Source organism: Camelus dromedarius, chromosome 7 (assembly GCF_036321535.1).
Source record: "Camelus dromedarius isolate mCamDro1 chromosome 7, mCamDro1.pat, whole genome shotgun sequence".
NCBI classification, from domain to species: Eukaryota; Metazoa; Chordata; class Mammalia; order Artiodactyla; family Camelidae; genus Camelus; species Camelus dromedarius.
In genome coordinates this window covers 2,328,073-2,398,178 of record NC_087442.1, presented here as the reverse complement: position 1 = coordinate 2,398,178, position 70,106 = coordinate 2,328,073, and the positions used below count along the sequence as shown (strand labels likewise).

At 53.7% G+C, this 70,106-nt stretch overlaps 1 protein-coding gene, 1 long non-coding RNA gene and 1 pseudogene across 6 annotated transcripts; 2 read left to right on the top strand and 1 right to left on the bottom strand.

Moving 5' to 3' along the window:
- Window positions 1–13,079: 13,079 nt before the first annotated feature.
- On the top strand, window positions 13,080–28,987 carry LOC116154117 (uncharacterized). 4 transcript variants are annotated; one of them, XR_010381511.1, is made up of 4 exons: window positions 13,080–13,663; window positions 14,872–17,629; window positions 19,686–27,152; window positions 28,061–28,987. It is a non-coding gene; the product is annotated as an uncharacterized LOC116154117 (long non-coding RNA). The 4 variants fall into 4 exon arrangements; XR_010381510.1 differs by having other exon boundaries at window positions 28,028–28,987; XR_010381509.1 differs by lacking the exon at window positions 28,061–28,987 and having other exon boundaries at window positions 13,218–13,663; window positions 19,686–19,761; window positions 19,849–20,693.
- On the bottom strand, window positions 27,452–27,550 carry LOC116154174 (U6 spliceosomal RNA; annotated as a pseudogene).
- Window positions 28,988–32,881: 3,894 nt separating the features above from the next.
- INSIG1 (insulin induced gene 1) lies at window positions 32,882–44,143 on the top strand. Of its 2 annotated transcripts, none has more exons than XM_064487173.1 (6): window positions 32,882–33,026; window positions 33,669–34,080; window positions 36,745–36,869; window positions 38,021–38,187; window positions 38,512–38,611; window positions 42,402–44,143. In XM_064487173.1, exons 2-6 carry the CDS (start codon window positions 33,693–33,695, stop codon window positions 42,402–42,404), a joined length of 783 nt encoding a protein of 260 aa, XP_064343243.1. In that variant the 5' UTR covers window positions 32,882–33,026; window positions 33,669–33,692; the 3' UTR covers window positions 42,405–44,143. The 2 variants fall into 2 exon arrangements, with proteins under 2 accessions (XP_064343243.1, XP_064343242.1); XM_064487172.1 differs by having other exon boundaries at window positions 42,281–44,143.
- The last annotated feature ends 25,963 nt before the right edge of the window (window positions 44,144–70,106 follow it).

Genomic DNA, 70,106 nt, shown 5'->3' with positions numbered 1-70,106 from the left:
ACCCCGAAGCGCCACACACACATAAATCCTGAGGCGTGCTGAGGGGGCCGTGGATATGAACACGTGCTCCTCCCATGGGGCGCCTGTCAAGGGCCAGACTCTGCATCAAGCGCCCAGGTTCAAGACCCAGCTCCTCCCCACACCATGCTCCCGGTTCTTCTCTGTAAATGGGGTAACCCTGGCCCACACCCCAGACCCAAGATGGACCATGAGATCAGACACCCGTAGCAGCTGCCCCCGCCCACACTGTCTGGCTCCGTGCTTGGCCTCCCCCCTGCCCCCTCCCCACTTCGTCCCACGACCGGCACACCTCCGCCTTCCTCTGCCTCAGAGTCTGACCCTCCAGATTGGCTTCTGTTTGGGCGGAACCGGAACCATGGACTGAAAGGTAAAAAGCCCTCCCATGGGGGCGGCTGCTCTCACCCTGTCCGCGTTCCTATCCACCCGCCCGCCCGCCTCCCTCACGTCCACGTCAGTGGACGAGCCCGGCTCAGCCTGGAAGGATGGCAGCATCCGTGATTCTTTGTAAGGACGGCGCCGGCCGCCGTGCCTGCGCATGAACTGTTCTTGTTTGCGGTGTGTCCTGATGCGCCAGTTCCACTCAGTCAGGAATTTTAACGAGAAGCAGGTGGAAAAAGTCAAGGATCTCAGGGGCAAAAACAGAAGAATGTGCTCCTCCAAGGCAGGCTCTGAACAGTCTGAGCAGACGCCTTGACCTGTGCAGGCTTTCTCCCTTCCCGGGGGAGGGGGCAGCTCGCCCCTGGCAGGCAGGGGACAGAAACAGGGGCCCCAGCCTGTGCCCGCCCCTGTGCCGGCACCACCAGCCTCTGTCCCTCCTGCAACTCAGGCTGGGGAGCAACAGATCCATCCCAAGAGTGCGCACCCTCGCGGCCCAGCGGGGCCCAGGCCCACTCCGCAAATGGGCCCTGCTTCACCACTGCGCCCACACCAAGCACTGCCTGGAAGTGAGGCAGGCGCCGAGGGGCAGGTGGCGGGAGCAAAGTGCAGGTCTCGGGGCTCTGGTCTCGGGGCTCCAGTGCCTCGGGGAGAGGACGCTTTTGGTCTCTGGCAGCTGCTGCAGTGCCATTAGCCATTAACACAGGTGGGTGTTCCCAGGCCCCACTCTGGCTACCGCACGCTGAGTCTGTGCATTTGTGTGATTGACCGCGTGGCATCCAGGAAAGGGGGAGGGGGCGGGTGTAGGAGCACAGGACAGCTGCAGGCTCCGCCCACCTGAGAAGGTGGCCACCGAGGGACGGGACCTATGGGCCCAGCCTCCATGCCGCCCAAGGCCCCGCGGGGCACCCAGCCTAAGCCCAGCCTTCCTGGGCAGACCTGCTGGGAACATGTCCTCCCAGCCGCTGCCAGCTGCCCCCGCATCCTATCCTCGGCAGCTCCCCTCCCCCCAGCCTGAGGGACAAGTCCGGGCGGCAGTGAGGAGGGAGGCCTGCTTCTGGTTCTGCCTAGAGCAGGCCCGTAACCCAGGCTCCCAGGGCCTCCGTGGGGCAGGCATGAGACCCACTCTGGGACCCACAGGCAGTAAACACGGCGAGAGCCCCGGCAGAAGCGGTGAGAGGTGGGGCTGGAGGAGGGCCCCAGGGAGCCCGGGACACGCGTGCTCCAGGAGGGACCTGCTGGGCCAGACCCAGGCTGGGCCTGCGAGCGGTGCATCGGTGCTGGGCGGCCAGCACAGAGTGCCAGACCTCCAGCGGCTTCAGCCACAGACTTTTCTCTCTCCCGTCCTGGGGCCTGGAAGTCCCAGATCCGGGTGTCAGCAGGACCAGTTTCCCCTGAGGCCTCTCCTTGGCATGTGGACACTGTCTTCTCCCCGCGTCCTCACACGGTCATGTCTCGGTGTATCTGTGTCCTCATCTCCTCTCCTCTGATTGGATCAGGGCCCACCTATATGGCCTTATTTAGCCTTAATCACCTCTTTAAAGACCCCCATCTCTAACACAGTCCCATTCCGAGGCCCTAGGAGTTAGGACTCCACTTTGTGAATCTGGGGGAGGGGACACAATTCACAACAGGTGTTATATCGTTTTAATCTGCCTGGAAACCCTGCAGAGCCTTGGAGTTGGATTTTCCAGGGCCCAGATGCCCACGCCAGAAGTGACTGACTCAGGATTCCCAAAGACCCCTTCTCCCTCCAAGTCCACAGCACCCGAAGCCACGTCCTGGCAGAAGCCCCAGTCTGCTCACGGACATGCTCTCAGGCTCCCTCCTGGAGAGGTGCCAGGAAGAATGCAAAGAAAGCTGAAACGGCCCCTTCCCTGGAGACGTCACAGTGTCCGGGAGCTGACCTGACCTTAGGGAAGAGTGAAGACTGCGCTTACCTCTCTCTCCCGAAGCACACACCTCTGATTCTGGGAAACAACACAACCGTGTGGCTCAAAGGAACTTAAAGACCCCAGTCCACCTCCAGCAACAGCTGGTTGGCCGAGGCCGGGCACCCACGTCCAGCCAGTCAGCTGTGGTGCCTCATTCTCCAGAACAAGTCACTGGCCCCAGGTTGGCCAGACACAGATGGACCTATCAGAGCCCTCCTCTGAGTGTAAAAAGGTCGTTCCGCAGAGAGCCAGTCTTGACCCTCCAACGTGGACAAGCAGGGAGGCGTGAGGGGCGGGGCAGCTGGGGGCCACATTTCCTCCCTTGTAGGAAAGGCAGTCGGGGGAATTGGCCAAGATCGGGAGACACACAGATGGCGGCAGAGACACAAGCTGGGGGAGCCCTTGCATGCGGGGACTTTCTTCCTGCCACCCCTGAAGGCAGCTGCACCCCAACCTTGCCTGGAATGACATTACTTTTCCAATACATTTCCCCTCCTACCAACATTATTTGAGCTGAAGTTATTTACACCCAAATGAGTGCTTGCTAATATGTGTTTTCTCCCAGGTAAATTTATGGTGGTATGACTTTTTTCAGCAACTCCCTGTATCCTTCAGGGTCTCCTGTGTTCCCTGAAGCCCTCCTGGGGAGATGAGTGGCCAGGCTCACCCCAGGCCCAGCCCTCTCAGCAGGAGCAGTGGGAGGAGTTCCACCAGGTCTCCAAGAACCCTGACACCACAGTGTTCTCCAGCAGGGAGAGAAACTGTCCTGAGAGGGGTGGGACCTGGACACACAGTCCACCTTCCAGGCTGTCCTCTGTGGGCTGGGTCGTGGGCAGTCACTGTTAGAGACTCCAGGCTCCCAGCACCAGGTGTTTCTCACCCTCGAGTATGTGCTTTGCTCCTGTGCTGGGTCGAATGTGTCCCCCCAACATTCATATGTTGACGTCCAAACTCGCAGAATCTCAGAATGTGGCCTTACTTGGAAATAGGGCCGCCAAAGGTGTGATTAGTAGAGATGAGGTCAGGCTGGAGCAGGGTGGCTCCTAACCCAATACGATTGTTGTTTAAACAAAGACTTTCCTGTGAAAAGAAAGGTGCACACAGAGGGGCACCGTGTAAAGACACAGGGACAGTGATGTCTACCAGCCAAGGGACACCCCGTGATGGCCCACAGCCACCAGGAGCCAGGAGAGAGCCTGCAAGAGATTCTTCAGCTCAGCTTCAGAAGGAACCAGTTCTGCTGACACCTTGGTCTCAGACTTCCGCCCCTAGAGCCGTGAGACGGTTGTCCATGGTGTTTCAGCCGCTCTGTCTGTGGTACCCTGATGCCTTGTGGTCCTCGTGCACCTCCCATGTCAAGCTTCCCAGGTCAGGGGTTGCATTTGTGACACAATCTGAGAGGCTGGAAAAACTCTCTCCCCCACCCCCTGCCAAATGGGTGCCTGGCAGAACAGAACAAATAGTTTTGAAGGATGTGTGGGTGGGGCAAGAGGGGACCCTGAGAACCTCTACCAGTGGATGTCACAAGGCGAGGACACCTTGGGGGACAGGACAGCAGCAGGTGTGATGACGAACGTGGGAAAGGGAGAGTGAGGCACCAGGGGCTGCAGCCACCTCTGCAGCCTGGAGTCCCTGCCTTCCTGGCCCCGGAGGCGGAGGCGGAGCCGGGGTGAGTGGCTCTGCCAGGAGCAGCTCAGGAAGGCAGCCAACCTGGGTGGGTGACACCTGGGCCAAGAAGGCCCTCCCCCCGCCACACCTCCTCTGGCTCTGCGTTCACTGTGCAAGAAGGCAGGGCAGAGCCGAGCGTTCCTTTTCTGGGGGTCAGCCAAGTCCCATGACAAAGGGCGGTGCGACTTAGGAAGCCTTGCAGAGTGGCTGCAGACGGGCGCAGCCTCCCTCCTTACACTGGGTGACGGCCAAGTTTCCAAAAAACATCCTGTTTCCACGCTTGGCTCGCCGGAGTCGGGTAGCAATACACAGCTGACCGCAGAGAGGGCTGCGGGATCGCTCGGCCCCAGGGCTGCTGCCGAGAGTCAGGGCTGACTGACAGGAGAGAACGAGGGGAAACGGGTGCCGGGGCCTTTACAACCCCCCGCGAGCCCCGCGGCTCCGGCGGCTGGACCCGCCCGCCCCTGTCTCGAGAGCCCCAAGGCCGAGGAGCATCTGCAGCGAATGAACGGGTCACGGCCTGGCTCTGCAGACCGGGCTCGGGAAACACAGCGGAGGGGACGTGGGGACCCTGGGAAGCGAGGGCACGCGCTGGTCCGCCAGGCTGGCATCTGCTCCATGGGCTCCACCGGGAGACCCTGGAAGACGAGCAAATTCCTTTGAGTGACAACGTTAACACGGCTGCAGGAAAAGAGTGTTTGCAACACTCTCCTAAAAGTGTCCACTTTCATAGAAATGCACTCTTTCCACACTGCCCCACAGGAGGAAGGGGCCAGCTCCCGTGCTCCTGTCCCCACCCTTGAACCTGAATGCGGCCCATCCGCGCGCAGCGGCCTCGGAGAAGCTGCCGACACTGTTAGCGCTAACGAGCTGTCACAGCAAACCCAGGAGCAGGGACAGAATTAATCTTTCTTCATTAATAATGTTCTAATTTGCATAATTAATATGTCATTGTCGATAAACATAGGTGGCTACAAATAAAGTCGCTGAACAAAAATGCCACCTGCTGAATAGAAAGAATGAGACAAATGACTTGACCCTGCTAAACGAGCAGGTGACGCTTCGTCTCCCCCAAACAAGGTTCCCAGGGCTTGGAATATTGCCATTATCGGAACAAGGGGATGAGGAACATGGAGACAAGCGTTCCAAACATTTCCGTGGAAGGATGAGCTCCAGAACGTGTGTTCTCTGGCAGGTCCCCGTGGGACAGCGTCACATTCCGGGTAAGGCCGCTCCTGCCTGCTCTGGGCCCCGCTCCCTCCTCGCCCAGCCTCCAGAACAGCTCAGGCCACCCGGTGAAACAGTCCAGGCCAAAGCAGTGCCACTGTCAGCCCAGAGCCACGTCTTCCGCCACCACCAGCTTCAGAGATTTCTGGCCAGAAGTGGGAGACGGGCTGCTGCCGAGGGCACGAGTGACCACAGGGAGCAGAGGGGAGGGGGAGCTGAAAAGGCCCTCAGAGGGCCTCAGACGGCCAGCCAGCCCTTGGTAGACACTGGCCCCATGCTGAACACAGTGCCAGGGGCCGGGTGCTGGGTCCTGGGTGCAGACCGTGGACCACACCCTGGAAGGCGGGGCAGCCACGGTGGAGGGAACCTGGTCCAACAGAGCTTTCTGAGCTGTTGGGAATGTTCTAGATCTACGCTGTCCAGCATGGCAGCCACTGACCACACGTGGACTGAGCGCCTGCCGCGTGGCTGGGGCGATTCAGGAGCTGGACTGTCTGTTTCACCCACTGATCTAGTGTGTGACTGTGGTCACCACACCACTGGGACCGAGAAGGACGTCCCTGCACTAAGAACAGAGGTGGCGAGGGGTCCTGGGCCTCCCTGGCCCAGCGGCCTTCAGCAACCATTCGACCTCTGGGTTTCTCTGTCAGAGGTGTGAGGGGGTCGGATCGGCTGATCCCTGGGGTCCACATTCTGCGTCCTGATTTAACATCCAAACTACTGGCTCTGCTCATATTTACCGTCATCCCCAAACTTTCGCTGCCTCCCAACTGCTCACCAAATACTGCCTGCCGCCGCGATGTCACGTCCTCACAACCTGCCCTTGAATTTCCAGCCGCCCCCCGCCCCGCACAGCCCCCTCGGGACTCGGGTCACACCTGGGACTCCTGCCCATGCCTCATCTTACACCACAGCCCCGGGCTCCCTGTCGGCCCACCCAGTCGGGCTGGAGCCCCACCTCAAGTGGGAGGCCCACGGCCCCTCCAGCCCAGAGTAAGCCTCACCTCTGGGGGTGGCATATAGCCCCAGCTTGGCTGACTTAGCACTGGTTACTGTTTACCTGCAGTAATGTTGCAACATCATGGCGACAGCAAAACAACGTGCTCACAGGCCTGGGGCAGGGAGGCCGATGTTCGGGAAGTCAGGCAGTGGCCAGCAGGAACCCGTCCTCGCCGGGCAGCGGCCTGGCCTTGAGCAGCCCCGGGTCTAGTCCAAGTCAGCCCCAGCTCCTTGCACGTGCCCAGCAGAGCCTCAGCCCCGCGGGCACCCCTTCCACTCCTGAAGGACGGCCCCCTTCCTCTGCTCGACACCTGCTCACAGCAGCTGATGAAAAACTGTCGCTGAGTATGGGGGCTTTTAATCCACAAGAAGTAATACCTCAAGTGGTTTCATCTTTACCTTACTGTTAAACTGAACCTGAGCTTATGGTAGAATAAACTTGTGAGAATGCTTCCCTACTATCTCACTTCTATTTGGAATTCTCTCAGTCTAACCACCTTTCATTGGTTTTCTCATCTTCCTCAATTGGGAGGAGGGGAAGGAGGAGGGGGAAGGAGGAGGGGGAAGGTGGGGGAAGAGGGAAGGGGAGGACCAGGAGGGAGCAAGGTGCTCTGGGACCGTCTGCACTCCCTCTAATACGAAGGCAGTAAAACAGCTACAGTGGGACAAACATGACCCCGAACCCGACCCCAGCCCCCAGGCCCCACGCCGCCGTGGACCTTCCTGCTGCTTGTGTGAACAACACGGCCACAGCGAAGGCTGGACACAGCTGGATGAGGCTTTGACGCCCCACACATCTGCTCAGAACCTGGGAGCGGTGCCGGCTCTGAGCCCCTTTCCCTTGTTTCCGCAGCACCACGACCCTACAGGAAGCTTTGCTTAGCTAATCCAGAGAATTCTGTACCTGGAGGGGCTACATTTGTCATCCACTGTGTCGTTTCTGAGAAAGCAAGAAAGAAATAAAGGGAAAAATAAAGATGCAAGGCCCTGGAACCATTTTTTTAAGTTACTTGCTTGGGTCTGACCTAAGTGACAGAAAAGTCCTGGACTTCCTCCCCAAGGTCAGCATTTTAAGTGTGAAAAGGAAACCTTGAGAATTTAAAAACAAACACACAAAAAAACCCACGTTGCCTCAAATTATCATCACCCGCCATCACACCAGTGGGCCCTACAGACCAGGTGAAGCCACACGAACAGACTCCTGTGCTTCAGAGTCATAAAAATATAAGAAAATTATTAACCAAAATAATTAGAAATGCCTGGCAAGGTCAAGGACCCAGGAAAAGGCCGCAGGTACAAAGATAGGACCCTGGGATTAATCTGAGCGCAATCTGAAGTATCCAATGTTCAGCTGGCACGGGGGATGGAGATCTTGACCTGCACCCGTGCGATGACAGGGGTAAAACCCAGGGCAGGCTCCACCTTAATCCCTCGACAAGACTTAAGCAAACTCTGAAGGTCAGAGGAAGTAGGCATAAGCTGCTTTGAGCAGAGCAGACACAAATAAATTCAGAAGAGAAAAAATATTATAAACTGTGCAAAAGTTCCCCTGAGGAATTGACCAACTATGAGGTGAGGGAGAGCACCACTGAGCTGAGAGCCAGCCAGGAGCAGCTGCCAAGAAGCCAAGCCACAGGAAAATAACCTGGCCACACGGCCAGGCCAGGCCGGAAGAGCAGGTCGGGCTACCCAGCGGCTGCGCGGTCCCAGAACAGTCCAGCCGTGCCGTCCAAGGGGAGCTTACCGCCTTCCCCCGTTCCCAGCAACGACCCTGCCAGACTGCTCGGACCCAGCTGAGCTGCGTCCAGCTCCGCGGCCCATGCGTGGCTCACAGTCCCGGTCCTGGCCCACGTGCCGGCCAACACGGGAGGTGTGTCCTGAGGGCCGTCACCGCCTCCTCCCGGAGCCTCACTTCTAAAGTGTCCTCTCTTTGCCCCAGGACTCGTGGCCATCAGGGGCTTCCGGGCTGTCCCCAGGCCTTTCCCCTCCCGCTGGCACCCACGTGGCCCCGTCCCAACTTCGTCACACGGACTTGTCTCAGGTCTCCCTAGAGACAGCCGTGCTCCCTGGGAGGCAGCAGTTCTGCTTTTTAATAGGGATCTTTCAGAGACACTACTGTGCCTCAGCCCAGAGGACGGCCCCTGGTGCCGTGAAGGCCGGGCACGGATAGGCCCAGGGCGGAAGCTGCCTCGGAGTAAGTAGGGTTTGCCAGGTTCTTTCAGGGCACAGTTCAAGACTGGCCCTGCCTGGGGGACAGCTGAGTAAAGAGTCTGGATCACTCAGTCTGACGAATGTCCGCATCAATTTCTTGAATATTTCACTGTAAACTTCTGTCCACCGTCATTATTTTTTCTGACTACAAAAGTAATGCAACAGCATTGCTTCAAAAGCAATTTACGGAGGTGTTCTTGAAATTCACCTTCAGGAAACACAGCCTAGGTTGATGTTAACATCTTCTAGACCTTTCTCTGCATGTGTGTGTCTACACGCGCACGTACAAACACAAGTACAGACAGACACAGAGGTGTCTTCAGGCACACGCACAGTTACGACTGGGGAAATACGCCCGGGCCAGTTGTTCAGGCCACTATTTGCTTCTCCTTTCCTGTGTCAATGCAAACTCAGAGGTTCGCACGTATGCTGGAGACAGAGGGACGGATGGGGACAGATGTCCTGCCGCTGCCCAGGGGGTCACGGGTGCACAGCAGGTGTGCGTCTCCCGCACAGCAGAGGGCTCTCATGTGGTGACGCATATGGACCTGGGTCTCCGGAGAACAATAATGATCTTTTCTCAGTGATACATGGCCTGCCACTCATCTCATTAAAGGGTGAGGAGCCGGGAGCCACAGCGGGAGCGCCTGCAGCTTCCTCGTCCACCCGTGACTGTGTTTGGGTTCCTTGTACCCAAAGCAACTCCCCTGTTCATGGGAGACTCACTGACATGGGAGGCTTCCCATAAACGCTTCCTGGTTCTAGGGACCCTTCTCTGACAGAAAGGAAGCATCACTGAAGTATGTCGAGGGTAAATGGAACCACCTGGTGACCCACGTCCCCAGCCCACCCCTGGGTCTCATCAGTTCTCCCCCACACCCTTCCTTGATCAAAACCCTGCCGTCTGGATGCACGTAAAACATGCCAAGTCTGTGTGACAGAGCTCCCTTCCAAGGGCTCCTTTTGCTGGCTGGTTGGTAGGGACCGGCTCCCTGTCTTTGGGGTCACCCACCACCCTCCTCAGCCTTCGTTTTCCCCGCCGGGTGTCTTCCCAGCCCCCTGCTGTGTAGGGGGGAGGGGAGGACGGCTCCGCTTCCCACCCGCCCCTTTCCTGGGATGGAAAGCTACCTAGCAGACAGAAGAGGGTGAGGGACTTTGCACGGAGTCCAGACCTCGTCCCAGTCGCGCGAAGCTGACTGTGTTGACTGGTCCCCCAGTTACAGAGCAGAGCGGGTCACCACGTCTCCAGGCATCCGGCTCCATGCAGTGCCCCGCCTCTGCCTCTGTGGTGGTCAGCACTGTGACTGGGCTCTGTGCCCACCTTCCACCACCCGCCTGACCAGCCAGAATGCTGCCCTGGCCCGCAGTGACCACGAGGGCTCCTCCAGTCCTGCTGTGGGGGGGTCCAAGGAGGAGGGCGGGACACGAGGGCTTCCAGGGGAAGGGGGTGGGGGGCTTCAACTGGTCTTGGTCTAGGCATCCATGGGAACCTCAGGATAGTCCCAGACTGGAGCCTGAGTGGGTGAGAGGCTCTGTGTGTGTGAGTGTGAGTGTGAGGGTGTGTGTGCATGTGTGGGGGAGCAGGGGGTGCACTGGGAAGGGGGCAGCTGGGAGTAAGACCTCTCCCCCCAGGGTGTCCCAAGTAACAGCAAAGGTCGCCCATCAGTCCTGCTCCCCAAGCACACGTGTTTCCACTCTCCCCTCACTTCTCCCTCACACTCACACACACACTCACACACACACACACACACCAGGAAGCCTCTTCCTGCCTCTTCTGGACACCCGCACACACCAGGCTCCCTTGCTCCCCAGGGGAACGTGACTGTTTGGGGTGAGAACCGTGACCTGTCCTGGAGCCAGAAGCCAAAGTGAGCGCCGCAGCCACTGCTCGTTGCCCTGGGCCGGCTCCACGTGTGCGGGTGCGATGCGCCTGGGCTGCTGGCGAGGCACCTGCTCCTCCCGCTCAGTGCTGTGGGTCCCGGGCCCACCCACAGCCCGGCCGGCCCACACTCAAATTGGAGCTAGCCGGGCCCCAGGGTCTAGGGTGAGAGGGGCCCCAGAACGAAGGGGCGAGAGTGCCCTGGAGTCTCTCCGCCACGAATGGAGGCCGAAGGTGGTGTACAGAGATAAGGTGCTTCTCTCTAAAAGTACGAGGCTCGAAAGATGCAAAGCTTATAAAATCATGACATGTGTGAGTCACGTAGACATAAACGTCTCCTTTATGTACAGAATACGTCTTCCAAGAAGCAGAGCGTCAGAACGTCACAACGGCAAGGAGGGCTCACCTGCACTCGCAGGTGTCTGAACGGCCCTGGCCTGCCTACCGGTCACCCCCAGTCTTCCCAAGCTGACCTCATGGAAGGCAACCAAGCCCTCATCCTGCTCAGGACCGTGATCAGCAAAACCAGGGGAGTGTAATGGAATGAGCTCCAAATTCGGAGTCAAAACCTCCACTCAAAGCCCTGCTGTGTGCCCTTGGGAAAGTCACTTTACCTTTCTGAATCTGTGTCCTCACACTGTCTGCCTGTTTCTGAGGATGAGTGGGGTTTACATGAGGAAGTGTGCTAAAGGCTGGCCCGTGCTTGGTGCTTGAGTCAGCCAAGAAATGCACTGGCCGTGCCTGACCTAATGCAGGAGACCTGTCAGCACCGGGCTGGGGACTATCCAGGGAGGGAGGTGGCAGGTCATGGTGAGGCCAGGCAGACGCAGCAGTGGTGCTGGGGTGTCCTAGGAGGGAGGCTGCCCGCCATCCGACTGGGGCTGCCCGTTCCCTTGGACTGAGTTGGTTCGTGTCAGGGTCACAAGAAAGTCAGGGTGCCGCGGCGATCCTAGAATTCACCCCATTCTAGTCACTTCATGCGCAGGCGCAACTCCCAACCCAAAGAGTCTCAGTCCAGGGACACAGACACTCACACACATGTTGTGCACGCACACATGCTCACATGTGCCCCACACATGTGTATACACATGCATACACATGCCCTTGTACACGTGTGTGCAATGTGTTTCACACGTGTGTCTGCACATATACATCTACATGCATGGACATGCTACACACGTGCACACACGTGCACATGTAAACATACATGTATATGCATGCATGGTGTGTGCACACAGGCACATGACATGTATACACACAAAACGTGTGTGGCATACATGCATGCACAAGTGTGTGCATGTACGTGTACACAATGCACACACACACAACATACCCTGCACACGCATGTATGCAAATCCACTCACATATACTTGGACGCACATATGCATACTTACATGTGCACGTGCACACATGCACAGTGCACGTCCGTACGTGCACATACTCACATGCACACACACACACCCCAAGGACTCAACAGGGAGCGACGCTGTGCATATAAATGAGGCAGAGAAAGAGAATCAAGGACCACCTGCTAACCCCGTCCCCGCCCCACCAGTTCCTTGGTGACCGGAGGCTGTTTGGCCAGGAAATGACAGCTCAAGATCAGCAACAGAGAACTGATGGTGACCGGGGTGGGGTGTCCCCTACCCCCCAATTCACCCGGCCCGGGATCCCAGCACTCCCATGTCCCCAAGACCTGGCCTCGTCGACACCCTCACCCTCTCACCTCTGCTGGCCCCGCGTCCTGCTTGGGGACCTCCGGGCACAGCGTGCCGCCCCTCATCCAGACAGCCCCTCGCCCCTCCTGCTCCGCACACTCAGCCGTTGTGGAACAAGGACCTAGCTCCCTGCACCTCCCCCGCGGCACCAGCACAGGGGCTCCCCGCAAATCACGCCAACGGATCAGCCGAGGGGAGCAAGAGGCCGCGCATGGGTTTCCGCTCCAGGTCCTTCCGTTTCAGGGTAAAACCTTCTTCTGGTGCCATTTGAAGTTCTGCTTTATAAAACGATCCTTCGTGGTGAAAAAGAATATGAAAATGAATATACGCATGTTCGTGCATGACTGAAGCACTGTGCTGCACACCAGAACTTGACACAACGTTGTAAACTGGCTACACCTCAATAGAAACATCTTTTTGATAGATCCTGAAGGCAGGTGGTCTCTCCTGCAGGTTACAAGGAATAATAAGGATGGCACGCGACGACCCGTTGTAAACCCAGCTTAGGCTGTTAGTTTAAGACCATGACTTACTTCTGTTTATGTTTTGCAGAGTTTTCCGGTGTCTGACACAGTGACCAACAATGCTGTCTCTTGTGCTGTTCGTTGGTTCATAGTTTGTTTATTACTCGCTTCCTCCAGGCAGGCCCGCCAGGTTTTCTGGTTCTGAGGCCCTTGATGGACGGCCTGACACTGGGGAGCGTCTCTGGGAACTGATGGCCTCTTGTGTTTCAACCTTAAGAGCGGGAACTAGGGACCCAGTTCTGCCCATGAGGTGTGAGTGGAAGTCTGCTGGTGGGGCTTCCGGGAGATCTGTGCTTTCCTGATACAAAGGGCCAAAGCAGTTCACAGAAGCCTCTGTCTCCTTGCTTTCCCCGGTTGTCACTGGCTGGAACACATGCGTGATGCCCGGAGTTCTGCCGCCCTACTGAAACCATGAAGTGATGGACAGGTAGCAGGTGAAAAGCTCGCACTCTAAGGGTGGCAGAGGACTGGGCGCAGGCCATCGCTCCTCCAGATTCGCCGTCCACTCACCTCCGCTCGGCCCAGTGCCCCAGGCGCTGGCCTGTACGGGCAGCATCAGTGCTTTCTTATGCTCTGCCTTCCAGCTGGGTTCATTCGAAGAGGAAGCTGGGAGGCACCAGTGGGAGTGGGGGGAGGGAGGAAGGCCGGGCTCATTTCTTGCTCCTCCCTGGTCTTCTGAAGGCCACAGCTGCCTTCCGACCGCCTCCGACCGCTGCAGCCATGGCCACGGCTCCCTCCGCATTCTGCTGCCTGCCCCTCCCTCTGCCCATCAGGCTGGGGGTGGGAACGGCTGCCTGGGACGCTTCTCCGGCCCGTGTTGGCCTCCCTGAACCTTTCCTGTCCTTTGTACAGTAGCTCACCCTGTGTTTCTCTCCTCGCCCACCCAGCTGAGGACACCGTCCTTTTTTTTTGGCGGGACCCCGAGAGCAGCTTAGAAGGAGAGAGCTGGGCCCCTGCAGCGTTGTTGAGCCGCTGCACCGATCCTGGGCCACCTGCCTGCGGACCTCACACCACGAGGTGAATAAGCAAACCAGAAGCAGCTCTATCACTGGAGTGTGGTTTGCCCGCAGTTGCCACTGAATTCATTCCCAGCTGATTTACTAACAGGTGAGTAAGATGGAGTTTCTGTCTCCAGGGGGACGGCCCAACAGGGAGAGGAGACGTGTAGATATACTTGTCAGAAATACAGCTATTTTTATAATAGCCTCACTAGAGAGCTGGACAGCAGGCGCTGATGCCAGCGAGAGGACTGCCCAGAAGAGAGTGTCCCAACAGAGGGGCGCCGCAGGTTGGCAGTGCACGTGAGCACGCGTGGAGACGGAGCTGAGACGCGGGCGGCCTCCCCCTCAGCCTTCAGTAAAGTCTTGTCCCTTTAGGCCTGAGTCGGTGGCGCTGGGGAGCATTAGGGGAGGGTGGCAAGCGTGCTGGGGCAGCAGCAGGGTGGCACGGGCTGCAGTGAGAAGCCCTCCTAGGGTGACAAGCCCCAGCCCAGAGAGTTCTTAGAACAGGTGTGTCTTCTTTGGGAGCAGACAGACATGTGGGGAGGGGGTCAGACCAAAGGCCGCACTCCTGTGTTCACGAGGGGTCTGCACCGACCAGTTATTTGCCAAGTGAAGGAAATAACGGCCCGGGCTGGACAACCTGGGGGTATTCGGGTCCCTTAGGTAACAGGCGTGGCGGGCTATTTTACTGAAAAAAGGTCTCCCAAACGTATGTTAAAAAAAAGTCAAAACCTCTTGATGTTGAGCAACTTTTCATGTTCCTGTTGGCATCTGCATTTCCTCTCTTGGAAAAACATCTGTTCAGTTCTTCTGCCCTATTTTAAATGGGTTGTTTGCTTTTAAACTGAAGTACAGTTGGCTTACAATGTTGTACGAGTTTCTGATGTGCAGCATGGATGGACTTGGGGGCATCATACTGAGTGAAGTAAGTCAGACAGAGAAAGACAGATACTGTAAGATACCCCTTACATGTGGAATCTAAAATAATTCACAAACTAGCGAATATAGCAGAAAAGAAACCGGCTCACAGAGGGAGAGAAGGAACTCGTGGTACCAGCGGGGGGGGGGGGGGGCAAGGCGGGGGGGTAGTAAGAGGTGCAAACTCTCAGGTAAAATAAGCTGCACGGACGTGCTGCGCAGCACGGGGAACGTGGCCAGTGCTTTGTAACAGCTGTAAACGGAGTATAACCCTTACAAACTGTGAATCACTATCTTACATACCTGTAACATGTAACATTGCACATCAACTGTACTTCAGTTTTTAAAATATGGTATTGTAAAATGAACATAAATTAAGTTTAAAAAAATAAACAGGTATTTTCAAACAATCAAAACCCTTGGCTAAGACGTTCCTCAAAGAAAATGAATGGATTCGGCCATGGGAAGAGCCTTGAGTTGGCTGGAAGAAGGAGGGGGAAAAGGCTCTATGAAGTGTGAGAAAACTTCAGTTGTTCCTCCCAAATGGACAACTTCACTCAAGTTTAACGGTGAGTGTTTTCCCGCTGGTTTCCTCTCCTCTCTTCTAAGTGAAAACAGGATTTTAAATCTGTGAATGTCGACACAGAATCGAGGCCGCACAAGTTCATCCTGTACCAATAAACAGACTCAGCCCAGCCAAAGCTTTGGGAAATCAATCAATATCTTGTTTTTCTCAACTGAGGCTAGGAAAAGAGCACTCGTCCTTCAAATGTCAGTAACATCTGTGTTGCAACTCAGTCACTGGCATCCAACTCACCCCAGCGGCCCCACACGTTTCCGTCCCGAGAAGCAGCCAACACTTCCCCGCCCGCGACACCCCCACCCCAACGCCAAAGGCCTCTCCACCTGAAGGCACTTTGTTCTGAAGTGTCCTTCTATGAACGCGTCACTGGGCCTCAGACCACAGGGAAAGGGCAGGAGGGAAATGCTCCCCCTCCTTGTGGTCCAGCCGGTTCACTCCACGTCCAGGGTCCAGTGGACACTGTCCCGCCTCTTCCGAGCACCTCTTTGTGGCCGTGCTGCGGGGAACCACAGGGGACTAAGACACACACCCGCTCCCGCAGGGTTCATGGTCTAATCTCACAGCCCTGGCACCGATTACTAAGTGCTCAGGGAGCGGAGAGCGTGTAGGAGAGCAAGGAAGGGGAAGCCATCTCCTCCGGGGAGGATCCTGGTGGGACGGCTGAGCTGAGCCGGACGTGAAACGTGGCACCGCTCTCCCAGCCTCTGCTCCGGAAGCACACCTGCAATAAATACACGTTAACTCTGGGTTTTTGCTGCGCAAGATGCTACAGCACACAGCAAACTGGGCTGACCTCTGTCATAATAGCCCACGTCTGCTGGTAATTATGTGTTTCCTAATGCGATTCCACCGAGGGAGCTCATGACTGTGTGGTTTCTGCCCTCCCAACACCCGACACGGAATCCAGCCCGCAGAGGGCTCCCCGTAACCGGCTGATTGGTTGCTCGATTACATTTGGTATATACCCCATGCTAGTGATTCCAGGGCAATCTTCCTGACTTCCTAATTCACAAGGAAATAAATTACAGGGAAGGAGCTTTTAGTCCCTCCCAGCTTGATTTGCCAAGACCTGAGGGAAAGAAATCAGAAGAGACAGGCTGAGGGGACATAGCATTATGCATATTTTTGGGTGAACGTTTTTATTCAAGAGTCTGTGCTCACCAAAATAGTGCCGACTTCCACGCACCAGAAGACGAGTCAGAAGAAATGCAAGGGATTACGATGCAGTCTCTCCCAAAGCCTCGCTGCTCAAAGAGTGGTCCAGGGACCAGCGGCAGGCACGTCGCCTGGAGCTCGCTAGAACGCAGACTGGGGTCCCCAGAGACCTGCCTTATGAGAACCTGCAGGCTAACAGGTCCCTGGGGGATGTGGAGGAACACGTAAGTCTGAACGGCACTGTTTTCAAACCTTCCAATTACAGAGTCACTAGCTTATCTTCACAGAAAGGAGAAAGCAGCCATGGGAAGAGCAGACCCGCGCACGCCCAGGGCAGAGCCCCCGCCCTGCCATCATCCACAGGGGCACGCACAGCGCACCTCCCAGCAGCGTGCTGGGCTCTCCAGGAAGAGGGCCTCTGTGGTCAGCTCCTGGAAGGCATCCTTTCTTGAATTTGCTGTGTGGATGCTTTCCCAGCTCAGGAAAGGGACACCACAGGGTCAATCAATCAGTAATGCTGAGCCAAACGAACGCTCTGACGCAGCAGCCGCAGGTCATGACCAGACAGACGGCAGGAAGGGTGACCACCTGCCGGACATGTACAGGCAGACGCCCGTCCTCCAGCTTAGCTCAAACCATCAAGTGCCTACGGAGCAGTCATGTTTGATCCGGCAAACCTGCTCTGCGGCATTAGAGGAGCTTTTATTTCTGCAGCTACATTTTTGAGAGACGGCAGAGCAGGGCTGGGGGCTGCTGCAGGCCGGCAGGGGTTTGGCGGTACCTCCCCAGGTGTCCGCCCCCGGGTGGGGTGCAGGACCAGACAGAGATGAATATCTAGGAGAACTCTGAGGCCTGCCGGATGGTACACACTGGCGAGTGCAGGAGCCAATCTGTGCACCTGCATCTATTTAATATGGTTGAGACAATTCCATCAAAAGAGTGGGGAGCAGACAAGGCAGTGAGGGACTCGCGCTACCACAGAGTTCAAATCCAACATGTGGGACACAGTGCGTTTACTGCTCAAGCACAAGATCATAAAAATATTTCTAGCCTTACTTAAAAATTTTCAATATTTTAATTATACACGCACATATATTCTTATATCTTCTTTCTGTGAGTTTATGCAAAAATGCTTAAAACATCCAAAGGCAAGAATGGGAGGAGTGGGCAAGTCAGACTCTCAGAGCTGGAGATGATCTTCAGCATCGTCTGATGCTTTCTGGGTTGTCTCCCCCTGTTTGAGGAAACTGAAGTTCAGAGAAGATTATAACTTATTCCAGGTCCCATGAGGAGCGGCTGAGTCAGAACCGGAACTCAGAACTTGTGATCCAGAGACTGGACTGTGCCCACATCACACTGCCTTTAAAATTAAACACACTCACACACTTCCTTAATGACAGACCAAAGACGGTTCTGGTAAGTCAGATGACACACGCTAAAGATGACTAGCACGTATTTGGGGTGGGGGTGGTCACTAAGTAGAGAGAAGTCTCGCTCTTGCTACGTTCTCCCGGTTGGAGGGGGAAGTGCGGACTCTTCTACATTAGACATGCTTCTCTGGTTCCTTGGCAAGGATCTCATGTCTGACACCATTAATAAAGTATTTAGAGCTTTTTGAGAAAAGCTATGGAAACAGGAATATGTTAAGTAAACTAGCAGCATAAGCCGCAATGCAGTGTCCAGCACCCAAACGAGCGCCCAGAGCCCCTGGGCAGGAGATGGCAGGGCACCCCACAGGTTCCCTGTAAGATGCCAGCCTGAACGAACGGTCTGAGGCCATGCGTCTCAAGCTGTGGTTCAGGGAGCCCGTCAGCATCTTCTGGGACTTTTCAGAGATGCAAATGCCAGGACCCCACCCTCTGGATCAGACCAGCTGAGGGTGGGTGAGGCCCAGAGACCTGCATTTTTACACACACACCCCCCTGCCCCCACCAGTGCAGTCTCAAGTTCGAGCACCTCTGGCCTGATACAAATGAGGTTTCTGGCTTTCCGTGTAAGGCAGGTCTGAGGTAAACACTGCTCCCGTCAAACATTGGTTTACACTCCCCGTGGTTTGATCCTTGTCATTGGTACTTGTAATCAACCATTTTCATCCCCACGAAAGCCACAGGCTTCTCTCTGGTTAAGATGGTTGTTATGCTGGTCAGTGATTGAACTGTTACTGACAAAATCAAGCTGAAACCATTTTCAACCACGATTTACTAGCATCAGTGTTATGTGTTGAAAAACAGTTACATATACAACAAAAACAGTTATGAAATGTTGCCTTATTCCACAACAAGAGTTGAAAATTAAGGCTCTAATAATAAAAGACATTTGGGGGATTCTCAGTGTTCCCAAGTAGACAGGGAGTGGTTTAATGTGCCAGTCACTGGACGCGGCCCCAGGTTAGAGCCCTGTAGACCTGGGTCCACACCACCTGGGGGCTTGCTAGGAATGCCGAGTCTCGGGCCCCACCCCAGACCCAGGCGTCAGAATCTGCACTTTAACAGGATCCCCGGGAATCTGCATTCACATCGGAATTTGAGAAGCAGTGCGTTAAATGAGACTCGATAAATACTTGGTGGAGATGCTGGATTTCCTACTCTTTCGCCTTTTTTATGCAATGAAAAACCCACTGCTGTTAAAAGAGGTCTGTCACTGCCCACAACAATACTAAACAATTCTTACATGCTTTCACTAAGTATGGCCTTGGAGTGGGCCTTGGTTTTTTTTTTAGGGGGAACTCATTTTATCTTTCCTAAATAGACTGGTTTAAATTAAACTAACAACTGGCCACCTTTTCACAAAGGGGAAGGAAATTTTGAAAAGTCTCATGAAGAAAGAAGCCTGTACCAACTATCTTCAAGTTAAGGGAAATCTGAAATGTAGAAACCAGCAGAAAGAGAGGTTTTGAAAACGCAAGCAAGTAGGGGGGTTACTGGGGCCGTCTCCACGCAGAGCAGGGGGATGTTGACAAAAGCTGAGTGGGGGAGGAGGAAACCGGAGGCGCGCTCTGGGTGTCAGGTGGCCTCCATGCCATCTAGTGAAGTCGGGGATGAGATCACTTGCCCAGGAAACCGGAAGCAGCTGCTGCGGTTAACCCCGCAGACACCGCGGGACAGGGGTAGGGGTGGGGGCGCCCAGCCATGGGGCTGAGCCACCCAGAGCAGGGATCTGGGGAAGACCCTCGGCGTGGACGCGAGCTTCTCCCGGCGCTGCTCTGCTACCCAGAGATAAGAGCTGGGAAAGCTGACGGCTTTGCAAAAGATGAAAATCCATGTTTTATGTAGAAGGGACTCAAAGCAGCCCTGCTGAGCAGCCCAGCCTCCTCTGCTGGGAGGGTTGTTCCCTGCTCAGAGTAAACGCATCTGTGATATTCTCTTTAGTGAGAAAAATGCCCTTGCCATCTGCTGCATTATTGATGGCTGTCCTAGGGGCTGCCCTATTATTTTGATGCCTCTAATAGTTTCATCTTTTCACTTGCTTGCAGGTTGCTGGGTTTGCTTTTTGACACAAGTCTTCCAAGACGAGCCGTCTCCGTAGCACCTTGCTGGTGAATCAAAGGCGTGAGTAGCCCTGGTTTAAGAATAAAATGTATTGACTGCAAGAGTACAATATTATTCTCTGGCCTTATAAATAATGTTCCATTTCAGGTGCTTTTCTTACAGTCTGCCTTTCAGAACCAGTTTGGATCAACCACATGAGTTTCAGAGACAAGCTTCCCAAACACCAGGTGGGGGCAGAAAAGCCCCCTTTGCAGGCACTCTGTGCCCCGAATGTGCTGCTGTCACAGGTCTGTACGAGATCCCCAGCCCTGCCTACGGCTCTCAGGGCACCAGTTACAAAGAGCTGTGGCCAGGTAAAGAGCAGGAGGGCTGAGAGGCCATGGTGCGAGGAGCCAGGTGCACCCCAGAAATGGGCGCCTCCTCTTCCTTATAATGTGGCTGCTCAGACAACCATAACCATATCGGTGTAAACGTCACACACAACTGTAGCTTAAGTAGGCTGGGGCAAACAGGTTATTTTTTTACAGTTGCAAAGTTTTTACATTTATGTGAAATGATACAATGTTAACTCTAAAGAGACAGAGACAAGTGAAGGATGTACACTGTTACCCCTAAAGCAACCACAGGGGAAAAAAGCAAAAAAGACATAGCTCCAGAAGACAATAGATAAGTTAAAATGGAATTCTAAAAATCAACTCAAAAATAAGACAATCAGAAGACAAATAGCAAAAGGACAGATTTCCAGTCATCAATAATTACAATCAATGTAGAGAATGAGACTCTCCGAAGAAAGGCAGAGATATTCAGAGTGAATGTAAAAAAGGGAGACCCAGTGATATGCTGTCTACAAGCGACGCACTTTTAATGTAAATGCACAGAGGGGTGTGGGTAGAGCTCAGTGGTAGAGCGCGCCCTTAGCATGCACGGGGGTCCTGGGTCCAATCCCCAGCATCTCCATTAAATAAACAAAATAAATAAAGGAGATCAATCAAGTTGGGACCAGAGTTTGTTTTTTTTTAAAAATGTAAATACACAGATAAGCTGAAAGCAAAAGGATGGGGGAAGGCACACCATTTGTCACTACATTAACATCAGATCTAAGACACGTGAAGACAAGGTATCACTGGAAATAAAGAGGGACATTTCATAATAATGAAAGTGTCAATTTATCACGAGGTCCTAACAGTCATAAAAGTGTATGAGCTTAACAAAAGAGTTTTGAAGTATGTGCAGCAAGACTCAGCAGACAGCAGGGAGAGGCGGACTGGTGCATGTCCGCACAGAGGCACCGGGCTCCGCGTCAGCAGCCCCTGGGCATGTTCTGTACCCGTCGCCCACGGATCAAGAGAAAAACCCTTTCCACTCTTGTGATCAGGGATCCAGCCAATCAGAAGGAAGCTGTCTGCTCCCCACCCCTCGCTACTGTTACAGGAAGTAGAAACTTGCAGGTGGGTTTGTGGTGCTAAGTTTGGCTGTGAAAGGCTAACTGGGTTCAGCTGCTGGCGGGTCAAGCAGGTAGGCTGACACCTACTGCCCCCCGCACGGCAGTGGGTGCTCTAGAGGTGGTCCCCCTCGCTTAGAGGTGGGGGTCATCTCCTCCATCGGTGAGGTCACAGGGCACCTGACACCCAAACTCCTCGTGGTCCTTTCCCCCTTGGGAGCGACCCTCTCATCAGAGAATAGCAATGACCCTGAATTTGAAGAAGGATGAGGCTCAGCTCTTAATATACAGAAATTTTAAACCCAACACCCCCCGTCTCTGCGGAGGAAATTAGTCCAATACTAACTATAATTACTAAATTACAATTCCCCCAATTTTTTCTTATTGCAGAAAGGAAGATTCCATTCGCAGATTAAATTACTTTTCAGCAAAATTAAATACGTAACAAAAGCAAACGAAATCCGGCATCAGTGAGGTGTGCCTATCCTGTTCATCAGCAACCACGAGCTTTACACACTCTTATTTTAAAACAGCAACTGAACATTGAAAAGTATAAGCGGTTGAAGTGTTTCTGGTTAAATCACAGTGTAAGTGATTTAAGCTCAGCTCTGATTTCAAAAAACAAAACAGAACAGGGAAACAGGAAGTCATTATGAATGACAATAAGAACAGGTGCCATTTGTCCCCCGACTGATGGACGGAAGATGAAGGGGACTGGTGAGGTGAGTACTAATGTCACCACGCTTACATGTGAGGAACCGGGGGGCACAGCCCCAGAAACGAGGACAGATAAGGAATATCAATTCCACAGTCAGACTCAGACTGACTGGTGACATGTGGTCAAGAACTGCACACTTTTGGCTGGGTGTGCAATTGAATTATTTTTATGAGAAGACCACGTTGGAATTTATCCTAAGGAAAAAGGATGAAGATGTGTTTAAGTATTTAGCTATGAAGATATTTGCTGAAGCTTTATGAAACTGAAAAATATGAGGCTGTCTATAAATGTCCAGTGATGAGACAGGTTAAGAAATCACTCCCTCCCTCCCACAAACACACACACACCCCCCGACACAGCAGGAAACATGTTGAGAAGGTCTGTTTCTGAGCCTGAACGATGTTTGCCCTGGTTTGTTATGGGGAGGGGTAAACTGAGACACAAGACAGAGCATTACGTGCAGTCTAGTCCTAATAGTAAAATCTCGTCGGCAGACTTGCATGTGTAATTATACATGTAGAAGGATCCGGTCGTATAAACACCAAAATGCTATCCGTGACCACCTCTGGGTTTGGGGATTTGGGGTGACTTTTATTTTCCTGTTTTTACTTGCGTTTCCTGCACGAACACGAGGTACTGACAGAATAGAGAACACGCGTGAACAGTGGTAAGGCGGCCTGCCCAGGCCTTTTCTACTTTTACCCTCCTTAAGTTCTTTATTAAAGGCTTTACCCCAGTGAAATTCCCAGTGTTTGCAGGGCTCTTCATAAACGTGCTCTCTGCACTCGGTGCACGCCAGCCCGGTCACCCCGAGCGCGGCCAGGGCTCCCGGCCCGGGCGGCCGGCCGCCTGGCCTCGGTTAGCAGGCTGTGCGCCCTGGCCTCCCAGGCGCCGCGCCCGCCGCCGATGGCGCGGGTACTGTGTGACGTGACTGAGTCCCCCAGAGGGCACGTCCAGGTCCTGACCGCCGGCACCTGTGACGGCGCCTTGTGTGGAAGTGGAGCGGCTGCAGATGGAACTAGCTGCGAGGAGGCCACACCGGAGCAGGGCGGGCCCTTGAGCCGGCGTGACTGGCGCGCTCATAAGGAGAGAGAGCGGCGGGAAGGGGCCCCGCAGCCGGGAGCCGCAGGCGGGGTTCTCCACGGGGACCCTTGGAGGCAGGGCGGCCCTGCTCACACCCTGACCTACGGCTCCCCGCCTCGTCACCCGAGCGGGCCCACTGACGCAGCGCAGCGGGAGGACACGCCCGGGGCTTCCCTGCCGCTACCGCGGCCGCCTGCTGCGGCCCTCGCCCCTCGACTCGCGGCGCTCGGGGGCTGGGCCGCGCCACCCCCTCTCCTGCGAGGCCTGAGCACCACAGCAGCCTCGACGAGGCCTTGGGGACAGTTCTCAGAGCATCAGTGTCGTCCCGGGTAACCTGGACTGAGAGCACTGGCTTGCGGTCCTCTCTGAGATTTCTGGAAGCCTCTTGCCAGGAGCGGGAGTGGGGCAGGTAGCGGTGGTGGTGGTAGCGCCACGTCCCAGCAGGAATCACAGTTCACCCGGACGGACAGCATTAACACAGAAGCTTTGCTGAAACTACTACTGAGAGGGGTGGCCGGGGTGAAGGGGACAAACGAGGGACGCGAGACATCTGGAGACCAGCAGCAGGGGGCCGTTCCGCCCCGGAGCCGGTGGAGCGGGCGTGCCTGAGGGCATGGCTGTGGGCCCGTCTCTGAGGACAGTCCGCGCTGCACCTGGTCTCGGCACCTCCGGTCCGCGGCCGGTCTGACCATCTTCCAAAGCAAACGAGAGCGTGACTCCCGAGCTCCCGGGGTGCCCCACGCCTGGAGCAGCAGGCACCCCAGGGCTGCACAGACTTCTAAGAAATCCAGTCCTATAAACTTTCAGCATTCAGGTCACCCGCGGCACCTTTGCTCAGCCAGACTGTCCCCTGCAGGCCACCGGCCAACGTGGTGTCCAGGTGGCGCATGTGGGTCACACCACTGTGCAGAGGGTGGCGGACCTCAGTCCGAGGCTGGCCCTGCAGCTCCTGACAAGGCTCACAGGTCATCGCGCCTTAAGTGCTGCTTCATACCCCGTGTCCTTATGCTGCTGTGTATAATAGTAATGATGGTGGTGATAAGACCTCCACGGCTCCCAGGAAGGAGGGAGGAAGGGGCCGTGAGCGTCCTTCCTCCAGGCAGGGCTTGTTGCACGTCTCACGGCGAAGTCCTGAGTAAACGCAACCCGAGCTCAAACACGGCCTTGAACACTATGTACTTACCAGGCTGAAATCCAGGTGGCCGCAAGGGGCGACAACAGCCTGCTGGCTGAGATGTCTCTCCTGGAGCCGTCTGGACACGGGGGGGACTGTGCTTCAGGGTCACTGCATGGGGCCTGTGGCTCCTCCGTCCCCACAGTGTCATCTGGTCTCTGCTGCAGGAACACAGGGAGACCAAAACAGGACTCAGGAAGGCACTCTGTCTTCAAAGAGAGGACCCAGAAGTTGCCGGTGGCACATCTGCTCGCATGACATCAGCCCTGTGACCACGCCTGGGCACACGGGAGCCTGGGAGACGAGGTTGTGTGTCCAGCGACAACTCAGGGGTTCTGTCTGTAAACACCTGGTTTTTATGTATCTTATAACGTATGCGAGATGTCAGCACAGCCATGCACGTGTAATTCACAGACACACTGACACACTTATTTAGGGTGACAGCTAAGCCCGGTGTAACCAACGGGAACATGTGATCACAAGGGTCGCAGAGGGAGGCGCTGCTTTGGGACAGGTCCCTGGCGCTCTCCTTACTTGCGGCAAGTGATGACAAATCCCTCCTTCTCCTCCCCAGGGAAAAGGGGCTTCTGCAGACGTCAGCCCTGGGTATAAGGGCTAAGCCACTCAGCATGGCCTCGGGTTTGGCCACACGAACTTCCCCCACTTGTCTAGATGCCCTACCGACCGGCCAGCCATGCTCCGACATTTGGGGTGCTCACGCCAAAGCCCCTCTTCCTCTTCCTCCCTGTGATTGGACAGGCTGGAGCGCCACACCCCCGAGGGGCCCTCTGCATGAACCTCTACAATAAACCTGCCGGGATGCGGCGGACGGTGGCCCTGTGTCTCGGGCTGCAGGGCTCCTCCCGTTTGTCGACGTCTGACCCCGCGAGCCTGTGACCGCGGTATCCCACGTGCCAAGGGAACTCTGCACGTGTGGTCGAGTCAAGGCTCTTGAGATGGGGGGATTCTCCTGGGTCACCCAGGCGGGTCCTGTGTCACCACGAGGGTCCTCAGACGGGAAGGAGGGAGTTGGAGGAGGAAGCGGGCTGATACACAGCAGCAGCTGCGATCCAAGGAGTTGGGGGTCTCCCCTGAGCCTCCAGGAGGAACACAGCCTGCCGACCCCATGATTTTAACTCACAGAAGCCTGTTTGGTGTCTGACCTCCTGAGAAAATGTGCATTGTTTCAAGCCACCAAGTTTAGGACAATCTGCCAGCCCAGCGTCAGGAAACCCACGCGACGTCCTTCTCTGGGAGCTCACAAGCCCGCAGGACATAGGCAGGAGCCGAGCCTCTGTGCGCAGTGTATACAGCAGATGCTCAGTGAGCGTTTGTGGAAAGCAAACAATGGGGGTGGGGGGCAGGGAGGGCAGTAGCTTCCGGCTCAGAAGGACCAGGATTTGAACCCCTGCTCTGACGCTACTTCATGCATGCAACAGCTCTGAGCACACTTCTCAGCTCAGGACTCAGCAGCTGCACCTGCGACGTAGCAAATGACACCTTCTTTCTGGTGCCTGCGACGATTAAACAACAGAGGCCTTATGGGGCGTCTGTATTTTGGGCAATAACCAAGGAAAACAGGCCGTGAGCACGACGACCTCAGACGCTGTCCCCCGCCCACTCTGCTTCCCAGCTCCACATCCTCCCTCCCGGCTACGCCCCCTTCACCCCAGAAACCCCGTTCTTGACAGTGAACTCGCCTACAGACCTGGCCTCTTCCCCAGGTGCTCCCACACTCCAGGGCTTGGCAAAACCGGCCTCCCCTGCAGACACCGCTGGGCTGCTGGCCGAGGTGGGGATGCCCGCTCTCCCACGGACCTTAGTCCACGGTCTGTAACGTCCACCCAAGCTGGGCGGCTTCAAACAACAGGAGCTTATTCTCAGTTCTAGAGGCTAGAAGTTGGAACCCAGGGACCGTGAGCACCAGGCTCGCTCTGGCGGCCCTAGGGGAGGAGGCTTCCCGCCCCCGGAAGCCCCCGGGGGCTCCGGCCATCCTCGCATCCCCTGGCCTGGAGCTGAGCACTCAACCTCTGCCTCCATCGCTCCGAGGCCCCGTCCTGTCATACTGGATTCAGGGCCAGCTAGACTCCGGGTGACCTCCGCTTGACTACTCACAGCTGTGATGACCCACTTTCCAAATAGGGCTGTGCTCTGAGGTCCTGAAAAGGACATGATCTGGGGGACACGATCCAATCCAGCGCGCCCTCGCTGCCACAGCCACTTGCTGTTCTCTGAGTCACTGACTTCATTCCTTGGGACCTGGGGACCCGGCATCTCGTCTGCCTCCACATCCCAAACCTACCATCAGCCTTTGTCCTCCACAAGCATGACCCGTCCGGACCTTGGCCTCTCCATCCCCTGACCTGCAGGGCCCTGGTGACTCGCTCGACACCAATGCAGTCACCTAATCCCAAGGCCACGCTGTGACTTCGTCATCATCTGCAGATGCTGGCCTCTGAAACCACACATTCATAGAGCCTCCTGTGTGACCAGGGGTGCTTCTCCTCCAGACTGTGTGTCCAGGAACAAACGTGCAGGTGCCTGGGCCACGTCAGTGGGCAAGCGAAGATCCCCGCACCGCAGAGATGACACCGAGTCCTCATGGCATTCTGCACGGTTCTTCCTCCCGAGAGCACAGGAGGTGCCTGTCCCCTGCCGGCCTCCCCTCTGCTGCCTGCCTGCCCTGCTGGGGCTCTGAGACCCCATCAGCTACCAATATGCTCACCTGCCTTGTCCCAGTGTCCTTCTGTCCCACCTGGAAGAACCCAGGTGGTAGCACAGAGGAACCGTCCCACCCCCCTGCAGACCGTGTGAAATCCATCCAGACCCCAAGGAGGCTCTCAGCACTGAAAGGAGCTGTGCTTACTTCTAACCAGCTCCGCCCTCACTGCACGGGCGGGTGGCCTCTGCTCCTCCAGGAAACACTGAAACTGCTCGAAGGCAGCACCCCAGCCCGCCACCGCCTGTGGTCCCTGGCCTTCCTCTGCAGGGCGCCCTCCAGGGATGACCTGTCCAGCCTCCGCAGGACTCTTCAGGTGATCTCCCACACTTTGTCCTCCTTTTTCTATGTCACTCTTTCTGCTGGAGGCTTCTGTCAGCATTTACATTTGTGTCTCTCTCACTTAGAAAGCAAAAGAAGACCCCTCCAGACCACGTTCTTCTCCAGCCCCTTCCTCCCCTCCTTGTCCACACTTGCGGGGTCTCCTTGGCACCTACCGAACCTCTTCCCAGGTCTGCATGGCCCCACATCACTGTGTCCTGCGGACATGAGCTGGTCTTTGTCTCTGCTGACTCTCCTTCCTGGAACACACCTCTCTGGATTTCTATTTTTTCCTTTAACGTGGAATACATCACGAATTTGCATGTCATCCTCGCTCAGGGGCCATGCTAACCTCTGTGTCATTCAAATTTAGTGTCTCTGCTGCCAAAGGGGGTCCCTCCCTGGGTTTCTTAACCACACAACGTCTTCCTGTGTTCGGACCTTGCTTCCCAGTGCCCTCTGTAGCCTCCTTCCCTCCCTGCTCCCCCAGGGTCACCGAGGCACACTCATTTCCCACCACGACGCCCCACCCCGCAACTCTGCTGGGCCCGTCCTCCGACGGCCCGGGCCAGCGCTGGCAGTGTCTCCCTGCCTGACTCACCAACAAGCTTCCACATCAAATGGTGGGTCTCTCAGCTGATCATGAATCTTCCACTTCCTTTCCCAGTGACTGATACAGGAACAGGCCCACAGGAACAGCTCTGGGCTGTTCCCACCAAGTGAGATTCCGACCATGTGCTCGCTGCTGGCTGTGGGCTGAGTCCCAGAATGGGGACAGCAGCGGGGGTTAATGACCCCAGGGCAAATCTGACCAGCTAGAGAAGGGAGACAGAAAGCTAAAAGACACTTTTCCTTTTCTTTTCCCAAAAGACTGTTCTTGCAGAACATGTTGGCTCTCCACAGGCCTGCCTGGAGGACAGCACCAGGCAGCTGAATGCGCTTCCGCGGACAGCTGCAGCCACGCGGATGAGGCGTCGTCTCTGTTTCCTCCTCCTCCTCTTCCCCTCACTCTTGCTGGGATGACACTTGCCAATGAAGTCTTAGCAAGTAAGCTAAGTCACGCCCCCCCCCCCACAGAAGTAGTGTCATCCTGCTATCAGAACGATGACACGCACGCTTCACACCCACTGGGATAACTAGAATCAGAAAGGCAGACAACGGCAAGGTTGGTGAGCACGTGGGGGAACCAGAACCCTCACACGCTACTGGTAGGAACACAAAGTGGAACAGCTGCTTTGGAAAAGAGTCCAGCAGATCCATAATGACAGAGTTACCACGTGACGGGCAGGTCCACTCCTGGCAGCTCCACCCAAGAGACGTGAAAACACGTGCCCACACAGACACTCACACACCAGGTGTTTGTAGAAACATTATTCATCATAGCTAAACAGGGAAAACAACGCACTGGTCCATCAGCTGGTGAACAGGTAAACAGAACGTGACTGTCTCCACACAATGGGTCGTTACTTGACCAGGAAGAAGTACTGACACGCGATACAGATGAGCCCTGAAAACATGACGCTAAGGGACAGAAGCTGGACACAAAGGACCACAGGTTATATACTCCCGTTCATGCAGAACTCCAGAACCATAACCAGACTGCACAGGGAAACTGCGCAGCCAGAAAGGGGATCATGGTTGCCTAGGGCTGGGGAGTGGAGGCCGGGAGGGTGGACTGGGGGTGGGCAAGGAGGGTGACAGCTGAGGCACACAGTGTCTTTCTGGATCAATGAAAATGTTCTAAAACTGACTGTGGTGTTGGTTGCACAACTTTGTGGATATAATACTAAAGACTATTGAACTGTACACTTTAAATGAGTAAATTTCACGGCTTGTGAATTTTATCTCAATGAAGCTGTTAAAGTAGGATGATATGGAGGAGGGTGTAGCTCAGGGGTAGAGTGCGTGCTATATATAACGCCCAAGGTCCTGGGTTCAATCCCCAGTACCTCCCTTAAAAATAAATAAATAAACCTAATTACCTCTCCCCTAAAAAAACAAACAAACAAAAAAGCAAAGAGAAAAAAAAAAAAAGGATGGCACAGTCTTTGCTGATTGACTTTGAAAAACATTCCTGCTCTCCAAAGGACCAGCTCTACTACACGCCAAGTACACTCCTATTTGCATTTTTTAAAAACACGCATATACATGATATGGAAAGTATCTGGAAATACACACCCCAGAAAGTTACACTAAGTGTCCCTAGGTGGGGGGATGGGACCTTTTAAAATATATTTTTCCATATTTTCTGAATGTTTTACAAGGAGCATGTGATGTTTTTCTATTAACAAATAATATAACCATCTACCCTATTTTAAAAAATATTATAAAGTTATTAACGTTATAATAAAAAGGATAGTAGGAACACAGACTAAGGCAGTAGATTGCTCACATGACATCTCAAAAGTCCTTAGAACACGCACCACCCACACCACGGTCCCAGGATTCACCTGTGTCTAAAAGAGCTAGTGAGTACTGTTACGTCAGTGAGTGACTGGGGAGAAGTCACGGCACTGGGTTTAGTTGGTAAACAACAGTAAACACTCCTTGTGCAATAGCACATCCATAATGATTAATACAGAGCAGGACACTTAAGAACTAAATGGTACCCTCATGAGCACACTTCCCCAGACACTTAGCTCAGAGTGACCAACTGGGGCTGCAGAGCATAGATCTCGTTATGTTCAACAGAGAGCCCACGTTGACTAGGGAAACTACATCAATAAAAGCCTCGCTGGAGATAATGGAATTTCAAACTCTCAAAACATTTGAACATGGTTTCAGTTACGGAAGCTGCGTTCTCCAAGAGAGCAAATTCAAATTCTTCCACGTCATTCCCCTGGACTGACTTCATTCATGGGACCAGACTCCAAAGGCACCTAGGCAAACCACACACACCTGGGGAGGCAGTGACAAACGCTACCTGAGACTGGGGCCACGCTGACAGCCCTCGGCAGGGACCCAGCAGAACACAGCCCACAGGCAGCCCTCCCACAGGTCCACAGGGCCTCTGCGTGGCCCGGGAGGCCCCTGGTTCATAAAGTCTCAGCGTGGATACAAGAGGGATGGAGAGTCAGAGGCTGCCTGTACCAACATGGACTCAGGCAGAGGAAAAGGGTAATTGAGTGAGCAGACCTCAACACGCCAGTTAGCGAACGGACTGACAGCTCTCTTCCACATTGCAGACAGACAGCACAGGAGCCCACAAAGTCCTTTTATAAGGTATGCACTTGGACATAAGGGGTATTAGAACCGAAGGGTGCTGGGTCTGCATAGCTGGGCAGGATGGCAGGGGACAAAAATGAAGAAAACCACTTTAGATCCCAGGAGACAGATACACTGATTTCTGTGCTGTCAGGAATCCCTGTACATGGCAGCTCGGTACGAAAGCAAAGAGCTGTCACCCTGGCTTACGGGGCTCCATTTGTGTGGATAAACCAGGTTTTGAAAGCAGACGTGCTGAAGAGAAGCTTCCTGCATTTTCTGCTGTTTCCCAGTTGAATCCATGACATGCCTACACTTCAGGGTCAAGGCTGTGATGTACATGGATCTCTATGAGGTTAAGAGCTCAATCTGTAGCATACATAACAGGTTAAGACTGTCCGGGACTTGAGGCTGACGACGTGGTAGTGGAGACCCAGCACAGGCTTCTGGTGGCTGGACTGACTCTCAGCTACACAGTACCCATCCTGTTATCTACATGATCATACAGTGTGCCATCTCTTGTCTAGCCAGCGTCCTATCGGCTGATAGCTGGACAGCTTTTTATATTTTTGCTACCACAAAGTTCCAATGTTACTGTGATAGTATGTGTATACACACACACACATTTCTTCACGCACTCATGCAAGGTGGAGCGGAGATAACGGCCAAGACCCGGATTCCTTGAAGTCAAAACTGCTCTGAACTTTGGGGAACAAAGTACAGAGTAGAGAATGGGGCAGAGAGAGGAACGCCTGGTTCTGTCCACCTGCAGGCAGAGCTGAAGATGGAACCCCTCCTCTCCATCCACTCTTGCTTTGTCTGGGTCATGCTCAAGAAATGAAGACAAGGCACACAGCTAGCAAATGCTGTCTTGATTGAACATAACCGTTCCTGAGCAATTTTCTATTCTAATCCATAGTGACGACACTTTTAATTTATGCTTTCACAGATCAGATTAAGTTCGTGCCAGGTTGGCATCATGTACTGGGGGTGGGACATCCACACAACCAGGCTGTGTCTGGTCTGTAAGGTGGAGGTGACAGAAAAGAGAAACTGGTACTGATGGCGGGGGGAGGGGAACAGTAACAAGCTAACAAGGCAAACATCTTTACATAGTGCTTTCCATGTTTCCTAATGAAACACCATTATGGTTCAGGAAAGCGAACACATCCACTGCAAGCATTAGTCTTCAGTGAAGACTCCTGGGTACCATTACAAATTCCTGTCAATCCTCCCCCTGCACCTCCCTCCAGAATGAAATACAGATACCTCAGGAAGATGTTTCAGGGTTTTTTTTTTTTGAACTTCTGGCATAAAGTGACAAACCCTAATGTTGAAAATGCCACACAACGTGGTATTTCAGGCTGCCTAAACCTGCGGGGTCTCTTGGCCCTGAGGTTTGCTACTGAGAGCACAAACATCCCCCCAGTCTCTGCTCACCCGCAAACACCACAAAAGACCAGACTTTCTCTATCGTCGTTCACACACATCTTAAATAACGTGCTCTTGGCTCAACAAGATGTGGGTTTTCAGTTGGCATGGGGCCTGCCCTCCTGTTTAGGTGTCGTGGCCCACATAGCAAACAGGATACACATATACCACATCAACAAGATAAAACTTAATTTTCCTGACTGGTTTCCATGGTTTGTTTTCCAATGGGACGAAAGGCGATTAGAAACTAGAAGACATTACTTTATGAATGAAACTTTTATCATTTACATTTTCACAAAGGGTCTTATGTGAAAAAAAGGTTTCTGAACCACTCTGGTGTCTGGGAGACATGAAACATCCTTCGTGTTTGACATACATCCTTGCACACGTAATAAACAACTCCTGTCTCCGGGCCCTGACTACGAGCCAGCACCTTCTGGTCACTGCTTGCACGAACCTGCCTGAAATCAGCAGGCGTGGTGACCATCCGGAGGCTCGGGACGTGGAGGAGAGGTCGCAGCATCATCAGGAGACACGCAGGTGCAGAGTGACCAAGCGGACGGCCTTCCCCAAGGGGACGCTTACGAACGGGCCACGCCTGGGTGAGGATCTGGACCCAGGGTGTGCAGCCCGCGGACGCCAGGCCCGCGGCTGCCGAGGGCTGGAAATCGCCCTCCGCCGCCGTCCGGGCGGAACCTGCGCGGGGCGCTCTCTGCCGGCTCCGCTCTTCCCCTCCCGCCCCCGCCGTCCGGCAGTCCGGCCCCGCCAGCCACGGCCAACCCCAGCCGTCCGTGCCTCCGTCCGGCCCCCGCCCACCCCGAGCCCCGGCAGTCCCGCCCCCGCCCACCCCGAGCCCCGGCAGTCCCGCCCGGCGCCGCCAGCCCGCCGTCCGTCCGCCCGTCCGCGCTCCCGAGCCAACGCGCCGGGCGCGGGGCGGCGGTGGCGTGTGATGACGTCATATGGGCCGCCCGCCCCCGATTGGCCGCGGACGCCTCACCAGACCCCGAGCGGACGGGCGCGCGGGCGGGGCGGGGCCCGCGGAGGCCACGCCTCCAGGCGCGAGGGCGGGGCGGCGGGCCGGACCGGGGTCACGTGAGCCGGACCCCCGCCGCCTGCCTTATAAGCTGCGCCGCGCGCCGACCGCCGCGGGCCCAACTCCAGGCGGTCTGGGCCGCGACTACCCCTCTGCGGTCTCCTCCGTCGGCGAGCCCGCGGGCGGGCCCCCCTCGGCCAGGTACGCGGGGCTCGGCAAGGGGACCGGGCCGGGGGCGGTGGGGAGGTCCGGGGGCGGGTCGGGCGGGGATGTCGAGGTCCCGGCGCCTCCACTCCTAGCAGCCGCCCCTCCAGGCGGCCTTCCGTTGGGGCCCTCGGCACCAACCTTCGGGCCTGAACGCATGCCCAGATCCCAGCCCCAGCCTCGGAGATGGGGGCTGCACCCCCAAGCCCGTGTTGGCCCGGCTAGTGCTTCTCTCCGTCCAGGAGGGCCCCAGTAACTTGGGCTCTGCCTCCTGCAGACAGACGAGGTCTGGAAAACTTTTGTACTGGACGGGCCAGAACTTCAGAGCTTACGGAGAGGGGCATCGCCGCAGGACCTTAACACTCAGGTGTACCTAACACCTGGCTGCCGCTGAAAGCAGCCTGTGCACCCCCCAAGGTGGGGCGTGTGGGCAGTGTCCTTGCAGTCCCGTCCCCGTGGTCCCTGCCCGTGGGCTGCCCCCGAACCCGCTCTCTGAGGGACTTGAGGGCTTTCCTGGACGTGCCGGCAATGAACCTGGGCAGAGCCCTCCCTCTGACTGGGCCTCCCTGGACCTGGACCTGCTGTGTTTTGGAAGTGAACTTGATGGGGATTCCACCTCTCCACCCCTTTTTCTTGCAGGAAAGCCCGTCAGACTGGTGGCTGATGCCTAGACTGGACGACCACCTCTGGAGCTGTCCCTGTGCTAAGGGTGTGAAGCACAGAAGCCACCTGAGGGCCGGTGCCGGAGGACTGGAGGCCAAAGTGGGAGAAATGACTACGTCCTCAGTGTCCGGCCCCTCTCTGCTGGTGGCCCACGGTGCCGGGGGCACTGACCCTGCCCCCGGGCCTCAGAGCTCTGGCTTGGGGGGCCACAGCTGGCACCACCACTTGCTGCAGAGGAGCCTGGTGCTGTTCTCAGTGGGGGTCGTCCTGGCCCTGGTGCTGAACCTGCTGCAGGTCCAGAGAAATGTCACCCTGTTCCCTGAGGAGGTCATCGCCACTATCTTCTCCTCTGCCTGGTGGGTTCCTCCCTGTTGTGGGACGGCAGCTGGTGAGTAGAAATGAAAAACGTATGTTTGGTTAAGAACGTTTTTCAGCCTCTGAGGACCATTTATTTGAAAATGGGACCATCCACAAAGGAAAAGTGTACATCTCCAGTGACCGTGTTTAGGGAAGGAAGGAAGGAGAGGACAGTGACCCTCCCAGCTAGTCTCTGGAGGCCAGAGGAAACCCGGGGATGGACACGAGGTGGGGCGAGAACTGTCTGTGCCAGGCTGGCCGAGGTCCTTCCCTCCTACTGACCTGGCCCTGAGGACAGCGTTGGGGGAGCCCCGCAGCTGTCATCCTAAGCACGCCGCCTGGATTGGCCGCGGGCGGAACTGGTGAGCGGCGGGACTGAAGTGCGATTGGCTGCCCCCACCAACACGCTACACTTCTGGGTGACTGAAAACAAACCGTCACGTGGGCTGGGTGGGCAGAGCTGCTGGCCTCCCTCACTTCCTTTTTCGGGATGGCCCAGTGAACGTGGCCAAAGCCAGGCTTTCCTCCCAAAACTGCTGGGCCCTGTAGATGACGTTGGTAGGGAAAAGGAACCCCTGTTCAGAGTTTAGATCTTAGTACACTCAACCAGCCACAAAACACAACCCAGGATCAACAGTCTATAAACTGTGAACAGGTGGATTTTTTTTTTTTTTTGAGTAGAATTTCTTGGTTATTTGGCCGGTTTTATAAAAATGCCAAAATGATCTCGGCCCAGAAGAGCACTTAGAACTTGTCTGGACGCACAGCATTCATTGATTTGTCTGGTGCTTGCTGTTTCAAGTACCGAGTGAGCAGACCAGCCCCTGTGGGGCATCCCGTGGTCGGCAGGCAGGACAGGTGCGGACCTAAGTGACTGCAGTACTGCAGGAGGGGCGCCCTCCTGTGTGCTCTGTGACTGATGGTCATGGACGGCTTACCTTGTGTTTTATGTGCTCTGCATTAGTCCTTACAGCAGTCCTCTGCTATAGCTCCATTTTACAGACGTAGAAACTGAATTACAGACAGGTTAAGCAACCATGGCCAAGGGGACACAGCAGAGTGGCCCGCTGTTCATAACTACCTGCCTCCCCCATGGAGTCTGGGTGTGTCCCCTGCACTGTAGAAACACGCTGCCTTCTGGGCAGACTCACACCAAACAGCAGGGAAGCCCCAGGCTTGGAGCTGGAGAACTGTGTTCCAGCCAGGACACATCAGAGGAGGGGTGCTGTGCTTACCAGGCAGTGGGTAGAAATGTTTCCACCTTTGTTCTCAGAAAGACAGCATCCTGCTTTGTTTTTCTAAATTCTAAGTATAAGGTTATACTATTAAGAATAGTTTTTGAGAAGCAGATCTAAGTGCAGAATTTTATTTTTCATCCCATTTGGCACAGTAGTTTCTTTCTCTGAATCAAAAACTTGATCTTAAAACCACTGAACCATTTTAGTTTAGGCTATCTTTGTAATTGAAGCTTCAAGGAATTCCAGGGATATCTGAAACACAATTGCTCATACCCTACTTCCTTTTTTTAACCATCAGTTAAGAGTATAAGGGAAAAATTCCTTAGTACATTTCCACCTATTTAGCTTTCAACCTTAAGGGCAAGAATAAGTTATAGTAACTAAAGTTACAAAATTGTTTGATTCCATTTTCCGAAACGCCAAAATTAGAACTTGATAAAATGTAATATGAAATTGAGACAGAATCTTTCATCAAATGTTTGGCTAAAACTGTGTTTCTTTCTCTGTTCAGGAACCTAAAATGGTTCCCTCTTTCGTGGACACCAGGTGTAGCTCCTGCCTGGCTCAAACCGCAGTACCTGGGCGACTTTATGTAGTGAGCTTGTGTCCACAATTGGGCCCCCGGTCTGCACCCCACCAGTCACCACGCGCCCTCTTCTCTCTTGCTTTTATTTTTCCATTTTCTCTCATGGAATGCCAGTGTCTGCCCTGACTGAATTCTCTGTGAATCCTGTTTCTGGGAAAACTTGCTCACTATTCCAGACCACGGCAAGATCTTCCTCCTCTGTCTTCTAGTTACATAATCCTCATCACTTTACACATGAGGCAACAAACACGAAGAGCCAGGTTCCACCAGGTGAACTGGGTGCGAGGCCTTGTTCCTGTGCCTGGGCTCAGGGACCGCCGAGCGTGGTTGTCCAGTGCCCCACGGGTGATGCCCAGGGCACGCTCAGGGGCTCCTGCAGAAAATGCTGTAACCCATTAACCGTCAAGTGCAGGGCCACCCTCTGGGAATGTGGCTTTTGTGACCCAGAGGGCAAAGTCAGAGCAACACAAAGGTGCCCAGAATCGGTGCGAGTCTGAGGGATGTCAGCTTATGCTGTGGCCTCACGGCACTGGTGGACGCTCACCTCTGCACTGTAAAATGGAACGACACTGACACAAACACAAGGCCAGCTGCGCAGGTGTTTGAGTGTTTTGTGAGTAATGAACCCCCTGCTCTGTCCCTTCCATGGTTCAAACCAAAGAACTGCGGTTTTATTTTAAATGTTTCAAAACAGTGTGATTTTTTTGTTGTTAGTACTCAAGGAGAACAAAAATGTAAAATCTGTTTAAATTTGAGTATTATACCGTAGCTGGTAAATTTTCTAGGAAAAGGAGTGGTTTAGTAGCTGCCGCGTGGAAACCACGTCACTTTAAGCTGGCAGCGCTGACGCCGCCTCTTCCTTCCCGCACAGCTGTGGTCGGCCTCCTCTACCCCTGCATCGACAGTCGCCTCGGAGAGCCACACAAGTTCAAGAGGGAGTGGGCCAGCGTCATGCGCTGCGTGGCGGTCTTCGTCGGCATCAACCACGCCAGTGCCGTATCCTTCCATGGCTGTGCCCCCCGGGGCAGTGTCTTACCTTACACATCGGGTGTTCTGTTACTTTTAGTAAATGTCTGTTACCCTCCTGGTGACTTGGACAGTCTTCTTCCGAGTGCAACTTCAGAGTGTGTTGCCCAGTTTGCTCTAAGCAGAATTTTCAGAGTGGTTTTTGGAGTCTTTTCAGTTCATTTCAGGGAACAGTTCAGTAACACCAGGACCAGAGCGGACGCCCCGTCTCTCCTCCCTTTTTTGGTTTGGAGTTTGTTCCGTAAATTCTACCTTAAACATACTTCCATTGTGAAGACCTGGCTCCTTGGCCCAGTAAGGAGCTGTGTCTTCCAGAAGGTTGAGGAGAAGCCTGGCTGTGAGCACGGAGGTCCCAGGGCCAGTCAACAGCGGCGCCCTCTCGAATAGGGTTCTTAGTGGACGCAAACTCCAGGGTGCAGCTGGGCACGCCTAGGTGGACAGCATTACACAAATGTACATAGTGCAGCTTTCAGAAAATGGGCCATAGGTTACTAGGTCTCAAAAGATTTACGGTTTCCTTTAGTACAGCTAGATTATGTTTTTAAATCTTGGAGAAAGGCATTTTTAGAGTTACTGCTTCTTAAATCTGCTCCACTCCAATTTTAATGATGAGAATGTCAAAAAGGAGTATTAGAAGATATCTTGGCTCTGACAGATTTGTTTTGTCAGAGTTGATAAGTGTGTCGTGATCAAGCCAGCTGCGTGTCCACCAGCTGAGTTGTGGTGAAGGCCACTGTGATGAGGTGTCTGCTTCTTGCAGACGTGGGGCGAAGACTGTGCTTGCTCAGTTCAAATTACTAATAAAAAAAGAAGTAAAAGTGGGGCTATAGAAGACTTGCTAGTAAAATACGTTGATTTGTGGCTGAAATCCCTGTAGAATTTTCTGTGTGGCTTTCGGAAAGTTTACTTGTAAAGTCGAGTTTGACCCAGTGATGCCGGAGGCGTTCCATGTCATCTTGATCATGGCAAGGCAGTCTTGTGTCCAGCAAGGCCTTCCTGCGGCTCACCAGGCAGCTTCTGTGGATGGAGAGCTGTGTGGTGCAGACGCGTCGGCCCTGGGGGTTGTTTGGTTTTGGTTGTATTAAAAAGTATTAAACTTTTCCTTAACTCTGTGTCACCAGAAATTGGATTTTGCCAATAACGTTCAGCTCTCCTTGACGCTAGCGGCCCTGTCTTTGGGCCTTTGGTGGACATTCGACCGTTCAAGAAGTGGCCTCGGCCTTGGGATCACCATCGCTTTTCTCGCCACTCTGATCACCCAGCTGCTGGTGTACAACGGTGTCTACCAGTAAGCACGTGCCCTCAAACATCACCGCCAGCTAGAAGCTGTTACCTGACTTATTAGGACTGCCCACTAGGCTGCGGTGTATTATCTGTGTCTAGTGACATAACTTTAGGCATGAAACTCTCAGAAACACTGCTTGTCATTGATCCACGTGTTAAACATGCACTGTCTGTAAAGGTTGTAAGCATAAAGGAAACCTGTGTGGATGTAACACACCTGATGTGGAGGAAAACCAGGCAGTCACGGTGGACACAGTGTTGAGGCGTTGTTGGCGGAGCGGGCACCGGGGAACCGGCTGCGCGGGCTCACGTCTCCCTCTCCCTCCAGGTACACGTCCCCAGACTTCCTCTACATCCGCTCCTGGCTGCCCTGCATCTTCTTCTCGGGAGGCGTGACAGTGGGAAACATCGGGCGGCAACTGGCCATGGTATGTGAGGTTGTCGCCTTCGCGCTGACGCTGGTTTTCAGCCTGAGACGCTTGCTTTACATAGCACATTAGAATTGGTGTTGGTGCCTAGCTGAGACTCAGTAGCAACAATTATTCAGAAAAGAGTGTATTTTTTTTTTTTTTTAAATAGGGACAATGCCCAGGAACTTCTTTGCTAAGTTATACAGACTCCGGGATTCAGGGATCTGTCAACTCAGGGAGGGCTGGATGGGAACTAGGGTCCTGGCGCCGCCCTCACGGCACAGACACGTTCAGCAGCTCTTCTGAGCTGCCGCTCCCGGGGTAACTATCGGGAAAAGGCGACTGAAATGGCTGAATGAACCATTTATAATGAGTTCCCTCCCTGCCTTCACGTGGGGCAGACGATACCAGGGAAGGGCATAGGACCTGGGGGGGGGGCGGCCTGGCTCACTAAGGGGGAACCCACAGGCACCGAGCCGTTTAGCGGAGCCAGGAAGCCGGACAGAGTCAGAGATCACTTAGTCATTCTTTTCTGGAGTTGAAGGTCAGCACGTGAGCACTTTTGTAAAAGAGAAGGAAATGTGGATGTTTATTTAACGGTTATCTCAAGTAGACTTTGACCCAGAGGCTTAAATAAAATGAACCGAAAAAGAAGCTGTAGTCTTACAAGAAAAAGGAACTGAGCGTTTGCCTCTGAGAGGAATGGTTTCTCGATTGGGCTTCTTCAGAAACTTGTCTTGGTCCCTCCTCCGTGCCGGCTGATGCTCGTGAGAGCTGAATCTGAGGCTCCTTGGCCGTTCACAGAAACAGAAACTGTTCAGAGGGCGGAATTCATAGTGTGTTGCCTGGGCTCGTGGGTGTGGATTGTCCTTCCCTTCCTCCCTCTGTAGTCCTTGACGATCTGCCGCCAAAACAGGACTCCACTGAGAAAGCTTGTTTCTCGCATCCCCTGATGAGTCAGAGGACTTGGCCCTTTTTCCGCAAACACTGTGGTCACGCGGCCTCGGGGCATGTGAGCGGCCCCTCCAGGCGCCGGCTCCTCTCCCGGCGCCCACCGCGCTGGTTCAGGGTAGGACGAGCCAGCGCAGGGACCGTGTTGGTCTGAGGTTTGTGTTTCAGTGCTGCTCAGTGGAAGGCTTCTAGTCAGGCTTAAGGGGTGAACTGTCTCCAAGCACGTGACTCTTCACAGACTTAAAACAGACGACATTCAGCCAGTTGGTTGTTAGACCTTTGGGAGGACGGCTGGGCTGCACCGTTAGACGTTTACGATGCAGGGCTCTGAGCCAGCTTCAGTAAACGCACATCTTTTTGATAGAAGCTTCATGTCGTGCACAAGCTCCCCACACCTGGAGGGGGAAGGAGACTCAGGAGAGCGGTGTGGTCACCCCTTTCACGGTGACACTGCGGGGAGGGAGTTTCGTCAGCCATCCTTCCATCCCTTGCAGACATTTTTGTTTTTTGAAAAGATGGTTGAAAGTTTTAAATATCACTTCAAACAGATAGTTGGTATAGCTGTAATTCTCCTTAAGCTTTTTCATCGTTTTTATTTAAAATTGGGGAAAAGCTCCCTCTGTCCAGCCTGATGTCTGCCTTTTTGTTTCTTCTTCCATCCCTCAAAGTGTCTGTGATCGAGTCTCTCCTGAAAGCACTGGGGAGAATCTAGCAAATCGTGGAGGGTGCCCTGCACGCTTTTGTATTTGTGACCCGGAACTTTTAGCCTTAGAAATGCTCATCCTCTTACCGCGGTTTTGTGGAGTCTTGAAAGTTTGGGCTATGACAAAGCATCTTTCTTGTCCGAGAAAGTCTTTAAAAAGAGCAAGTTAAACATTCTCTTTTTAAAGGAGTTGGGGTGCTTCTTTCAAAGAAATGAAAAAAATTAACAGCTTACTTATAAAGTGAGCTCTACTCTTTGTTCGGAATTTTAAAATTATTTCCACCCTAAAAACCCAGGCAGTGGCTCGGTGTCCTCGGGCTGTGCCCACGCAGGCCTTTGCTCCCAGTGCAGCCCTCCCTGCGGCCCTCACACGGAAAGTGTAACTGGCCTGGTGCATTAGGGGCAGCGTTTAAGAATGAATTCTTGGTTTAAAACTGGCATCTTCACCAAGTAGGGCTTCTGTGATGGGAGGTGACAGAGCAGAGGAGATGAAGGTCTGAAGGTGAGGAGACCGGGGTGGGCGCTGGTCAACACTGACCAAAGCTGGCTGAGCCCAGTGGGATGTGAGGCTCCTGGTCTACCTGGTGACGCCCCCGCCCCTCGCCACATGCTGCTGCGTCAGGCTCCCTCATGCTCCTCTGGTCACGTGACCATGGTTCCTGCCCTCAAAGGGAAATGTAATTACTTCAAGGTAGCCAGGCCCCAAACCTACAAGTTGGCCTTAGGTGGTTTGAGTAGCTTTTCCTGTGCGGTATTTGCTGTCAGTCTGAGTCTTAACATCATTTTACAGAATCTGTATTCATTGCACTTTGTAGCTTCAAGCCTTTTGTCAGAAAAAGTAAGGCTTCCAGCTGCCCCAGCGAGGAGTGTGGCCCTGCTTCCTGGAGCCCAGGCCCCGGGACGCCGGGTTACAGCCCTGCTTCCCGGGCAGGTGGAGCTGAATTTGCTGTTTCTGTGTGAGATTCAGCAGCTAAAGGTAGTTAGTAACATTATCGGTTTTGAGGGCTGCACTGGCTACACCTGAGGTGTTGTGCTAAACATTTCATTGCCAGCTGATTTCATCCTGTAACAGCAGTTTGGAGGTGGGGAAATGGCAGGTCAGGGAGGCCGCCCCGCCCACCTGCATGGTTGCAGAGCGGGACTGGAACCTCGGGTCTTGGGACCACGTAGCCTCCTCTGCCCTCCGTCCTAGAAGCAGATGCTGTGTGGGTGCTGCTCTCGGGCAGCTCTCCTGGAGTCAGCTTGTCAGTTCCTCAGAGTCCGAGCACCCCAGGGCAGGAACCAGCCCCCAGCTCGCAGCATGGCTGGTCTGTAGACTGGGGCTCCTCCACCTCCTCGGGAAGCAAGAGGAAAGACTGCGTCAGGGGAGAAGGTTCCCCCTGAGGTGCATCTGCCCTCCGCTGCTCTGTGGCCTCAGGAGAGCCATCTGATCTTGGGCCTGCCCCTCCATCAGTGAACCGCTGTCCTCTGGGGATAGACTGGGCAGGGCCTGGAGGGCAGTAACAGGTGCAGGTCAGGTGAGAAGCGAGTGTGGACTCGGATTCTGAGCTGTGAAGCTCTGTCGGTGAAAGCATTCCGGAGCGAGATCTGCTTCAGATGTCTGTCTCACAAGACTGCTGGTAGGGTGAGTTATGGCGGAGAAACCAGGTGTTCATTTGGTCTGTGGCAAACACCTTCTTTTTCCCAGACAGACAAACTGACTTACAGAAGAGACAGTGCTCCTTTGGCTGCAGAGTGAGCAGATGGGCGACCCTGTGCTCTCAGTAGCCCCAGGCTGCCACTCGGCTTGGGGGCTGCGCCCCGCCCGCCTCACTGCTCTCAGTGGACAGGTGGCTCCTGGCCTGGGCCAAGGAGGACATCCCATTGGGGTTGTCGGAGCGTGTTTGCTGTTCTGCATTTCTTATCTCCATCATCTTATCCCAGTCAAGGGAATTTTTCATCGTTCACTTTTTCGGGTCGACTTCCTTGCTAGTTAGAATATGTGTACAGTTAGTGCTAATTTTCTCTTGCTGTTTTTCTCTTTTCGCACGTAGGGTGTTCCTGAAAAGCCACACAGTGATTGAGTCTTCAAAGCCACTGATCCTGAAGAATCACAAGATTTGGGAAGAAAATCTGTGAGACTGGATTGTGACAAAGGTTCCCTTTTTTCCTCAGTGATGTATGTGGACTGGGCTGACTGCAGGCGACCCTGGAGAAGGTGCCATCTCTTCTGGAACCGCAGGGCGGGAGGAGGGACCGCTCGCGGTGAGGCGCTGCCATGCCGGCGGCCCCGGAGGTGCCAGAGCTGGGCCGCCGGCCGCAGGGTCCCCAGGATTCGGTTTCATTCATTATTAAAACAAGTTGCCATACTTCAGGGCCTCGAACTGAAGCCTAACTACCAGCTCTGGTTTCGTACCGGTGCCCGGGGGGGTAGCTCGATGGTGCTTACAGAGACGAAGAGTGGTACTATAGGAATATTACTGATCCAAAAGATTTTTAAAAATAGGGTTGTGTGAAAAAAGAGGTGGCAGGGGGGCAGCGTAGGGAGGCCGGGCTCCCGTGGCCGCGCGCGTCACAGTGCAGGACGGGCCTCCCGGTCCCCCCAGGGTTTCGTGCAGACAATCTGACTGCGGCTGGGCCGTGAGGGGTCCTCGTCCTGCACTGTGACGTCCTGGACTTTCCACCTCCGTTTGCGGTCCACCCAGAAGCCCCAGTCGTCCAGGAGGAAACCACTGTCTGCCGTGTGTCTCAGTCTTAGGAGCCAGGACTGTCTGTTGTTCCTTTGATGCTTTGGGACAGAGGTGACAGTTTTTTCCCACAGCCCTATAGGATTTGCAATCTGTGATTGCCTTGTAGAAAGAAGAGTGCGTATGTCACTGCATTAAACATTTGGTGTTTCTAAATACGCAAAGATGTGTGAGCACAATGTATTCATTTAATGGCATAGACCATGTTAGACCCAGCTTGCAAGTACTGGGTCTTCAACTTGAAGTGCAATGTATATGAAAACCAATCTGAGCCTTGTATTCTCTTAAATATTTATTTTTTTTTAACGTATAAGATGGTAAGGAGGGTTCTCCATTTCAGTGCTGCATGGAGGCAAATCCAGCAATAATTTCTCTCGGCCGCGAAGTTACTTTGTTGTTTGCCCTCCACTCAGCTCTGGTCCTTTGAAATACTCCAGTTCTGTGGGTTTAGTAAATGCATCATTTTTACTTACAAATTTACCTTTTTGTATTTTGCAATTCAAATGTTTTTGGTTGTTTCAAATTCTGCGAAAGTGGTGTGATGAAAGACTCCTTTACAGCAGCAGTGGGCAGTCAGCGGGCCGGGTGCCATGGCTGTGAGAGGCGGCCGCGGCTCCACTCACATGATGGTCCTGGTTGCGGTTTGGTTTTTGTTTGGAGGAAAATATCCTGGAGTAAACTTTAGGTTGCTGTAGCTAATTTGTCCTAGAGGAATTTTGTTTAAAAGAAAGTGGGATCATTCCAAACTTTGCAATGATCCCTTATACATTTTCTGAAAACCAAAATGAATGATCAGCTATGCGAAAAGATTTTTCAATGAACATGTCAGCATTTTATGAACAACCAGAAGTTATTAGATAAAAGCAGTAATTGAATCAAATATACTTGATCGTGCACGGACGAGTATTTTTTTTCTCTTAAACTGGAAACAAATTTATATCTGTTGGAAACAATGTAGCCAAAAGATACGGATCTGAAGAAACTTTGTTGCCGATACTTCATAGCAAGTATATGAGCCAAAGTGATTTGAGTTTGTAAAATGTAAAATAGTACAAAAAATTTGCACTATACCAGATTTGAACATCTAGTGAAATTCACATTCATACTAAGTTTTCAGCATTGTGTTCTTTTGCATTCATTTTTTTACTTTTATTAAAGTTTCAAAACCAACCATTGTATTTAAAGGCTTTTCTTTAAAAGGGTTGAGGATTCTCTGTGTAGGATGTTTGAAATTGGAATGGAAGAATATTTTATAGCTCTTCAAAACTTACTAAGTTTCAATACAACCATTTCTTGGGGAAAATATTTTTTTCTTACAGTTTAAAGTGACAGGTAGAAGCCCTGTGTAACCTCCTTCAGTCCCCTCAGGGCCTGGCTCTGCCCTCTCCCAGGAGTGCTCTCCTCGGTCTTAGAGTGAAAGGGCCCCTTCTCTCTGTTCTGGGGCGGGTGTGTGTGTGTGTGTTGGGACATCAGAGGGCAGGACCCTCCAGCCTCCCAGCAAACAGCCCAGGAAGAAGGTGGAGCATCCTGACCAAGTAACAGCTGGCATCACCAGAAACCCTGGTAACAAGCGGCACATCCAGGGACCCCGAGTAACAGCCAGCACGTCAGAGGGGCAGCATCTTGGCTGAGGCGCGCGTCCCTGGGTGCCTGCTGGGTGGAGAGCCGTCCCAGCTGACTCTGGAAGGTGTTGTGCCCCCCACCCCGCACGGTGCCCTCCCTGCACGGTCTCTGCACAGATCTGCAGGATGCGCTCCACCGGGGCAGGGCGCTGGGCGGGGCTTTCATCACGGCTCAGGCAGAAACAGGCCCGCAGGGCCAAGCCGGGGAGTAGGCTGAAGGCACCGCCCAGAAAGGGCAGGGTGCGTGCTGTTTCATTCTCTCTAGAGAAGAAGGGACCACACAGGGTGGCACCTGGAGCGGCCTGGGGAGGCTTCCCAAGAGGCTGGGCACCTGGGAAGGTGAAGGGTTCCCGGGAAGAGGTACTCAGGAGCCGCCCTCCTGCAGGTGCTCGGCAGGGAAGCCTAAGAGAAACCCCTCTGGGGAGGAGGCAGGGCTGGGCCTGAGCTGCGGCCCCTGCTCCGCTGACTTGCTGGGCCTGGCACAGACTTCCCAGAAGGCAGCCCTGCGCCCGCGGAAAGGGAGGACACCCAGGGCCCATGGCACTGATCGTGGAGAAATCTGCCTGATGATACTCAGCCTAGTACATTTTATAATACAGTCCAAGCCCACACGCTTCTCCTACATGGGACGCAAACCTGCTTATGTACGGAAGATGCAGGGCTGGTACCCTGCCCTCACCACACAGACTTGATTTTGCCTGAGATTAATCCAATTTACGTGGCTCCAACACGTGGAATGCCCACGCCCAACTAGTCCAAGCCTGTGTTTCAGAGTAAGTTTGGAGAGTGAAACAGCTCCCTGGACTTTTTCTGGTCTGGATTACCCTACTTCACTAAAGGGAAGGCATGTAATTCACAGTGGGCCTCCCTGTCCAGCCTCATCAGCGGCGTGAGCAAGGCTGAGGGAACAGGGACTTGGGATGGACCAGGGCGCTGTGCTTAGCCGGTTCTCAGAGGCTCCTGAGATCTCATCTGAGGAGTGTCTCTGGCAGTTAGTCTGAAGACTTAAATTAGACATACCTGAGTCATCTGGTGCCCAGGGGCCACCACCCTCGAATTACAGATACTCGTTTTACCTTGGTGTAAAAAGAGGGGAGGGGAGCAGGAACAAATCTGAATTCGCCTCTGCTACTTCATGTTCTAAAAGAGAACTTCTGCCAACAGTGTTCATTTTCTGATGATCTCTTTGTAACAAGGTAACCGGCAGATACAGTCTTAGAGTAGGAATATACTTTTGGAAAGCATTAATGTAAAATATTAATAAAGATATTAGAATTCAGCTCCAACACATTATCTTATGCAGTAAGCAGCTGGCCCACCACCCACTGCTCTACCTTCAGGCCCGCCCTGAGAGAGGAGGCAGGCTGATAAGCAATAAATTAGCCTTGGGGGGGACCTCATATTGATCCCTAAAGCAGCCAAAATACTCAAAGAAAGATGTATTAACCCTGCATCCAAGTCCTAGGTCCCAAATCTAGTGCTCTGTGGATTTTCTCCCTAAGAGTCACCCCTGAAGAGTGCCTTACCTGAATGTAAGTGCTGGCATAAGCCACTGGCTCTGGAAGGAGTGGAAGGGCTAGATGGTGCCCTCGGGGTGGGAGTTCCAGTCCCAGTTTGTGATTGCAGACAGAGCTGTGGGTGGCGAGCAGCTCTGCACTGCACTTTTCATGCACAGAGTATTCCTAGGGCGCTGGCACTGTCTCACAAGTCCTCCACGGTTTTGGCTGTTCCAGTGACGCACACTCTCCAGTTCAGGAACATGAGACGGTCGAGAAAGATGAAGTTAAACATCCACTAAAGTAATGTCTTCACGAGAACCAAGCTCTTCATGTTTTTCCTTTGTCTTCTCTCAGGTAGGTTTTCCATGTAAAATTATAGAGTTTTTTCTCATTCATCCTTCAGACCTCAGCCCAGAGTCTCCAAGGCCCATCTGGCTGTTCCAGCCATGCTGTGCTCTGGTCTGCCCTCAGCTGTGAGTCCCCGAGGGGAGGACTGGCTGTCTTCGTCCTGCTCTTCCCTCAGCCTCAGGGTCCAGCTCCTCGTCCACAAACGCCTGAGGAAGAATGTGGGATAAATCACTCACTCATCCATCCATCAGTCATTCAACAAACGTTCTCAAGCACCTGTTGCCTGATAGGCAGCAGGCACTCTGGCTGCCCACTGTCGTATTTGCTGCCTCTCCCAATGTGTGATCGCCAACCTGCTGTGAAACTAAGGTTGTTAAGGTCACTCATAAAATGAGAGCTCTGAGTATAGCCGGGAGGAGGGTCCTCCAAGTAAAGTTTGATGTTTTTTTTTTGTTGTTTGTTTTCTAATGGAGGTTCTGAGGATCGAGCCCAGGACCTCCTGCATCCTAGACTGTGCTCTACCAGTGAGCTATAGCCTCCCCGCCACCCACTTTTTTCTTTTTGGTGCTGAAATCCAGGAGTGAATCACAGTAAAGTTTTAGTGCGGGCGCAGTTTCCAACAACAACATCGCTTTACTTTCCTCACCAGCCCCCAGATGAGGGTCTTACTGCCCTTGGGTTATTGTGTCACAGATGTGAGGCCCTGTCCCCGGGGAGGCGAACTGCTTTCCCGTCGAACTGCTTTCCCCGACACGGGGTTAGAGTTGTTCACGCCCTCGACCTCCCTGCCCTGGTACCAGCATCTGCCAGCCATCCCCACCCAGGGCGACCCGAGGGCCTGGGGTGGCCCCCGGCTTGCTCGGCCTTCTCAGTGTGCATTTACATCCCTACACTTGTCTCTTCCAGGCAGGACGCTCCGACATGTGAGAGGGAGCTGCATCTGCTATCGGACTGCCTTCAGACCCTGCTACTCCCCCTTCACACCCGGGGGCCCGGCACCCAGGCCCCTGCTACTCCCCCTTTGCGCCCGGGAGCCCGGCACCCAAGCCAACTGAACAGTGGGCCTCAATCTTTCCCCGATTTTGCATTACTCACGTTAGCTGCCAAGATGCAAGGAGAGCAGGGGGCGCGTGGACAGATAAGCCCTGAGAAACATTCCAAGGTGAGGAGGGCAGAGTGGGCTTGACAGAACCCTTCGAATCACATCTGCACGGCTCCTAATGTGTTGCTTCCCAGCTCCCAGTTCTTGTGGCCCCAGAGGTGTGCGAGCCTGGCCGGCGGCATCTGAGAGCCCCCCATGTGACCGACCAGTCGGCCAGTCCTGAGGCTCTGTCACCTGGCCTTGGAAGCTGGCCTCCAGAAAAAAGTCAACATGCCAACTGGTCACTTGAAAGGTCACCTCAGAGTTTCCCGTGTCCGAGGAGGGAGCATCCGCACATTACACCTCAAAGAACTAGAAACAGACTTCAAGTCCTCTTAGAAGTCTGCACTCACGGGAAAGCTCTGCCCAAGGGCTTCTCATAAGGAACCTGTGTTTCCTCAGATCCGGACACAGGTGCCTGCATTTGCTTGGCTGGTTGTTGAAAACCATAGCCCTGATGTCAGAGTCCACCTGCTCCTCAAGGAGATCTAGTGTTTGCTTCTGGGGACACAAAGTTCTCTGGGGACACTGTTTCTGTTTCATCCTAGTAACCCCAATCCTTCGTGATAGGGATTCTAAAGGATTTTCGGATGGAGAAGGATGGGTGGGTAGGGAGGGTGTCAAATACTCAGGTGCCAGGCACTCTGAACCCAATTCTCAGCTTAGCCTAGAGTTTTAAATCCAGCACCTGAACTTGGTCTTTGGTTGTCATGTGAAGGAAAAGCCCAGCTGGGCTAACGAGCTAAGTCACAAATCTAAGTGCGGTAAGTGTCGGTTTACTGATCTAAGTTCTGCTGGGCTAACTCATAAATCTGAAGTTTAGTGTCAGTTTACTGGGCTAACAAGCTAACTTGTAGATCCAAGCTCAACAAGTGTCAGTAACGTGATCTGTTCCAAGTTGACAAGCTCCAGTGTACTGATTCCTTGCTTTTTGTTGTTTGAGCCTTATTGGCTAATAGCCCCATACTTGTAATTAACCCTATAAAACCTCATGTGCACGTCTTGAAGGTGCTCAGAGCTTCGGAGCAGAAGCCCCTCTGAGCCTGCCGGCGTAAGACATCTGAGTACTCCAACCCTTCAAGTGGTGCTTTTTTCTTGGCTGGCCTGTCATTTCCATAACATTTCTGGAGGCCCCAGTGAGATACAACCACGCCGGCCCCTTGAGCTGCTGGACTGGTGGCTCCGGCCGACCGGGGGACGGGACTCCGGCAGCGAACGAGGTGGCGCCGCCCGATGGTATTCCGGGTTCTCTTTCGTGAAGGCAACTCGGCCCCCTGGGTGGCTGGGCTACAACCAGAGCCAGACACCGTGGAGGGACGGACAGACTCACCAGGTGGCCGTCCAGACAAGGTAGGATCCCCCGGGAGGAATCAGGTCCTGTCCCACTGGACAGAAGAGGAGGCTGATCCCCTCCTACAGGCTCTCCGTCTGATGGTATTTCAGACAGGGAAATCAGGTCAGGTATCAGGTCCTGTCCCAGTGGACAGAAGAGGAGGCGGATCCCCTCCTACAGGAAACAGGATATTGGTATTGGTGGGAGGACTGTTGTTAACGTGTGTGTGTGTGTGTGTGTGTGTGTGTGTGTGTGTGTGTGTGTGTGTGTGTGTGTGTGTGTGTGTGTGTGTGTGTGTGTGTGTGTGTGAATGAGCAGCCTGTGAAGCATGCAATCAGGCTCGAGTTTGTAGCTCCACAGCATTCTGCTACGGAGTTTGAGTGAGTCCCAACCTGCGGTTCCGTGGTGACCTCATACAGCTCAGGGCAGTATCAGTCCCTCAGGGTCCCGATCGGAGTCAGCGGCTTATACTGACCTGCCAAAGCTAAGAGGCACCTTCGTCCCCGCGAGGGGAGCGGCCAGGCGGACGCAACGAAAACCCTCCCTTGTCTTGTCTGCGACACCGGCACAGGGTGGCTACACTGGGAGGGAAAAGGACATAGACAGCCAATGAGTCATCACCCCTGTGCCCTCGGAGGCTAAGATGCTATTTCTGTAAGAAAGTCTCCTACCTGACTGTCACAGAACACCCGAGACTTATTGTTCCCCTACTGAACTGACCCAAGTAGTGCCCCTTTTGCCTAAACCCAGACCCCCAGGACTCAAATTTAGAAGATGAATTCCTTCAGGACCGGGCTCACCTGGCCTCGGAGGTCCCTTTTCTAGTCCATTTGTTTTACCATCTGTCATCAGTCCCACGCCCCTGATATGTTAGTTAGGATATAGAGAGGATTTAATAAAGAAAGTCCCTGGAACTGCTTGAGGCCTTGAGTTCCAGAGACATCAGCTGTGACTGGAATCCAGAGTCCCTGACCAAGTTAGCCTTAAAACAACTCATAGACCCAGCAAGAGAGCAGTCTCTCTGGAAACTATGGTGTTTTAAAGAGTAAAGAAAAAAGATATAAAGGCTACCTTCCTAAACATCTAAAGCAACAGATCTATTATCCTTAAAAATCTAAAAAGAATGGGAGGCTCTAAGTCAAAACCCACCACTCTAGACTGCATGATTAAGAATTTCAAAAAGGGGTTCCCAGGAGACTATGGAATTCGAATGATCCCCGGCAGGCTCCGCACTTTGTGTGAGCTTGAATGGCCGGCCTTTGGAGTCGGGTGGCCCTCAGGAGAAACTCTGGACCTAGCAACAGTGCGAGCAGTCTATCAAATAATCACTGGAACCCCAGGCCACCCAGATCAATTCCCTTACATTGACTCCTGGCTAAATATCGCCCAGACTCTACCCCCATGGATTCGGTTTTGCTCAAATGGACCTGGACAATACAAGATATTAGCAGCTCAGCCGGTCCAGGCCAAAAAGACAGTCAAATACTTGGGATTTATTATCTCAGAGGGACACCGAGCCCTAGGACCAAAACAAAAACAAGTTATTTGCGCCATACCCAGACCGGAAACAAAAAGAAAACTGCGAGAGTTCCTGGGTGCAGCTGGGTTTTGCCGGATCTGGATCCCTGGGTTTTCAAAAATAGCCAAGCCCCTCTATAAAGCAACTGCTGGATCAGGAAAAGAAACCCTCAAATGGGAAACTAAACAAGAAAATGCCTTTAGGCAATTAAAGGAACTGCTCACCCAAGCCCCAGCACTAGGCTTACCAGATGTAACACGAGAGATTAATCTGTTTGTACATGAAAGAGACCAAACCGCTCTTGGAGTCCTGACTCAGAATGTGGGGCCACGGCAGCGACCTGTGGCCTATTTGTCTAAAAGACTGGGCCCTGTAGCATCAGGATGGCCACCCTGTTTACGGGCCCTCGCTGACACAGCCCTCCTGGTCAACGAGGCAGACAAACTCACATTGGGACAGACTTTAAATGTAAAAGTGCCCCATTCTGTGGTGGCCCTGATGAATGGCCCAGGTTACAAATGGATAACTAACACAAGGATGACCCACTACCAGGGGCTTCTATGTAAAAATCCAAGAGTCCATCTAGAGACTATGCGAACCTTAAACCCAGCCACATATTTGCCTGAGAGGGAAGGGCAGCCTGACCACGACTGCGAAAAAATCATCGAAGAGGTGTATGCAAGCAGGCCTGATCTAACCGACAAGCCCCTGCAAAACCCAGACCTGGAACTTTTCACAGACGGCAGCAGTTACATGCAAGATGGAAAACAGCGAGCAGGTTACGCTGTAACAACAACCCGAGAGGTAATAAAGACAGAGTCCCTTCCCCCAGGATGGTCTGCTCAGCGAGCAGAGATCTGGGCACTGGTCCAGGAACTAAGGGAAGGGAAAGGAAAATGAGTCAATATATACACCGATTCCAAATATGCACTTGCAACCTTGCATGTACATGGAGCCATCTATAAGGAAAGAGGACTTTTGACTGCTGGGGGAAAAGAAATCAAAAACAAAGAAGAAATTTTGCAGTTACTGGAGGCAGTATGGGATCCAAAGGAAGTGGCCGTTATTCACTGTAAGGGACACCAAAGAGGAAATGACCCTGTGAGCCAGGGGAACAGGCTAACTGATCAAAAGGCAAGAGAAGCAGCTGCCTGGGAACACTCAGTAATTAAAGTTATGGCAGCGCCAGAGCTACCCACTGCCCCAAAATATAGCCACGACAAAAACAAGTGGGCATAGGCTGAACAAGGAAAAAAAAGGAAAGGACGGATGGTGGATCATAACGGATGGAAGGGTTTTCATCCCAGAACGACTAGCTTATAGTCTAGTCCAACAACAACACGAAGCCACACGTATGGGAAAAACGGCTTTGGAGGCCCTCTTAAAGCGATATTTCCTAATTTCTCGTCTCCCTACTCTGTGTGCATCATTTTCCCAATGCTGCTTGCTCTGTGCACAAAACAATCCAAAACAAGGGCTAACTGGGCCAATGAAAATACAACGATGCGGACTGGCTCCCTTTGAAGATTTAGAAGTGGACTTTACTGAACTTGGGCCCAGTAAGGGATATAAGTACCTGCTGGTTTTTGTCTGCACCTTCACAGAGTGGGTAGAGGCCTACCCCACCAGGACAGAGAAAGCAAGGAAAATGACAAAGGCTCTCCTCAGGGATGTTATCCCTCGATTTGGAATGCCTACCTCCATCGGGTCTGACAATGGACCCGCCTTTGTGGCAGAAATTGTACAGCAAGTGGCAAAGGCACTGAGCATCTGCTGAAACCTGCACACAGCATACCGGCCTCAAAGCTCAGGGAAGGTAGAACGAATGAACAGAACTCTAAAACAAATGATAGCTAAAATCAGCCAAGAAACCCAGCTCCCCTGGGTGGACATTCTACCCCTGGCTCTGTTGCGAATTAGATGCACCCCAAGATTTAATATTGGGTACTCTCCCTTTGAAATCCTCTATGGGCGACCACCACCTTTAGTCAGGATGAGAAATCCCACCCCAGAAATAGAAAATTTAGGGCTCCACCAACAACTGTTGGGACTAGGAAAAGTACTACGAGAAGTTTGGGGTTGGGTGATAGAAAAAAACCCCATTTCATTAGGGGTCCAAGTGCATCCCCATCAACCAGGTGACCAGGTATGGGTGAAGGATTGGAAAAAGGAACCTCTCAAACCAACATGGAAGGGACCATATCTAGTGGTATTAACCACTCCTACAGCTGTTAAAGTTGCAGGAATCATCCCTTGGATCCACCACTCCAGGGTCAAGAGAGTGACTGCACCTCAGATGGAGGGTCCCTAAAAAATTGAGAATGTCCCGGGAGACCCGTTCAAGATCAAGATCAAGAGGGACCAGAAAGGGATCCACGAGCCCTGCTCTAGCCACACCCGGAAGCTGGCTAGTCAACGCACGGCCGAAGCTTGAGGAAAGCTCAACGCAGCTGTTAAATGTATTTCTTTTGTGCTCCCTTGCCTCTTTCCTTGTTTGCTATACCAGTCTGCGTACTAGCAGTGGGGCTAGCTAGCGCCGCCTCACCTGACTGGAACATAGGCCATAAAATCCTGATAGCTATTTTATATCTTGTTATAATTAATGCCATCACCGCAGCATCATGTCTAAGATAATCATAAGGCTGATGCTACTGATGCTAATGCCCTCACTCCCCTTGGCTGCACGATGCACCTGCATGGAGCCGGGTGACAAGTGGTCCATGTATCAACCTGTATTTTCAGCTTACAGGTGAATTCAGCCACGATCTCCAACAAATAGCAGAAACCCTGGAAACTCTGCAAAATCAGATTGACTCTCTGGCCGAGGTTGGTCTTACAAAACAGAAGGGGTCTGGACTTACTCACGGCCAAAGAGGGGGGACTATGCCTCTTCCTAAACGAAAAGTGTTGTTTTTATGCCAATCAATCAGAAATTGTCAGAAAAATGGTTCAAGAGTTACAAGACCGAGTAAAAAAAAAAAAACATATTTTAGATAAGAGCCCATGGACAGGCCCCTGGGGCTGGACCTCCTGGCTGGCACCGTTCATAGGTCCCTTAACCCTGATTTTTGCAGTTCTGCTAATTGGGCCCTGTGTCCTAAACTTCCTGACCTGCTTTGTCAGTGAGCAAATAGAGGCTATAAAACTTCAGATGTTAGCCTCCAATTATGAGCCCCTGCAACAGCTAAATGATGGTGCTTACTCCAACAAGGGTTGTGAAAGCATCAAGAGGGGGGAATGTGAAGGCAAAGCCCAGCTGGGCTAACGAGCTAAGTCACAAATCTAAGTGCGGTAAGTGTCGGTTTACTGATCTAAGTTCTGCCGGGCTAACTCGTTAATCTGAAGTTCAGTGTCAGTTTACTGGGCTAACAAGCTAACTCGTAGATCCAAGCTCAACAAGTGTCAGTAACGTGATCTGTTCCAAGTTGACAAGCTCCAGTGTACTGATTCCTTGCTTTTTGTTGTTTGAACCTTATTGGCTAATAGCCCCATACTTGTAATTAACCCTATAAAACCTCATGTGCACGTCTTGAAGGTGCTCAGAGCTTCGGAGCAGAAGCCCCTCTGAGCCTGCCGGCGTAAGACATCTGAGTACTCCAACCCTCCGAGTGGTGCTTGTTTCTTGGCTGGCCTGTCATTTCCGTAACAGTCAGTTAAGAGCATCGGCAGGTGATTGCTACCTGAGGACCTGGGCTCTCCAAGAAGGGGGAAGAAAAAGTGGGGATAGCTTCCTTTTTCCAAATAGCGTTGCCTCCTGTTTTTAATCCAAAGGCTCTTCCTCGTGGACTTGTTCCCCAGGACAGTGTGGTCCTTCACCCTGTGTCCCCTCCACAGAAAACAGGGAAGGAAGGCCCACTCCCAGCACCTCAGAATGTGCTCTTATTTAAAGGAAAGTCTTTGAGGATTTAACGAAGTTGAGAGGAGGTCACAAGGGTGGGCCCTGATCCAACAGGATCAGTGTCCTCGTCAAAAGGGGAAGAAAGACAGAGAAGTGAAGACAGAAGGGGAGCTCCAAGGAGCCCCAAGCAGGAGAGGCCTGGGGGCGCCTGCCCCCTCCCCCGGCTGGGGACTTCTGGCCCCTAGAACGGGAGACAATACACCTCTGCCAGTTTGTCTCCCACAACCGTCACTGCTCCAGGCGCGCGCGAGGCTGCCTGCTTACCCACCCGCTTCACCTGAACTTTCTAAAGCGACACACACGCCCCTTTCCTTCCCAGCATGGTATATGGACATCTAACGTGAGCTGCCCACACCTTCCCAAGGTGGGGTGCCCACCCCGCACTACAGGTGCCTGAAGTGACAGTAAACATCTGCTACAGAACTTATTCACTCTCGGTTTCTGTTATTTGGAAATATTTCTTGTATGGACCCACTCTCCTTCCCAGGGAGGGAGAGAGGAACGGGCGGGGTGGCAGACTAGGAGAGAAACCGAGAGGCCCTAAGAGGAAAAGCTTGCTGGTCTTCCGTAGCCACAATTGGTTTGGATTAAAACCAGCTCTAGGCAGGCAGAGTTTCACCGCCCAGTGTCAAGATTCTTCTGCTGGGGAGGTCGGTAATCTCCCCGCAACTGGCCCTTGGGGCACCTGACTCCAGAAAACAGAGCTCTCCCTGGGGTGGGGTGGGGCTGACCCCAGGCTCCATCCAGGTTTGGGGCCAAATCCCCTGTCCTACTGCCCTGCAGCCCTCCCTCTCCAGGGCCCAGAGACACTCCAGCCATGGGAGTGCACGGCGGGACTTCTCTATCACTGGAATTCGACCACACTAGGGAGCTGAACGGCTCCCCTTTCCCAACTCCGCTTTGAGACAGGAGGAAAGGGGGCAGGACACCACCATTAAAGGAACAACACAGCAATTAGCACCATGACTGCGGAAGAGGCAACTCCCAGGAGCCCCTGGGGCCAAGACAGGCGGGGGTGGGGTGGGGGGCTGGTCCTCCAGTGGACCTTGAGCTTCATTATACACATGGTAATGTCCTACCCCTGGACACCCACAGGCGCCAGGACAGTTCCAAAGCCAACATGTCCCACCCTCCTGGGCTCTGAAAGGCCAGAGAGAGGGCGGTGGCCCAGTTCCTGGGAATCCCCGCCCCTTCCCCAAACTGGAATAATCCTCCACTTGTTAGCATATAAAAACCGGCCACACCCTGCCTGTTCCTGGCTGTCTCTCGCCTTCTGAGGTGGTCTATGGAATGTGTATCTACCTTTAACCACCACACCCACCCTCTGCCTGTGTACATCTCTCTAAATAAACACACTTTTATTCAACTGTGGTTCACCGCTGAATTCCTTCCTGCGCGAAGCCAAGGGTCCGCACTTGATGGGGCGTGTCTCAGGGACTCAGCCGAGGCCTGGGTCACGGCCATCCTCTTGCACCTACTTTTTCCTGTATCAGCTTCACGGCTGAGGAGCTGACTTCCCACAAGGGGACTGGATGTGCAGAGCCCTGTGGCCACAGCAACCCTGTGTCTGAGCCCAAGGTCAGGGTAGCACCATGTCTGCCTCTCCTGTAACTGCATCTTCTGCCTCTGGTCCAAGGGGCTGCCGGTGTCCAAGCCGTCCCTCCCGACAGCGAGACCCAGCACTCTGGGCAGCACTGCTCCTGGTGGCCCTGGCAGCCGGGGTGGCCAGGCGTGCGGCAGCTATGCTCTCTCTCCTCCTGATGCAGGAAAACGGATGTGGGCGTGAGGAGGGCCATGTCCCAAGTCTCGCCTGAGCCCCTGGGACGTGCCCCGCCAAGTGCAGGTCCTTGGCTTCGAGCAGGAAAGAATTCAAGGGCGAGCCACAGTTGAGTAAAAGGTAGATTTATTTAGAGAGGCACCTACTGCATAGTGTGAGGCAAGAGAAAGGCCAGGAAAGAGGTGTGGGAGTTGGGTGCTCAGGATGAGTAAAAATAGGTACACACTCCATAGACAGAGTGCGGGAGAGCGCGAAGAAAGGCCGCTAGGCATGGTGCTGTCACTTTCTACGGGCTCAGTAGCTGCACACGCCTGCAGGTGGGATCAGGCCAACTGCCCTGGGGGAGGGGCTGGGATTCCCAGGGACTGGGCCACTGTCCATTCTTTGGCCTTTTGTGGTTATCCTTGGGGCTGCCATGGCGCCTGCGGGCATGTTATTTATTTCCATTACACTGAGCGTATAATGAAGCTCGAGGTCTGCTAGAAGTTAAACCTCTCAATCCTTAAGGCCAAGTAGGAGGTGAATCTTCCACCATTTTGGTGTTAAACTGCTGTCATTCCTTGAGTGGCTGTGCCCTCCCCCTTCCCTCCTGTCTCACTCCCCTGCACGGGGCGGGGGTGGGGGAGTTGTTTTCACAAAAGGGTGGAGGCTATGCTGTTGTGCTCCCACTGCGAGCACTGTGTGCCCCAGTTCACACCCCTGGGCCTGCCCCCAGCAGCCCGTGCCCCCCAGCACAGAGCCCAAGCCTTGACCCAGCCGTGTCCCCCCAGGAGCTGAAGTGCTGACCCTCCAGGGAGGCTCGTGCCCATCCCACCCTCCTGGGCTCTGAGGACTTCTGGTTTTTCTTGATAGGAGCCACCCTAGTAAGTGTGAGGTGATACCTCGCTGTGTTTTTTTTTTTTAGTTGAAGTATAGTTGATTTTTTGTTTGTTTCTTTGGTGGGGAAGTAACTGGATATGTTTATTTACTTTTTAATGGAGGCGCTGGGGATTGAATCCAGGATCTCATGCATGTTGAGTATGCGCTCTAGCACTGAGCTCTACCCTCCCTCCTTACCTCCCTGTGGTTTTGATTTGCATTTCTCTGATTTCAGTGACGCTGAGCATCTTTCCATGTGCTTGTCGGCCACCTGTGCGCCATCTTTACAGAAATGTCTATTCAAGTCCTTTGCCTGTTTTTTAATCCAGTTAATTTCTGTTGTTGGACTGCAGGCGTCCTTTACATATATGCTGGGTGTTATCTCCCTATCTGATATGCTATTTTCAAGTATCCTCCCCACTATTAGGTTGCCTTTTCACTCTTTTGATTGTGTTCTTTCATGTACAGAAGTTTTAAGTTTGCTGTAGTCCTGTTTGTCTTTTTCTTTTGTTGCCAGTGTTTTTAGTGTCACATCCAAGGAATTGCTGCTAGGGCCAACGCCACGCAGCTCTTCCCCTGTGTTTTCTGCTAGGAGCCTTATAATTGGGGTTTTATGCTTAGGTCTCTAACCCATCTTGAGGTTATTTTTGCACACAGTGTAAGATAATGGCCCGACTTCATTCTTCTGCACTTGGAGATCCAGTTTCTCCAGCACCACTTGTTAAAGAGACTGTTCCTCCCCACTGAGTGGTCTTAGAACCTTCGCTGGAGATCACTGGCCATCTGCACAGGGTTTACTTCTGAGATCTCTATTCTATTCCACTGATCTGTTTGTCTTCTAGTCTCACAGTGTTTCGATTTCTATGTTTCGCAATATGTTCCGAAATCAGAAAGTGTGAATTCTCCAACTTTGTTCTTGTTTTCCAAACCTGTTTTGGCTATTTGGGGGTTCCTAGAGATTCCATTTGAATTTTAGGATTTTTTTTTTCTGCAAAAAATTGCCATTGGGATTTTGATAGAGATTGGGTTGAATCTGTAGACAACTTTGGGTAGCAATGAGATCTTAACAATATTTAGTCTTCCAATCTATGAACATAGTATGTTGAAAACTATACTTTTACTCAACAGTGTATCATGAACATCTTTTCACATAAATCATACAAATTTATTCCTCTATTTATTCAATGGGTGTTTTTTTTTAAGTGCCTACCATGTTCCAGGAACAGGACAGAAAGTTCTAGGCACTTTGAGATACACCTGTGAACAAAACAAAGATCCCCGCCTTCTTGAAGTGTGTTTTCCAGCCAGAAGACACAGAACACTAAACACTAGACTAAAAAAATAAGCGAAATTTTAGGAGACGGTAAGTGCTACGGGGAAGAAGCAGAGCAGAGTAAGGAGAATGGGGGGAGGTGGACAGGTGGGCTGCATTTTAAGCAGGTTGATTGAAATGAAAACCTACTGAGAAGGTGGCTTTGTCCCTGTTCCCTGGACACACAGCCCTGGGTGAAGAGCAGTGCTGATGCTTCCTCCGGAGGAGCAACCCCAGGGCCTGTCAGCGAGGACGGGGAGCCAGGCCAGGAAGGCGCAGAGGCCAGGGGTGCTAATCAAGCCAGCTCTGGGCTGAGTCTGTCTCGTTACAGGCCCAGCAGCTGCACACCAGGCTCCAGCACGTGGGACACCTGCAGGCAGGTCATACGGAAAAGCCACACCTGGGATAGGCCCACTGGAGACAGCAAGAGAGGAGAAATCCAGCCACCTGCCTCTGCCACCCCCTGAGTTGCAGTTAGCTCCATGGGAATTATGTCCCCCTCTCCAGGCTGTGCACTGGACACTCCAGCAGCTTCCACAGGAAGCAGGTTCCTTGCCTTGAACTCGGTGCTTGACCAGACCAGATAGGCTGGGAGGAACCAGAAGCTGTAGGCGTGGCTGGCCAGCCACAGGCAGTGGGCCCCCAAACACACAGTCAGTTTCCAGGTGGCAGAAGCCAGGCAGGTGTCCTCAGGCCTGAGAGAAGGCCAGGCTGAGAGAGGCCCAGGAGGGGTGCCCAGCACAAGGATCCCACAAGACCCCTCTGTCCAGCAGCTGCACGCTCCCTCCTGTCCAGGCGGCGGCTGGGTCACCTCCATCGCACACCGCCACCACTGACAGGCAGGCAGGCATGCTTGCCGCCCACCCTTGGCACTCCACCTGGCTGCTTCCATCACCAGGGCTCTGGAAGTGAAACTCCTGGGTTTATGGGACAAGCATATCTGATGCTATAACAGACGCTGTGAATTTTCCTTCAAGGAGCTACCCCTTCATGCTCGCACGCCGAGAGTCGCGCACCTGGGCCAATACGCGGAACCACTTCACCTTCCAGTGTCTGCCAGTCTACGGGGGAAAGTGGTCCCTCATTTTGTCTTGCACTTCTCTGATCTCTAGAAGACGGAATCTTTTGGTATGTCTATTAATCATTTGTATTGTCCTGCAAATGTTCTGATTAGCCCTGGCCCACTCTTCCACAAGGTTGTTTCTTCTTTACTTGTTACATCTGCTCACCTCAAGGGCCCGTTTGTGCATCAGGAGAGCTCACTCTGACTTTTCCGTCCAGGGCGACTGTGTGTCCGTGCTCACCAGGGCCAGTTCCCGCTCCGGCTTGTTGTCTTAGGATAATTACTAACAGCTCCCCTGTCACGCTCCAAGTGCCTGGGCTGGAGCGGTAAACCATATCTAATGCAGCACCCTGGTTACGTCTGCCTCTCTCTGCGTTCCTGAGTCTCATTTACAAATCCAAGTATGAAAACACACAACAGACTGCCTGTAAGTTGATGAAGGTGTCTGTCTCTGGAGGTGAACATTTCAGTTCTCCTTTGGAGAAGCTCTTAGCTTTAAGAAAAGTCACTAGGATAGACCCCTCTGCCATATAAATACAATACGTTATTATATTACTTAGCATAGATCATCAGTAAATATTTGCTAAATCAATGAAAAAACGAACAGAGGAAGCAAGCAATAGGATGTTTCTGTGGATTAAGTTTCGACTTGAAGGTAAAATTGGTGGAAACGAACCAAATAAAAATTGGATGTGAACCAAGAGCTGGGAGCTCAGCAGAGCAAAGCAGCACCTCAGCGCCCCTTCTCCCAGGTGTTCCAAAGAACAGGACTTCTGCCATGCGCTGTGCCACCAGCCAGCCACACGCTCTCCTGTTCAATCAACAGTCTCAGAGAAGTCAGAGAAACCGCTAAGTGAATGAAAAGTCCGGGAAGTGGGGAGGCAGGGCCTCCTTGCCCTGGGCACCCAGGCAAGGTGTTGTTCTAGAGCCTGACGGATAGGCGCACGAGAGACACTGATGATGAAGGTCTGATCTAAAGCCACAGATCACGCCAAGTGACTGGAGGCGGCCGGCGCGGAGGCCACCAGACGGAAAGTGGTGATAACCATCACGACCACAGTGGATTTACTGGGCACGCAACGTGAGCCGGCCTCTGTGTTAGCACTTGGTCTATATTCTCTCATTTAATCCTCATCATAACCTGACCTAGTAGGGATTAGTTCCATTTTCAGATTAGGAAACAGGGCACAGAGAGGTCAAGTAACTTGCCCAAGGTAACACAGCAAACGGCAGAGCTGGGATTAGAATCCAGGCAGTCCAAGTAGTAACCACATGTCAGAAAAAGAGTAGTTAGTGCAACCACTGATTTTTCAACACAGATGAAACTTGGGGGCCAAGAACAAACAGAGCAAAGAAGACAAGGGAATGCCTGTTTAAAAGCATCAGAGGACTGGCTTGCGGTCCAATTGCACAGAAATGTCTTTACGGACCGCATTTTCTAAGTCATATCCACTTTAAAAATGGCATTTTGGCAGGGAGGGTAGAGCTCAGTGGTAGGACATGCTTAGCATGCACGAGGTCCTGGGTTCAATCCCCAGTCCCTCCATTAAAAAAAAAATGAATAAATGAAATCTAATTACACCTCCCCCCAAAAACAAAACCAAAACACACACACACACACACACACACACACACACACACACACACACAAAACCCTTGCCTTTCAGGACCCAGACCAACCCAAATAAAGGCGTCCCTGTGCCCTGGAGCTCAGGGGCCAGTTATCAAGATGTAATGCCTGGCCAACTTAACCACTTGTATTAACGGAGAAAACGCGTGTAAACGGCAAGAACAAACACGCATCCACCCACGGGCCCCCAGGGCTCAGGGCCGGGGAATTTCCAGCCCTGGGGCTCCAGGCAATGAACTGAAATCAACCCCAGACTCCCTGATTCGCTTGGAAGTACACCCAGGGGTGGGCTTTGTTTTTGTTTCTAAGGCAGACCACCACCAAATGACCTCTGCTCTTGCCTTGAGAACCTTGAAGGCCATGTTCCCAGAACTGGTGTTGACGGAGCTGCAGCCAGGACACAGGGTCGGGGCCCTGGTGACACAACCGGCCAGCACCTGCCTTCACGTCTGCTGCGGGCCAGTCCGCTCAGCTCAGGCCCACAGGCCACTGGACCAAATCTAAGCAAAGCCCTTCAATCTTCCAGGAACAATGCAAGGCCAAGCCCTAAGGAGGAGGGTCTTCCTAGTCACTTAGACCTCAGCAACTCCTCAGACCACCCTGCCACACGCGGGAGGCTGCACAAGCTCCCTGGGGCATTTCCTGAGGGACTGCTGTGCCCTGCTTCTGCCTAAGCCCACCCACCTCTCCACCCTCTGTGGGGCGAGGGCAGAAAGTCACAGCAGACACGAGCAGAGAGTGAGGGAGACTCAGCCCTCTCTCGCAGGCGTGGAAGCTGTGCCCAGCCCACAGAGAGCTCCCCCACAGGAGGCCCTCTGTCTAGCATCTGGAGTGAAGGAGGCACAGACATCTCGGACTGAGCGGGAGAGGCGGGGGCGGGCCTGGGCAGGAGTCACACCTTCCAAGGGCGCAGCCACGTAGTCCGGGGGTCACACGCGGTGCAGGCTCCATGGCTGGAGGTGAGGAAGGTGAGAGCTAGAAGCACGGACGCCCACGGGGCCACGGCGACGCACACGGGCTCAGCTGGCGCCCAGCCTGCTCCCCAGCAGCGCCGGATCCGGAAGCCCCGTCTCGCAGTCCTTGCTGTTGGTTGGCTCGTAACAGAGTATTCCAGTATCTCCTCAATATGGAAAGTGAATTTTGAAATAATCCAAACTTTCAAAGCAGATGTTAAGGGTTATTATCATCATTAAAAGCTGATAATTCGTTTTTTAAAAAGTGATTCACCACACGTGGTCGGCTGAAAGAAAAAGAAACCCACGTCCTAATCTCTGGCCTGTGAATGCCCCTAACACAGCAAAACGGTCTCTGCAGGTGTGAACGGTTAAGGACTTTCCGATGTGGACCTTGTCCTGGGTGGGCCTCAAATGCCATCACGTGCGTCCTCATCAAAGGGGGCAGAGGGGGATCTGACACAGACACATACAGGGCAGAAGCCCCCGTGGAGATGGAGCAGAGATTTGGAGACCGCAGTGACGCGGCCACAGCCAAGGAAAACTGGCAGCCGCAGGACAGGGCGGAGGCCAGGAGCAGGTTCTCCTTCTAGCCTCCCGGGGAGGTGGTCCTGCCGACACCCTGACCGAGACCCCGAATGGTGAGAGAATAAACTCCTGCTGTTTTAAGACATCAAGTTTTTTGCAAGTTGTTAGAGCAGGAACAAGACACTGACTGACGCCATGGTGACTCTGATCCCCTCCAGGTGACTGCAGTCAGAAGACAAAGCTCTCAGGGCCCACAACCCCACAGCCTCCCAGTCTACCCCAACCTGCCCCAGCCTACCGCAGGCTGCACTGGTCTGCACTGGCCTCCGAGTGTTGCAGAATGGCAGGGCTCTTCACCGCGTGGTTGGCTTATGAGTCATGACAGCAGCAGACGATTTCATCTTTTGTTGAGACACAAAGGCCCCTCTGGAGAAAAGATCCTGAGCTCAAGGTCCCCCTCCGGTCACATAGCCCTGTGCGAGTGCGCAGCCTGGTGTTCGTGCAGGTGCCGTCCTGTGTGAGCTCACAGCCCCGTGTGAGTGCAGGTGCTGTCCTGTGGGAATCCGCACCTGGTGATCTTTGATGAGGAGAGGATGACACTCTGGTTCCCACTACTGTTGCGAGGAATCCACTGTCCTTTGTCTCTGAGCATGAGTCTCCTGTCTTTTGTCTGCGGCCCTGAAGCTGGGGCAGGTGACTTGCTAGCTTGTAAACAGACTAAAATCTAGACTCTTCACAGTTCTGGACGCATTTATAGAATTAAAAAAACAAAACAGAATGTAATGCAAGCAAGAATTACAGTGCAGTTAAAGGAGCTGGGGTCTCAGGGTTCCTACAGATGGATGCCGTCCTGGGCTGCCTCCCCATCCCTGTCAATCTCCAGAGCAGGACTCGTCAGAGGCAGCAGCCTGCTTTGGTGGGAGAGTCACGCCCTCCCCGAGCCCCCGGCTGCTGAGCGCCCGGCACCAGCAACAGGAAGGCTACCGGTGGGTGTCTCCCTGGCGAGGACAGTGACGGGGCACCCGGGCTTTGGGGAGCCTGCACAAGTCACACCATCCCATCCAGGTCTCCGCACAGCCTGGGGGCTTGGTCTTGTCCCAGATCAAAGTCACACTGCTAGAAACTGGCACAACTCGGTTTAGACTGAGCTGGACATCTGACCGGCAAGGGCCTCAGAGTGTGTCCTGTGCCTGAGGGGCATTCTCGGGAGGAGAGGCGGAGGGTGCTGCTGCTGGGTGCTCCTTGGGTGCCAGACAACGACATGTGTGGACAAGACGGTCACTGCTGTGGCCATGGGGCCATCCGGCTCCTATCTGTGGTGGCAAAGGTGACAATCAGGGTGCTGGGCTGTGTGCAGACATGTGCATGGCTCCCAATCCCCGGGGGAGGAGGTGAGGGGGCCGTGCCCGCTGTCAGTCCTGCTCACGCAGCACCCCATTGGGCGCCCGAGGGCGGAGGCTGGAGCTGGACGTCTCCCCAACTCACCCCAGGAGGACCTTCACTGAGACTTCACCCTCCACCCCCTCGTCCTCCTTTCCTTTGTTCACATTCCATCTTTGCTTTTCTCCTTCCATCACGGGCTGAATTATCCTCTGAAGACATGCTGAAGTCCTGAGAAAGGAAGCTTACTATGGAAGCAGGGTTGCTGCAGGCGTACTTAGCTAAGATGTAGTATGGTGGGTCCTTGACGCATTATGCCAGTGACCCACAGGGAGAGGAGAGACGCACAGAAAGGACGATGTAGGCACCCAGAGCAAGGCGGGCCCCCGACGGTGGTGGTGGGACACCAAGGACCACGGGCCACCCCAGGAGCTGGGGGAGGGGGCAGACAGGTCTTCCCTCTGAGCCCCTGCGAAGGAGCCAGTCCTGCTGACGGCTGGATTTTGACTTCTGGCCTCCAGAACTGTGAAAAAATACGCGTCTGTTGTTTTAAGCCACCCACTGGGTGCTGGTAATGAGTGACGGCGGTCCTGGGAAACTGCCACTCCTTCCAATTCTTTCTTCTTTCTGCTCCTTCTTAACACCTTCTCTCCTTTCTCTCTTCTCCCTCCCTCTCCCATCCTGTCTCCAGGAAGTATAATATTTGTGCTGAATCACAGCGTCCGGGGAAAGTCCAGGTTGGGCCCGGTGGCCCCCACGCAGGGTCACGTGGTCCCACCGTGCAGCCCCGCCAGCTGTGGCTGTTGGCTCAGTCATGCGATGGGTGTCACGCGATCAACGTGGCCTCCAACCTTCTGGGAGGCTGTCAAGAAAAGGCTCACTTTAAAATGGAGCCTTCTGAGATGACGCTTTGGAAATCCTAATGCTCTGTCAGATACACCCAGCTGTTTCATGCATCTAAGGTTATAAAATTTAAACTTCAGATGCAGAGCTAGAAGCAGGTCTTTATCCTCTCCTCGGTGGACCATACTTTGTGGAGATTTCCACGTGCAAAGGGCACAAGAACTCTGGCATCGCCCCCAGCCTGCCACGTGCAGGGGGCAGAGGAGCCCTGTGTGCAGAGAGGAGGTGAGGAGCGCCCCCTCCCACAGCAGGTGCGATGTGAGGAAAGGGGGTCTTCCCACGGCGGGGACCTAGAATGAGACCCCTCCCCACCCCACCGACCCAGGGAGGCCCTCTTCAGCCCACACTTGTGGTGGAAGCCGCCAGTCTCTAACTCATACGGAGTGTGGCCGGCTGGCCTGTGCCACAGGTGGCCAGACATTCGGGGTCAGGCTGCCCAAACTCGAGAGAGCCCCCAGCCTGCCCTTCAGGACCCACAGCTGAGACCCCACAAGCCTGGGTCTCCGGCTGCACCGGAGCTGACGCGTGGGCCCTCAGTCCTGGCCACTGCACCAGCCAGCTGTCGATGGAAGGCCAACGGCTCCTGCCCATTTAGGGACAACAAGGGGGCAGGAGAAGGGTCATCCCAAAACGTGTGTGCCGGGAGTCCCTGTCCCCAGAGGGGGGACTGCCCACAACCCTTTCAGCTGGGGGTGAGGGCAGGATGGCGCCTGGTGGGAGGGGTGGGGGAACAAAAGTGGAGTGGGGGGGGGGCAGGCACCATGAACAAGAGGCCCTGCCCCTGATTCCGGGTCAGAGGGGCAGGGGCTCAGCCAGACCCTGCCCCAAACCCACACCCTGGGGTCCAGCTTGGAGCCCTGGCCACTTTCAGGGATCCTGGAGACTCTGAGGCAAAGATGCCAGTCCCGGGCCTCAGACCACACTCCACCCACCCCCCAGCCCGATGGCCACACAGACAGACCCAGGCCTGTGGCTGATTTGTTTGACTGGCTTGCGTGAGGTCCTGAGTGAAGTCCCAGGAACCAGGAGCGCAGGCCTGGCAAGCCTCAGAGACGGAGGAAACTTCGGAGGTCTGTGTCCAACACCCCAACTGCACGGAGTCCCCCAACTTTCCAGACAGGGATGGGGACCCACTGCCCTTCTTGCCGCCTGTCTGTCTTCACTGGCCAATAGCATTGTCTCACCAGCACTTCTTGACTGTTCTTTTTTTTAAATGTAGTAGAATATATACACACACATATATATATATATATATATACACACACATACATGAATCACAAAATATACCATGTTAACCATCTTTAAGTGCACGATTTCGTGGCATTCAGTACTTACATACTCTTGTGCAGCCATCACCACCACCCGTCTCCAGAACTTTCTCATCTTCCCAAACTGAGTCTCTGCCCCCATGAAACACCCTCCCCAAGCCCCAGGCACCCACCACTCCACTTCTGTGTCGTGAGTTTGACTAGGAACTTCATACAAGTAGAAGCACACAGTGTCTGTCCTCCTATGTCTGGCTTATTTCACTGAGCGTCATGTCCTCAAGGGTCACCCGTGCTGTGGCAGGCATCAGGATGCCCTTTTCAGGGCTGCATGGTACTCCTGTGCATGGATGGATCCCACTTCTCTCACCCATATTTCCAGGCTCTCCCTATCTGTTTGCAGCCTATGAATGTGCTTAGGTTGCTTGCATTCATACACACATACACACATGCAAACCACAAAACAGGACAAAAGCCCAAGACGACCCCCTTTGCCACGGGAATCACACAGCAGGGCTGCTGCAACACATTAGCAGTCCTGGCAGCTGAAGCAACAGGAACGGACACTCCCATGGTTCTGGGGGCTGGAAGGCCGGGGTCCAGGTGTGGGCGGGGTTCATCCTGAGGGCTCTCTCTGTGGCTCTCACACACCATGTTGGTCTCACACGGGATCTCCCCACGTGCGTGTCCATGTCTGACCTCCCCTTTACAGAGGGACACCAGCAGCCATGGGCGAGGCCCACCCCAGGGACCCCATTTTATCCTTGTCACTGCTGTTCACAACCTGCCCCCCAACCAGGTCCCGTCCCAAGGTGCTGGGGTCAGGACTCTGTCGTGAATCTGGCGGGACCGGATCAACCTTAACATGTCATAACCACCCCCCCCACACCAACTCAATCAGCTCTCTTCCTTCCCTGGAAGTTCAATTTTGTTTTTAATGTCTATTTGTAACGTATTCTTAAACATCTTTGTCTCCGAAGGGGCAAGAGCTAACAGAGCTATGAGCACACGGTTCACGTGGACGTCGCTTTCCCACCACCTTGCCCACTCTGCCTCTGCCTTGCTTCACGCAGGTTCCTCTGCGTCTGGCCAGTTGCCCCGAGGGTTTGTTACGGGCAAACGTCTGTGTCCCCAAATTCATACGTCAAAGCCCTGCCCCCTGACATGGATGTATCTGGACACAGGGCCTCTCAGGAAGTACTCAGGGTTAGATGAGGTCATGAGAGTGGGCCCTGACCCTAGAAGATCACAGGAGAGGCCCTCCCCCGAACCTGACTCAGTGGGCACCCGAAGCCGGACTTCTAGCCTCTGGACCTGGCGGGGAGGAAGCCCGTCTGCGGTGTTAGTTACAGCCCCCGAGACCAACACGGATTCTAACTGTCAACAGTAAGAACAATGTCTTAGTTGAGGCCCCCACCAAGACGTTGCTGGTACCTTCACTTCCCTACTTCTTCCTCACTCCCACTCCCAATTTCCTGGTATGTTAGAGATTTCATAATTAAATTGCACATTTTCTCCTTCAGGATGCTTTTTTAACGTCTGCATTCAGTGCGTAAGTGTTCCCCAGTCCGGGTCACTACCTCTGCATCAGCATAGCCACTCTGATGTCTTTGGCTCACTTGCCTCCAGACAAGGAAACTGTCCAGGCCCTGTACTGGCCACCACCTCAGCGCAGCTGCGGGCAGCTTTAGGGTCCCTCCCCCGCGACTCCACTGCCGAGGGCAACACCCAGTCTCACTCCCTTGGCCGCAGCTTGGCACAGAACAGGTGCCCCGCAGGTCCGCGTGGAGTGACAGTGTGTGGAGTCCAGGTGTCGTGAGGGAAGGGACAAATCAAGTGTCCCAGAGTCCAGGGGCGAGGGAGCCATGCTCCCCTGCTGCCCAAGGGTGCATCTGGAATGCGGCCCCCGTGTTTGCCCAGCCCTGGGGACCCACTATCAAAGCATTCCCTCCAGACCCAGGGCCCTGGCTCAGCGCTGGACATTTGGACAGGAGAGCCATGAGCTGTGGGGCTGTGCTGGGCCATGCGGGATGCCTGGCAGCACCTGTGGCCTTTCCCTGCCTCCTCTGTCCCAATGAGAAGTGTCCCCAGACGGGCCCAGTGTCCCCTGGGGTAAAGTCTCAGGGACTGAAGCACCTTTCTGCCCAGCAGAGCCAGCCCCACAGCCAGTGTCCTGGCCCTAACTTACCTGCCCCCACATCAGACACCTGGGGGAGCGAAGGGGGCCCTGCTTGACCAGAGGTCCCTCAGATCCAGTTTCCAGAAAGATCTGCCCACTGGCGTCTGAACCTGTCTCTTGCCTCCTAATGCGCATCCATGGATCTTTGGTGACTCGAGACCCGTCTGGGAACCCCCTCAGCACCATCTCCCTGAAAACCCCTTCTCCCCACTGTGGGCCGTCAGAGAGTGGCCTGCCTCTGCCTCTCAGTCGTGCCCACTGACAACTCAGAAGCTGTCCCTGGGTTGTTTTTGGTCAGTGTGTTCTGTGCAGCCAAGGTCTCCTGTAACACCAGGTGGCTGTGCTCAAGGGGAAGGGGCCTCCTGTCCAAGAACCACCCCCATCACTTCACCCCCTGCACCCCATCTAGAATTAGGCCAACACCCACAGACAAAGGGCCCCCCTGGTCCCGGCTGGGGCTGGGATGCAGGCAAGAAGGCCCCCCAAGATTCCTTCTGTGCAGCACAGGAAGCTGTGTTCACTATCTTGTGATAACCTTTAATGAAAAAGAATATGAAAACGAATGTATGTGTGTATATGCATGACTGGGACACTGTGCTGTGCACCAGAAACTGACACATTGTGACTGACTGCACTTCACTAAAAAATAAATTAAAAAGGGGGGGGGGGACTTCATCCCTGGGTGTGCTTGGAGATTCCCACTGAGCGGCGCCCACGCCCCCTGGTGGCCGCTGCAGGCCCTGCGTCCTCCCCCAGCCCAGCCCTTCCTCAGAGATCCACTGGGGGCTGCAGATTATTTCTGAAAGGGCAAATCTCCATGGGAATTTGATGCTGAAAAACTGCTGCAGGTGCTCTATTCCATTTCTTAAGCTGCACGTAAGCTGGATGGAGCTCCTGGCAATTTATTCACTGAGGCTATGGGAGACTGGAGCTGAGGTTTGTCTTCCAGACTGCTGAAAATGAAGGTTTGAGAAAAGGACGACAAAGACATAAACCACAGGAAGGCTGAGTTACTAACGCAGTAGAAAGAGCCACCCAGACCCCGTCCCCAGCCGCCTGACAGTCTGCTTACCAGCTGCTATACCGCATTGTAAACTGACTTCCTTCCCTGAGTCTCCAGGGACTGCAGGGGCCTTGGAGGGGTCCTGGTGCTCCAGGAGGAATGTGGATTCTCACCTAAGCTTCCAGGTGAGGGCTCAACCCAGAGGAGTCAACACGGGAGGCACTGTCAGGATTTAGATCCAAGGGAAGGGGTGCCAGGGCTCCAGCCAGGTGTACACAACTGCCTTCAGGTGTCTCTGGCTGCCAAACCCATCTGTTTGACCTGGGAGGGAAACTGGGCCTCCTGCACTAACCCCCAGCTGCTCCCACCTGCTGTCCAGACCAGGAAGGGAAAGAAGATGCTTATGCGCGATCATCTGAAGCCAGCAAGGTAAGAGCCTCCGCCCTTGAGGCCCAGGTGACAGTGATGACAGATGCTGCAGCCTCTGCCAGAATGAATTTTAAATGAGTCACTCGGGTAGCAGGGCACGTTAATGAAGAAAAAGACACCTTGTTTTCATTCATGAGGGCAAACAGACGGAAATCATATCAGAAAGGGGAAAAACGCAGAGAAAAGGCTGGAATTCTTCCCGCACAAGCCCTGGGAGGGGCCCTGCAGTGCTGGAGGGAGATGATGGTGCCCGCTCATCCCTGCAGACCCCAGGCTGGCCTTCCTCTCCCGTCACTGCCGTGTCCCTGCACAACTCTGCCCTTTGTAGCCAAGGACAGACCTGTGGGCTGGAGGAGTGACAGAGCCTGGAGCGCCCAACACGAAAGGGTGGCTCTGAGCTGTCTGGGGCCCACAGAGGCGCTGAGAACAGGAAGGGAGCTCCGAGGAAAGGCGCAGAGCCCCTGAATGCTGCACACCAGCCCCTGCCAGCCAC

What these genes read in the sequence shown, in the direction of transcription:
- INSIG1 (XM_064487172.1), top strand. Translation starts at nt 33,693, where the DNA reads ATGCCTAGACTGGACGACCACCTCTGGAGCTGTCCCTGTGCTAAGGGT. An exon ending in CTGTTGTGGGACGGCAGCTG is followed by an intron (nt 34,081 to 36,744) that starts GTGAGTAGAAAT and finishes CTTCCCGCACAG; the next exon opens with CTGTGGTCGGCCTCCTCTAC. An exon ending in GTGTACAACGGTGTCTACCA is followed by an intron (nt 38,188 to 38,511) that starts GTAAGCACGTGC and finishes CTCTCCCTCCAG; the next exon opens with GTACACGTCCCCAGACTTCC.